General features: G+C 32.0%; 4 protein-coding genes and 1 long non-coding RNA gene across 5 annotated transcripts in view; 3 read left to right on the plus strand and 2 right to left on the minus strand.

Moving 5' to 3' along the window:
• The first annotated feature begins 2,980 nt into the window (after positions 1 to 2,980).
• On the plus strand, positions 2,981 to 14,788 carry LOC139495566 (huntingtin-interacting protein K-like). The gene is made up of 3 exons (XM_071283833.1): positions 2,981 to 3,229; positions 6,050 to 6,157; positions 14,163 to 14,788. Exons 1-3 carry the CDS (start codon positions 3,077 to 3,079, stop codon positions 14,256 to 14,258), a joined length of 357 nt encoding a protein of 118 aa, XP_071139934.1. The 5' UTR covers positions 2,981 to 3,076; the 3' UTR covers positions 14,259 to 14,788.
• An 11,221-nt stretch (positions 14,789 to 26,009) lies between these two features.
• On the minus strand, positions 26,010 to 35,546 carry LOC139494844 (microfibril-associated glycoprotein 4-like). The gene is made up of 6 exons (XM_071283008.1): positions 35,074 to 35,546; positions 33,624 to 33,738; positions 31,831 to 31,961; positions 30,172 to 30,268; positions 29,178 to 29,342; positions 26,010 to 26,417 (listed from the first exon to the last, which is right to left on the minus strand). Exons 1-6 carry the CDS (start codon positions 35,368 to 35,370, stop codon positions 26,170 to 26,172), a joined length of 1,053 nt encoding a protein of 350 aa, XP_071139109.1. The 5' UTR covers positions 35,371 to 35,546; the 3' UTR covers positions 26,010 to 26,169.
• Positions 35,547 to 50,819: 15,273 nt separating this feature from the next.
• LOC139495576 (uncharacterized) lies at positions 50,820 to 54,496 on the plus strand. Its single transcript, XR_011657400.1, has 3 exons — positions 50,820 to 51,236; positions 52,572 to 52,686; positions 54,359 to 54,496. It is a non-coding gene; the product is annotated as an uncharacterized lncRNA (long non-coding RNA).
• A 5,795-nt stretch (positions 54,497 to 60,291) lies between these two features.
• On the plus strand, positions 60,292 to 64,893 carry LOC139494257 (ficolin-2-like). Its single transcript, XM_071282426.1, has 4 exons — positions 60,292 to 60,306; positions 61,251 to 61,347; positions 61,909 to 62,070; positions 64,538 to 64,893. The coding sequence occupies exons 1-4, from the start codon at positions 60,292 to 60,294 to the stop codon at positions 64,789 to 64,791; spliced, it is 528 nt and encodes a 175-aa protein (XP_071138527.1). The 3' UTR covers positions 64,792 to 64,893.
• Positions 64,894 to 66,537: 1,644 nt separating this feature from the next.
• The window catches only part of LOC139495577 (procathepsin L-like), a 7,596-nt gene continuing 2,044 nt past the window's right edge, over positions 66,538 to 72,089 (minus strand). The window contains exons 3-8 of the mRNA XM_071283853.1: positions 71,285 to 71,390; positions 70,742 to 70,900; positions 69,813 to 69,927; positions 69,128 to 69,228; positions 68,133 to 68,404; positions 66,538 to 66,725 (exon numbers count right to left, since the gene is read on the minus strand). Coding sequence (XP_071139954.1) covers positions 66,626 to 66,725; positions 68,133 to 68,404; positions 69,128 to 69,228; positions 69,813 to 69,927; positions 70,742 to 70,900; positions 71,285 to 71,390 — 853 coding nt within the window. The 3' untranslated portion in view covers positions 66,538 to 66,625. The remainder of the gene's footprint in view (positions 66,726 to 68,132; positions 68,405 to 69,127; positions 69,229 to 69,812; positions 69,928 to 70,741; positions 70,901 to 71,284; positions 71,391 to 72,089) is intronic.

The following is a 72,089-nucleotide window of genomic DNA, read 5'->3' on the forward strand; positions in this document are numbered from 1 at the left end:
AATAATATGCATTACAATTTATACCATAGAAACCAATTTTATACATGAGGTGGTGGTGTGAAACTTTATCAAATGCTTTTGCAAAATCCATTATTATGATGTCTATTTGGATGTTTTTATTATTTGAATTTGCAAGATCTTGAATAAATGATATTAGCTGAGTTTCACAGGAGCGGGAGGATCGAAAACCATGTTGTAAGTCATATAGTATTTTATTTTTTTCCAGATGTTTCATAATGCTACTAGCTACAACATGTTCTAATAGTTTGCAGCAGATGCAAGTCAATGATATTGGACGATAGTTTATAGGATCGTGTTTGTCACCTTTTTTGAATGCTGGACATACACTTGCGTGACGCCAGTCATCTGGGATCTTTCCAGAGTTCAGTGATGTTTGAAATATGATTGATAAGATGGGAGAGATAGATGATTTACACTCTTTTAAAATTTTACCATGGATGAGATCAGGCCCAGCAGCTTTGTTGATGTTGATATTATTTAGGAGTTTTTCAATGCCTTGTTTTTGTATCTTAATATCAGGCATCTGCGGATGTTTACTGACGCCCTTGTCTGGTATTGGGTCATCTGTTACAGGTGTAAATGCTTTTTTGAACTGTTCATTTAAAATATTAGCTTTTGCTTTTGAGTCAGATGTTAGTGAGCCCTCTTTTCGGAGTGGTGGTATGTTAGAGCTTTCAGACTTTTGTGTTTTTATGTAACTGAACAGATTTTTTGGGAAACTCTTTGATATAGTAGTAGGGTTTTCATCAACTGGTATCCCACATATCATATTTTCAATATAATTCCAATAAGATGTTCTTTGTTGTTTTTGTATATCATGTTTTAATTTTTTAAGTTGGTCTAGTTTCCCTTTGCCTTTTAATTTGTACTTTTGATACTTTTTCTTGTACTTTTTCATTTGCCGTCTAATACTGTCTGTTATCCAAGGTAAATTTTTACTATTTCTCATCATTTTCTGTGGTATGTTCTCAGTGATAGTGTTTTGTAATGAGTTTTTGAATATTAACCAAAGTGTGTTTGTATCTTCACTATCTTTTTTATGTATGATCTTTTGATATATGCCGTCTATATCCTCTTTTATTTTTTGCCAGTTAGCATTTTTATATTTATATACTTTTCGTGGCTTGGTTTGGCATCTTTTTAGTGATAGTAAACATTCTAAATATACAATATCATGGTCTGCCTCACCTAGTGGTGGTATGGTTTCAGTTTTTTCAATGATGGCTGGATAATTTGTTAACACAAGATCTAAAATTTTATCATTTCGAGTTGGTATGTTTACAACTTGTGCTAATGAATGGTCATTTATCATATCTAAAAATTGTTGATGTTGTTTTTGGTTTGGTTTTCCAGGGATGACACTTGTTGTTTCCCAATTGATGTTTCCTAAATTAAAGTCCCCACCAATAATTATGGCTGACTTTGAGTTTACATTTATTCTACTTATGGATTCATTTAGTAAATCTAAAGATGTATCATCATCTGGCTGGGGTCGATAATAAGCACATATATAACATTTACGTGCATTTGATATCGATAATTCTACCCATATCATTTCACATCCTGTGTCTAGTTCTTTGATTTCTGTACATAAATAATTATTTGATATAGCTATGAGTACACCTCCATGACATTGTCCTTTTTTATTTGGTGGTCTATCTTTTCTAAATACTGTGTAATGATCTTTTGGAAAATATTCATAAGATGATGTTTTTGAGTCTAACCAGGTTTCAGTACCAATTATAATATCAGGCTGTGTGGTATCAATCAAAATATCTACTTCTGGTTTTTTGTTCTTAATAGACTGGAAGTTAATATTTACTATTTTTAAAGGTCTGAGTAACTTATTTTGGGTATTTATACCTTTTTTGTTTTGTTTTCTGATGTCCTTTTGTGATATTGGTGATGAACAAGCATGTGGCTGTCCAGGACTACCAATATCGCTTAACAATGAAAAAGAATTGTTTGTGACTGATGATGATATATCAGTTTGGTTGAAAAATGAACTACTAAAGTTTGGGAGTCCACATTTAATACAGTTCCAGGACAGGTTACTGTTGTCCATTATGTTATACATTGTTGTTTGCATACCTCCTTGGCAGTCTACATGGTACCAAGTCTTACAAGAGTCGCACTCTAGAGCTTTACATTTCCAAGTGACATTTTTTCCACATGAACCGCATGGCCAGCGTGGCATTCTAGGGCCTGGGTTGAGTTCAATTTGGCCACTTAACAGAATTTTTAGCAACAAGTGGTGGTTTTTCAAAGTTGAATGTAATGCTTTATTGCAGCAGTGTATTTTTCTTGAGTGGTATAGCCAGAAATACATGGATACAAATTTGTTCTCTGTAATGTTGATTTTTGGAACAAATAACAAAGCATTATGATCTTCAATGTCTTTTGGGTAAGATTTGATAAATGGTGAACTACCTGTAGTTTTGCCATTTTCTAATGACACAAACTTATGATCTACTTCATGACACACACAATAAATTGTTATCAGTGTGAGTACTGTACTAAATAACGACATTTTTATTGGTAAAATGTTTATAACTGTTTATTAATATGATGTGCTCGAACATAGAAGGTGAGACATAAATTTGAATATAAGCGTTAGTAAATAATGATTTGTTATACTGGACTCGTGTTGCTACCCACGAGGACAATGAACTTGACAAATGAGCAATATTAGTACATGAAAAGTAAAGCAGAACTAAAGCAAGTTAGTATGCGATTTGTTAATGTTTACCTTTTTATTTTCCGGAAGTGGTGTACGATCCAAGAGTCCCGATAAAGGTCGTATCTACACCTCAGAAGTGATTATATCGTTCACAGAAAACAGAAATAAGTTAAGCTTGATACAAAAACATTCGAAAATATCAAGGAAAATAAATAAAATAAATTTCTAATTCTGTCCGTTTTTAGACAGTATTTTAATTCGGTATTCAGATATTTTCTGCAGAGTTATCGTTCTTACAAAACAACACACGTGAAAATACCAAAAGAAAATCACAAATTATTTTTGCACTGAGAGGATTGATTTCCAGTTAAAAACATGACAACTGAAGAAGAACAAGTAGAGGAGCCTGATCAAGAAGATGACAGTAAGAAGGACAAATCAAAGAAACACGATTCAGGGGCGGCAGATTTAGAAAAAGTCACTGATTTTGTCGAGGAAACGGAAATCTCTGCACAAAGCATTGGTGATGTAAGTGGGTGCATTCTTTAAACAAATGGCAGAACCGAATTTCAAAACTGAAAAAAGTATTGTGACAACGTTGAGTTGAATTACCCCCCCCCCCCCCCCCCCCCCCCCCCCCTAATTCATATAAGATTCATATGCAGTGAACACCCCCGACTCGGCGACTATCCAGTCAACACTGAGGTTGTGAGTTCGAAACCAAGGGTATCGGGATCGTTCGCCCTGATTACATGTTCGCCCTGGTAATCCGTTCGCCCTGAGTTCGTTCGCCCTATTCTCATTAATGATATGTAAATGTTACATTAATAAAAGAAATGTATATTTATATATATAAAAATTTATGTTTATCTATTAATAACAGGGGCATAGCTTACGTTGAGGCAACCGAGGCAACTGCCTCAGTAAAAAAAAAAGAAAATTTTTTTTTTCCTTCACTGTATTTTCTTTTAAATGATCATTGCAGCAAACTGGCTACTAAACAATAATGTAGCAACTTGATATGTCTTGTTGGCGCGGTTATTGATTCATACCCTTTACGAATTATTAAAGACTTATGGGAACATTTGAATTAATTTTCCCTCCTCTACTTGGAAATACCCTTTACGGTAGTTTTCTGTAATTAAAGTTTGTCAGAGTAAAAGGAAATCGACAACAGATTTATTTTGTCCTACCCCATTGCAAGCGAAAACAGTGAGTAGAATAGATGAGGATGCAACTCACGAGTCTCCTGATTAAATCACTTTACTATTGAATTAGGTCAATTAGTTAATTTTGTGTCAGAATAATTTCTAGTACATTGTATATATGAGGGCCTGGGTGAGGTTTTATCGGCTCTGAAATTAATTTAAATTTGAAAGAATATGGATTTAAAATGGTGCTAAATTATAAAATAAAGGAAAATCAAATTATGGGCGACAATGATTAAAAACTAAATATTTGATAATCACATTCTAAGCATTCAAACCCTCATTTATAAGTGTTGACATGTTCCCCTACGACTATGTCCATTGACTTTGGTACTAAACAAAACAAAATATGCATTTACATTTATACATTATAGTGCACAGAAAATAATTTATAAGACATGTGGTTCACAAGTTTTATTCTCGCTATTTTAAATTCATAGTACGTTTTCACAAGCAGGGAATTTAAAATATTTAAAGGAATCACTAATTCCAGAGAAATATGTCTGTTAGTTAATACATAATGTCAGTTTATATATAAAAAAAATCAACCAAATACTGTTCATTTACAATGAAGACTTCAGAATACAGTAAATGTTAGTTATTCGCCGGTTGTCATGTTCATCGTGAATGAAAAAAAAAGTTAATAATCATTCAATATGTAATTTCAAGACCTTCGAAGGAATACACCACTAAAACAAGTGCCTTGCTACACTTTACATGTAGCATATGTTTTTCTCCTTGTTTATCCTGAAATTTGTAGACTGACTTGAACATATTCAATTAAATACACACAACACAACACTATAATAAAAAATATAAATCAGGGCGAACATACCCAGGGCGAACAGGTATCAGGGCGAACGGTCTCAGGGCGAAACGGAACTAGGGCGAACAGTTACTAGGGCGAACAAAAATCAGGGCGGACGGACCCGGATTCGAAACCAAGCTCATGCTGGTGCACTTGACTCAAATGTTAATTTACATGGGTAGTCAGTTTCACTTTCCAAGTCCGTGGTTTTCACTGGGCACCTGGCTTCATCCGTTAATAAAAAACTGGCTGAACATTGAATCATATAAATATGTGCAACTACAAGTCCACAAAAGGGGGGGATTCTTTCTATATGAATCCGGGTCTGTTCGCGCCCAATCACGTTCGCACCCTTCCACATTCACACCCATTCACTTTCGCACCCCACATGTTCGCACCTAAATTTTGCGGAAAAGTTCGTTCGCACCCCACATGTTTGCACCTAATTTTACCGATTTTTTGGAGGTGTATTGGTATAAATATATATGCCATGTTTTTAAATAATTCGAGATTCTGACAAGTTTTTTTGTGTCATGACAAGTTTATAAAAAAAAAGTCCTTGCTTTAAGTCGGATTATGTTTCGGGGGCGAAAATGTGAGTTGCGAACGTGTAGGGTGCGAAACTATATTGGGCGCGAACGGACCTGATACCTTTCTATATGGAGGTATATAAATAATTAGTGATAACTGAGGAATAAATGAGTGGTTTATCATGCTTATGATTTTGCCATGTGTTTATGGGTCTGGATTTCGCAAGATTACAATATATGAATCATGGACTAAACTTAACTGATTTCCTCTAGGGGCCAGCTGGACCCTTAATTTTTTTTATTTTCAGGGGCCCATTTGAAATTTTTATCATAATAAAAGAAGGGGGATAGGACCTTTATCGGGACTACAGGATCGGGTGTTTTTAAGCTCTGAATTTCAGGATTGACCCTTTCGTGATTCGGGAATTTTTTTTTTCGAATTTCGGAATGTTGGGATTCAAATTTATTTAAATTTAGGACCTTGGTATTTTGGGTTTTTAAGCCCGGGATTTCGGGATCAGGACCCCTCCTACCCTCCTCATAAAATAAAACTATATTTTCATAAACTAAGACCAACTCAAAATAATTGGTAGATTTTCATACAGATTATTGAACTATATTGGGTGGGTGGAAGGATTTTAATTTTAGTCCCCTAACGACTGAATAATGAATACTTGACTAGTTCATGTAGTTGTTGAATAAAAAAAACTTTTGTTAAGGTTGAAGATATTGTGCTGAAATTGCAACCCTAATGAAATAAGATTATATTAATAAGCTCATATTTATTTATTTTTTATTTCAGGCTATGAACAAATTAACAGAGAAAAAGACCAAAGAAAGAGCAGAATTCATTGCAAGAGAGAAAGAATTGTCAAAGATAAAAATAAGTAAAGAGGATGTGGATCTAATTGTAAGTAAAACTTAAGTTCTGAAAGGACACAGAACACTTAAGGGAGTAAACTCTTTAAATAAATAAAAATTGTAAATACATATAAACGTGCCATACAGATAAACACACATATGTCAATAGACATATATTACATATATTAACCACTAAAACGATATTATTAGTTACAAAGTGTGTTAGTGACCTAATACTATATATACATGGTCAGTAAATTCCATATGGGGTTCGAGCTTCGTATTGAATTTACTGATGCCGTATTTATTGTATTTTGTCACTAGCACACTATGTAACAAATTTATCTTACAGACTATCTTTATTTGTTGAATTTAGACTAGAGTTGTCTCATTTGCAATCATACCTGCCACATTTTTTTATTTTTATATTAAAGTGTTAAATGTTCAATTTTAAGAACCTTCTTCAATTGATCTGCACAAAAAAACTAAAGTCAACAATAAAAATTTAATATCAACAACCGTGATATAACAATATTAAACAGAACTTTCAATACATTTATATAACGTGTATGATTAAATAGTGCAAAAATTGTAACTCCACTTCTAATCGTGTATTGAAATAAGCCCCGCCTCCCTACTACCTAATATGGAATATACACAGACGCTTTTAACCAATTATATTTGTAGTAATGGACAAGAGGTAAGATAAATACATGTATATGTATATATAATTTAGAATGAAAATGGGGAATGTGTCAAAGAGACAACAACCTGACCAAAGATCTGAAAATAGCCCAAGGTCGCCAATGGGTCTTCAACACAGCAAGAAAATCCTACATTGGGAGGCAGGCATCAGCTGGTCCCTAAACAAAAATGTGTACTAGTGACAATAAAAATGGATGTCATACTAAACTGCAAAACATAAAAATGAACTAAAATTATAAAAAAAAATTATATATGACTTTCGATATGATCATGATGATGGGTGTAATTTTAAAAAAATATTTTTTTTATTACATGTACTTCCAATTTAAAAAAAATATACACACATTTGATAGCATTAGGCAGATTTTACAATAAGAAGGAAATATTGTTTTTTTGTATCCATCAAAAAAGCAATTGCTGAAACTGTGAAACAGACTGTGTAATGGAGTAATGCATTATGGTATTGAATAAAATGTGTCTTTCTGAGTAAATAAAAATAAAAATTACTCTGTGTTTGTGTTTTTTGTTAGAATTAGAGGATTTTCAATTTCAAAATATTGGACATGGAATAGACATCATGACCTACTTTACTGACATCCAGCTTATTTGGAGTGGAATTTTGAAGTATTATTTATAAGTGGAGCCTAATAACATGGACTTCTATTTTAATAAAAAGTCTTCTTTTGTGTTTTAATCATAACTTTAAGGCAGATTTTTATTGGTAAAGGCTAAAAAAGGTAATTTAATAATATTGTTGCTAACGTCACGTCTTTTCCGTCCATTGTGGTATGTCACGATCGCAATTTTCTTAATGGTTCTCAGACAGCCCATTGTAGTTATTTTTATCCCGGGTTTTATAAATAATTGAAAATAGCAATCATATTAAATTTGGATGACGTAAGGGGTTCAAAGGACTTGAGGAATCAATATCATTGGCTGTTTTATTTTTTGCGAACGTTACTGCTCGACGTTTCCGTCCAAATCAGTGTCACGTGAGCAACATATATTTAGATCTGTAACTCTCCTGTATAGGAGTTACGATATCGCCCTTTGCAGAAATAGATTTGGAGTCAGTTCCTTCACATGATGGGGAAGCAAAGAAGGTAAGTTGTATGTAATATCGTTACAAGAGGACCTTAAATGTATTCCGTCCACCAAAAAGACGTTCGCAACAAAATGTAATGTCATGATAGTAGATGTTGCTAATGTTACTATTACGAATTGGTTTCTTGTGTATTCATTTGATATAAAGTACACCTGCCAATGACGTTCTGTATATTTAGAAATTCTAAACCAGACTGTACAATTTTATTACTCCAGGCGTATATTAAACATCACTGTGTGCATACATTTTAACTTTTAAAGATGTTGTTGCTCATGTGACATGTCCAAATGTCGCTAACGTTACTCATTTTTTGGTTTCTTGTGTATTCATTTGATATAAAGTACACCTGCAAATGACATTCTGTATATTTAGAAATTCTAAACCAGACTGTACAATTTTATTACTCCAGGCATATATTAAACATCACTGTGTGCATACATTTTAACTTTTAAAGATGTTGTTGCTCATGTGACATGTCCAAATGTCGCTAACGTTACTCATTTTTGTCTCTGTCACGTTAGCAACATGAAAGTAGGAGACAGAACACAATACTGTAAAATCTGCCATTATGAAATATATAAACCTATTGATATTATCTAGTCCATATACATGATATACATCTTTCTATCGATACATTTTTTTTTGAAAATAAGAGAGTGAGAGAGAGAAGGAAGCACTTTTTTCTTTAAATATACAAATATAAGATGGAGAAAAAGGCAGTCTGAACACCAGTGACCAGATAGGGAGAGGGAGAGAGAGAGAAGGAAGCATTTTTCTTTAAATATACAAATATAAGATGGAGAAAAAGGCAGGCTGAACACCAGTGACCAGAGAGGGAGAGAGAGAGAGAGAGAGAGAAGGAAGCATTTTTCTTTAAATATACAAATATAAGATGGAGAAAAAGGCAGGCTGAACACCAGTGACCAGAGAGGCAGAGAGAGAGAGAGAGAGAGAGAGAGAAGGAAGCATTTTTCTTTAAATATACAAATATAAGATGGAGAAAAAGGCAGGCTGAACACCAGTGACCAGAGAGGGAGAGAGAGAGAGAGAGAGAGAGAGAGAGAGAGAGAGAGAGAGAGAAGGAAGCATTTTTCTTTAAATATACAAATATAAGATGGAGAAAAAGGCAGGCTGAACACCAGTGACCAGAGAGGGAGAGAGAGAGAGAGAAGGAAGCATTTTTCTTTAAATATACAAATATAAGATGGAGAAAAAGGCAGGCTGAACACCAGTGACCAGATAGGGAGAGAGAGAGAGAGAGAGAGAGAGAAGGAAGCATTTTTCTTTAAATATACAAATATAAGATGGAGAAAAAGGCAGTCTGAACACCAGTGACCAGAGAGGGAGAGAGAGAGAGAGAGAGAGAACAGTGTGGTGACTCACCACACTGGTGAGTTTTCAATTCATCTGGACATTTAATTATAATGCAGTATAGTAAATCAGTCATACATGTCATTATTGGAGGCTAAAATTTAACAAGAAAAACTAGAGGCTCTAAAGAGCCTGTGTCGCTCACCTTGGTCTATGTGACTATTAAACAAAGGAAGCAGATGGATTCATGACAAAATTGTATTTTGGTGATGGTGATGTGTTTGTACATCTTACTTTACTGAACATCCTTGCTGCTTACAATTATCTCTATCTATAATGAACTTGGCCCAGTAGTTTCAGTGGAAAATGTTAGTAAAAATTTACAAATTTTATAAAAATTGTTGAAAATTGACTATAAAGGACAATAACTCCTTAGGGGGTCAACTGACCATTTCGTTCATGTTGACTTATTTGTAAATCTTACTTTGCTGAACATAATGGCTGTTTACAGTTTATCTCTATCTATAATAATATACAAGATAATAACCAAAAACAGCAAAATTTCCTTAAAATTACCAATTCAGGGGCAGCAACCCAACAACGGGTTGTCAGATTCATCTGAAAATTTCAGGGTAGATAGATCTTGACCTGATAAACAGTTTTACCCCATGTCAGATTTGCTCTAGATGCTTTGGTTTTGTGAGTTATAAACCAAAAACTGCATTTTACCCCTATGTTCTATTTTTAGCCATGGTGGCCATCTTGGTTGGTTGGCCGGGTCACCGGACACAATTTTTAAACTAGATACCCCAATGATGATTGTAACCAAGTTTGGTTGAAATTAGCCCAGTAGTTTCAGAGGAGAAGATTTTTGTAAAAGTTAACGACGGACGACGACGACGCCGGACGCCGGACGCCAAGTGATGAGAAAAGCTCACTTGGCCCTTCGGGCCAGGTGAGCTTAAAAGAAGACAGTGATAACATATGGGTGGAATCAGAAAAAATGAAGCAAAAGTGTGACATGGGGGGTCCAATTTCAAACTTAATATTTTGTATTTCTTTTTGTCTTGCCCTATTACCAATACTTTAAATTTTATAATTCCAAAGTTTCAGGCCGAACGAAACAGACACATTGAATAATCTTAAATTTTAATAGCATACATCTCAAAAATATTTAACAGAAACCATACTACTTAAAAACAAGTTTGGTAATAAAACAGTCAAGAAAACATTGCTCAGACCTTTTCCAAATGAAAGTCAATATAAAAAGGAAAATTTTAAAACCAAAATTTACATCTTTTCTGCTAAATCATATAATAACAATCAAATTGAATAGCTTAATTTGAAAAAAATAATAGTAACTAGTGATTGAAGTTTTTGCCAATAAAAAGAATCTTAATATATTTCAGTTACAATAGTAAACTTTGAAAGCCCTGAGATTTTGTGATCATTTGCAAAAAACAAAATGTCATTTCATTGTACCGTTTTAATGTAATTGTATGTAGAAAAAGCCTTCTATTTTCAGTATTTTGTCACACTCCTGACATATTTTATAAAGATTGAAAAATGCTTTAAACTTTCACAAAAAATCACTAAACACATTGCTATATCATTAATTTCAATTTCTGATATCTTTACCCATAGAACAGGACTTTCTTTTTAGGACCATTTAAAAAAACACAAAGAGAGGCACCCCAAAATGTCAGGAGTGTGACAACTGTCTTTAAACATCTACCAAAGAATACAAAGGACTTAAATGTTTTATTTTTTTTATTTTTCAGAAGTGGCTATTCCAAAGAGAAGAAAAAAAATCATTACCACTGTGATATGTTTATATCATAGATGTGGGAGTGCATTATATATGTCAGGAGTGTGACATATTTTTAAGGCATTTTCTGTCAATTCATAATTTCACAAGAACAAGTTCCACAAGTTTCTTTGTGTAAGAAATGTTAAAACCAAGTAATATTCATATCATTTACCTCTTAAATGTGTTATTTATCATGATTGTTTTGGCACAATCAGTTTTAATTAGTCATTTTTCTATTTTTTGTGCACTGAGTAATGCAAATTTATCAAAGGAAATAAGTGTGTACAACTATAAAATCATATAGGAAAGTGAGGAAATGAATTTTGTACAAAATAGAACAATTATTTTGATTTAAAATGGTATATTTAAAGATGTTTCAAGGATTAACCATTCAGATGTTATTCGTCACACTCCTGACATGAATTTAACAATTTAAGAAAAATATGAAAATTAGCTTTATTTTTAGGACAGATAATTGAAAGACAGCTAGTAAAATGAAGAAACTTTTGGTAAACCTTCCATTCCTTAAAACATCTACCAGATTTGCTGAAATAAGCAGGGCAAAATTTTCTAGAAGAAATGATTCAAAGAAAGAGACTTCGAATGAGAGAACTCGCAAATACTGGCTGAATCTGAAATTAAAAATTGATCAGCGGAAGTTGGACCATCTTAAAATAAAAACCTATAAAACCAAGCTAACAAAAAAAAGCTTAAAGAAAGAAGAAATATAGATTCCTACACTGCAACAAGTGTATTACGGTATTACGAAATATCGTAATACACGAGTTATAGTATAGGAATCTGTTTCTCTAATGATTTTTATCCTTCTTTTTCAAAGATTTTCAAAAACTTGTGTTCTTTATATGCGACGTCATCAGGCATGGTCGCCTTTTTTCATGACGTCACAATAGGAAAATTCAGAAGAAAACAAAACATTTAGACGTCATAATCAAATTTCGACTAATCATTTGCCGAGAACAGATTTTTCACTAGTGAGGAGAAATATTTTTCTCACACCGGTCAGGAAATGTGAAAATAGCACAAAAATTAGAGAACTTCAAATTCCAAATTTTATAAACAATATAAAGAAAAACAAAGGCAGTGGCAGAGAAACAGTAGAAAAAAAGGAAGAAAGATAAAAAAGAAGTTGGGTTGAATAAGGACTTAGAATCGAACAAAAACAGCTCAAAAATTAAAATGAGAACAGATCTGTGACTGTGTCAGATTCCAGATCTACAGTGAGAAAACCTGCACAACAAACAAGAAAACAATTGCCACAAAACAAAAATGCTTATAAATGATCCCTTCTAGAAGGCCCTTCTGGGTGTAGCATTTTTTATGATGTGTTTCAAAGAACTCGTCCAAGCATTTGGGTTTTGTGGCAGACTGTTTCTTGTGTTGTGCAGGTTTTCTCACTGTAGATCTGGAATCTGACACAGTTACAGATCTGTTCTCATTTGAATTTTTGAGCTGTTTTTGTTCGATTCTAAGTCCTTATTCAACCCAACTTCTTTTTTATCTTTCTTCCTTTTTTTCTACTGTTTTTCTGCTACTGCCTTTGTTTTTCTTTATATTGTTTATCAAATTTGGAATTCAAAGTTCTTCTTTCTTTAAGCCTTTTTTTGTTAGCATGGTTTTGTAGTTTTTTACTTTGTTTAAGATTGTCCAACTTCCTCTGATAATTTTTTAATTTTATATTCAGCCAATATTTGCGGGTTTTCTCTTTCCAAGTCTCTTTCTTTGAATCATTTCTTCCAGTTAATTTTGCCTGGCTTATGTCAGCAAGTCTAGTGGATGTTTTAAGGAATGGAAGATTTACCAAAAGTTTCTAAATTACTAGCTGTCTTTCAACTATCTGTCCTAAAAATAAAGCTAATTTTCATATTTTTCTTAAATTGTTAAATTCATGTCAGGAGTGTGACGAATTACATCTGAATGGTTAATCCTTGAAACATCTTTAAATATACCATTTAAATTCAAAATGATTGTTCTATTTTGTACAAAATTCATTTCCTCACTTTCCTATATGATTTTATAGTTGTACACACTTATTTCCTTTGATAAATTTGCATTACTGTGCACAAAAAATAGAAAAATGACTAATTAAAACTTATTGTGTCAAAACAAATTATGATAAATAACACATTTAAGAGGTAAATGATAGGAATATAACTTTGTTTTAACATTTCTAACACAAAGAAACCTGTTGAACTTGTCCTTGTGAAATTATGAATTGACAGAAAATGCCTTAAAAAAAGCGTCACACTCCTGACATATATAATGCACTCCCACATCTATGATATAAACATATCACAGTTGTAATAATTTTTTTTCTTCTCTTTGGAATAGCCACTACTGAAAAATAAAGAAGAAGAACATATTTAAGTCCTATGTATTCTTTGGTACATGTTTAAAGACAGTTGTCACACTCCTGACATTTTTGGGTGCTTGTATAGAAGTTAATCCAATATGTGAATTGTGCACCTCAGGATGTCTGTATAGCCTTTTATGGATAGCTTATACATGTATACAATAAATACTTACCAGTTTTACACACAAATACTCCTTTAAAATACAACCATAACACTTTAATTTAGAAATTATCAAATTTTGCCAATATTAATTTTTGGTACATACCTTTTCACAATGTATATTTATTTACATAATATTTGTGCAATGATAACACCAATCTATAATCTACAAAACCTAGTATTGAAGAATGATTATAAACCATCTTCATATACATGCATTCATCATAATAATTTTTACTCAACATGTAAATTATTAAAAAAAAATCCTGTCACACAAAAAGCGTCACACTCCTGACAAATTTGACATGTTTTTTTAATAAAACTTTTGGCTGGTACAAGATATCTAAATGAAATTTGGCTGCAAGTTAGCTGGTATTGAACTTGTTGGTTTGACATTTAATTTACTTTCCTAAATATAATGGGGGAAACAATATGCCCCAATATGTTAAAATCTTCATTTTTTCTGATTCCACCCATATGCATGTTACATGTTTCAAAAGGACAATATACAATCTTTAATTTGTTTAATTTGTAAATCTTTTATTTTCATTTGTAATTTGTTATTTGTAATTTTGTAATTTTATTTTGACAGGTGCTTGAAATGGAGATTGGTAGATCATTAGCAGAAAGAAAGCTTAGAGAACATAAAGGAGATATTGTAGAAGCTTTAGTAGAATTGACTAACTGATATTTTTATATAGGATTCATATAGAAAGACACATTTGTTCATTAGGGCTATTCCATTATAATGTATGGGGGAGGGGAGTAACAGATGTTTAATTATTGAATGGGGGAGGGTAGGAAAGGAAATTTAAGTTTTGAATGTTGTTCTTGGGTCTTTTTTCAGTATGCCTCTATTACCATTATACAAAACTATATAAATAATGTTTCTTAGTTGTAAGGATATTTTGAAAGTCCCTTTCTACCCTCACATATATATTTAAATGGAATAGCCCTTAACTATTTGATGAGCTTCTGAAGAACTGGATTCTACTAAGGCTGCAATAGGAATAGCTACATTAACAAGTGAAATCATGGACCGACTTTAATTTTCCATGTTAAAATTTAAGATCAGGCCAGAAATCTCAATTTGTTTCAGTTCTGTTCATTGTTTTTTTTCTTATTATAATTTTTAGCTATTTAGTTTTGGTATTTGTGTATATATGAGGATTTTTGAAAATGAGATGATTCTGAGATGAAAATAAACATTTAATGATTTGTTATAGTTTTTTCCCCCCTTCGAGAAAGTCACAGTATGAGAGATATAGGGATTACAATCCCTGGCAGCGGCGTTACGTAAACTATTTGTATAAAGCTTTAGATTTTCAGAAGGTAGAAGACCTGGATGCTTCTCACCTTGTTTATAGATGCCTAGTGTTACAAAGTTTCCAAATATTATAGACAATTGACATATCAATGTTCAGTGACTGGTTATAAAAACTGTACATTTTATTTTACCATGTGAATTTCTCACTTATTGTAAGTGATAGGATAATAATATTTGGTCTATGAAATCCTTGCAAGGTCAACAAGGGTTCACCTGACTTGGGCCTCATTTCATGCATTGATCAGTGATCAAGGTTAAAATTACGTCTATCTAAATTTGGTGTATGGAATGATTGTAAGGTATTGAACTATTCATGTCAGACTGCCAGAGTTTTGACCCCCAATTTCACGGTCCACTGAACATAGAAAATGATAGTGCAAGTGGGACATTCGTGTACTATGGACACATTCTTGTTTTATGTTCTCCTTTAATAGTGAATTGTTAAATCACTTGAAACAGCAGAAAAAAGGAAATCAGTGTTATATGAAAGCTTGATTGTAACAAATTATTAACTGATTGAGTTAAATGTAAATTAACTGACAATTTATTCTATATATTATGAAAATGTGTAGTATTTTGCATTCTGTTCCAAGGATATAATTGATATACGTGACATCACAATTTTTAAGTGCTTTTGTCACATTCCATTAATTCTTATGTTTAGTTTTTAAAAAAAACAGTCATTGTGATGAAAATATGAAGGAGTCTCTTTCTGTCAACTTTTAGATGTTTTCAAAGATAACAGACACCTGACTCTGTCACCTTTCAATATTATTCTGAGATGATTACACACTTTTGACTTTGTCGCCTTTTACTTTTATTCATAGTTAAAAATTTGATTCTTTGTCATGCTAAACCTCTTCATATGCTCTTAGCTCGATACTCAATACTGTTTTTGATAAAAATGTGGATGTGAGAAAATCTATTACCCTTTTTTTGTATGCCTTTTTTCAGGACGTATTGCGGTATACCATTGCCCTTCCGTCTGTCAGTCTGTCGTGCACATGTTGGACATTAACTCAAATACACTTCAACCAATTTGCACGAAACTTTGGTGAATTGTTTATATCTATTGACGTGAGCTGCCTTTTGAATTCTCTAGTTGAGTTTTGGTCCCAACAGTTTAAGAATTAAGGGCCAAAAAGGGCCCAAATAAGCATTTTCTTGGTTTTTCGCACTATAACTTTAGTTTAAGTAAATACAAATCTATGAAATTTCGACACAAGGTTTATGACCACAAAAGGAAGGTTGGGATTGATTTTGGAGGTTCTGGTTCCAACAGTTAAGGAATTAGGGGCCAAAAAAGGGCACAAATAAGCATTATTCTTGGTTTTTGCACAATAACTTTAGTATAAGTAACTAGAAATCAATGAAATTAAACACAAGGTTTATGACCACAAAAGGAAGGTTGGGATTGATTTTGGGAGTTTTGGTCCCAACAGTTTAGGAATTAAGGGCCAAAAAGGGCCCAAATAAGCATTTTCTTGGTTTTTCGCACTATAACTTTAGATTAAGTAAATACAAATCTATGAAATTTCGACACAAGGTTTATGACCACAAAAGGAAGGTTGGGATTGATTTAGGAAGTTTTGGTTCCAACAGTTTAGGAATTGGGTGCCAAAAAAGGGCACAAATAAGCATTATTCTTGGTTTTTGCACAATAACTTTAGTATAAGTAAATAGAAATCAATGAAATTAAACACAAGGTTTATGACCACAAAAGGAAGGTTGGGATTGATTTTGGGAGTTGAGGTCCCAACAGTTTAGGAATAAGGTGCCAAAAAGGGGCCCAAATAAGCATTTTCTTGGTTTTCGCACCATAACTTTAGTATAAGTAAATAGAAATCTATGAAATTTAAACACAAGGTTTAAGACCATAAAAGGAAGGTTGGGATTGATTTAGGGAGTTTTTGTCCCAACAGTTTAGGAATAAGGGGCCCAAAGGGTCCAAAATTAAACTTTGTTTGATTTCATCAAAAATTGAATAATTGGGGTTCTTTGATATGCCGAATCTAACTGTGTATGTAGATTCTTAATTTTTGGTCCCGTTTTCAAATTGGTCTACATTAAGGTCCAAAGGGTCCAAAATTAAACTAAGTTTGATTTTAACAAAAATTGAATCCTTGGGGTTCTTTGATATGCTGAATCTAAAAATGTACTTGGAATTTTGATTATTGGCCCAGTTTTCAAGTTGGTCCAAATCGGGGTCCAAAACTAAACTTTGTTTGATTTCATCAAAAATTGAATAATTGGGGTTCTTTGATATGCTAAATCTAACTGTGTATGTAGATTCTTAATTTTTGGTCCTGTTTTCAAATTGGTCTACATTAAAGTTCAAAGGGTCCGAAATTAACTAAGTTTGATTTTAACAAAAATTGAATTCTTGGGCTTCTTTGATATGCTGAATCTAAACATGTACTTAGATTTTTTGATTACAGGCCCAGTTTTCAAGTTGGTCCAAATCAGGATCCAAAATTATTATATTAAGTATTGTGAAATAGCAAGAAATTTTCAATTGCACAGTATTCTGCAATAGCAAGAAATCTTCAATTGCACAGTATTGTGCAATAGCAAGAAATTTTCAATTGCACAGTATTGTGCAATAGCATGATCTTCAATTGCACAGTATTGTGCAATAGCAAATATTTTCAATTGCACAGTATTGCGCAATAGCAAGAAATATCTAATTGCACAATATTGCGCAATAGCAAGAAATTTTCAATTGGAGTTATCTTTCTTTGTCCAGAATAGTAGTTGAATCAACTTAAATCATTGTTTTATACAATATACAATGTATATTCACTTTTACTACCAACTAATAAATTCAAACAATCTTTACCATTCAGTGATAACAAGCACTTTTTTACATTTTAATATTTTATGATGTATTTAAATGAGTAGTTATTGTTGCAAACTCCATTAGATATTTGAATTGAGATAAGTTTTGGAATAAGGGAAAGGGGGATGTGGAAAAAAATGGGGGGGGGGGGGGGGGGTCAATTTTTCTCATTTCAGATTTCATAAATAAAAAGAAAATTTCTTCAAACATTTTTTTGAAAGGATTAATATTCAACAGCATAGTGAATTGCTCAAAGGCAAAAAACATTTTTAAATTCATTAGACCACATTCATTCTGTGTCAGAAACCTATGCTGTGTCAACTATTTAATCACAATCCAAATTTAGAGCTGAATCCAGCTTGAATGTTGTGTCCATACTTGCCCCAACCGTTCAGGGTTCAACCTCTGCGGTCGTATAAAGCTGCGCCCTGCGGAGCATCTGTTTTTTTTTTAAATATATTTCCCCTTCAAAAAACTCTCTTTAGAATCTTATAAAGAGTGGTGGATATTTTACACTGGACCCGGACTAAAAACTCTAGTGAATTTTTGTTTGTGGATAAAAAGCACTAGGGATTTTCATCCTCTGGATATATTACACTGGCGGAATCAAACCACTGTTACAGATACTTGGAATTTATGAAAACAAATGGATTGCTTGTTCAATGACATAATACTTCTCACTGATTGTTGAAATACTTGTCTTTGATGGATTTTTAATAAAAAAAAACATTTTGTTTTGATAAACTAGGCAACTTGGAGTTCCGTCGGAATTGTAAATCGTGAAAAGGATTTACAAGTTCATTTATTATTTTATTCTGAAACTAACCTGGCACATGTGATATATAGTAGTCTCAGTTATACTGCTTAAATTGACGGAATAGAAATATTTTGTTAACAAATATCAATAAAGATAAATACATTGTATTCCAGTATTCTACTATTAGTAAATCAAAGGGACACTAATAAAAATGGTTGCACCAATACAAATATTCGGCGAATTTTCAACAAACTTTAACATATTCTGTTCAAATAATAAACATTAGGCAACTAGACAACAATAAGAAAAAAAATCAAATCGGGGCGAACAGGTACTTAGTCAATGTTAACATTTTGTGTTTTAGTAAGTTTTTCAAGTACTATAAGCAACAGGATAACCTTATTTGGTTTATAAAATGATTGTAAGGTGTACATGTCTGTCTAGTTGGTGTCATCTGACCTTTACCTCATTTTCATGGTTCATACGTCAATGTCATTAATTTTTGTGTCTGTTTTTCAATTACCTTAAGCAATAGGACAACCATATTTGGTATGGTATAAGGAATAGTTGCAAGGTGTACATTTCTGTGTGACAGTGTTTACCTGACCTTGATCTCATTCTCATGGATCTTTAATAATGTTATGTTTATGAGATACTTGTAATAAAACCCTTATCTTTAAGACTTTCAACATAAAATGGTGAGAAAAATAGGCGAGACATTTCAGCGTGTGCACTCTTGTTCAAAGACATTTTGTTTCCAGACAATTACTTGAGTATAAATGTATGAATCACTTTGAAATTCTACCATAATTTTCCATATTTCAAAACGAAGCATGGGATTGATTAACGAGGTTATGGCCCAAACTGTATAAGGACTAGGGGCCAAACATTATTCAAAAGAAGAATTTTCTGCTTTCCGGACAATTACTCGAGTATAATAAGTCTACGGATCTCTATGAAATTGTACAACAAGGTTCCATAACAAAAAAGAAGGTTTGGATTGATTTATGGTTATAGCCTCAACCGTTAAGGTATAAGGGGCGAAAATAATACTGTTTTAAAAATTTGTATAAATTTCGTATTCTTGGATCAATTTCACAGCTGTGATAAATAAAATTTGGATTGATCAGTGGAAAACAAATTTTCAAAATAGGGAAACATTAAGCTAATTAATTGTTGATTGCAGAAAACTAGCGGGTTCTATACTTCCAAACGACAACAATTTTTAGCTCACCTGGCCCAAAGGGCCAAGTGAGCTTTTCTCTTCACTTTGCGTCCGTCGTCCGTCGTCGTCGTCGTCTGTTAATTTTTACTAAAATCTTCTAAAAAACTACTGGGTCAAATTTAACCAAACGTGGCCACAATCATCATTGGGGTATTTAGTTTAAAAAATGTGTCCGGTGACCCGGCTAACCAACCAAGATGGCCGCCACGGCTAAAAATAGAACATAGGGTAAAATGCAGTTTTTGGCTAATAAATCAAAAACCAAAGCATTTAGAGCAAATCTGACATGTGGTTAAATTGTTTATCCGGTCAAGATCTATCTGCCCTGAAATTTTCAGATGAATCTGACAACCCGATGTTGGGTTGCTGCCCCTGATTTGGTAATTTTAAGGAAATTTTGCTGTTTTTGGTTATTATCTTGAATATTATTAGAGATAGAGATAAACTGTAAACAGCAATAATGTTCAGCAAAGTAAGTTTTACAAATGAGTCAACATGACCGAAATGGTCAGTTGACCCCTTTAGGAGTTATTGCCCTTTATAGTCAATTTTTAACCATTTTTCGTAAATCTTAGTTATCTTTTACAAAAATCTTCTCCTCTGAAACTACTGGGCCAAATTAATCCAAACTTGGCAACAATCATCTTTGGGGTATCTAGTTTGAAAAATATGTCCGGTGACCCAGCCATCAAACCAAGATGGCCGCCACGGCTAAAAATAGAATATAGAGTAAAATGCAGTTTTTGTCTTGTAACTCAAAAACCAAAGCATTTAGAGCAAATCTGACATGTGGTTAAATTGTTTATCAGGTCAAGAACTATCTGCTCTGAAATTTTCAGATGAATATCGGACAACCCGTTGTTGGGTTGCTGCCCCTGAATTGGTAATTTTAAGGAAATTTTGCTGTTTTTTGTTATTATCTTGAATATTATTATATATAGAGATAAACTTTAAAAAGCAATAATGTACAGCAAAGTAAGACCTAAAAATAAGTCAAACATGACCAAAATGGTCAATTGACCCCCTAAGGAGTTAAAATCAATTTTTAACCATTTTCATAAAATTTGTAAATTTTTACTAACATTTTCTACTGAAACTAATGGGCCAAGTTCAAAATAGATAGAGATACTATTAATTGTAAGTAGCAAGAATGTTCAGTACAAACAAATCACCATCACCAAAACACAATTTTGTCATGAATCCATCTGCGCCCTTTGTTTTATATTCACATAGACCAATAGTCATAAATTTTTTGTAAATTTTTGTAAGTTTTTAGAAAATATTTTCCACTGTAATTACTGGGCCAAGTTCATTATAGATAGAGATAATTGTAGCAACAAGAATGTTCAATAAAGTTAGGTCTATAGAATATAGAGACATGCAGATATTTAATAGTGTCAGACCATGGTTTTACTAATGTCATAAAGTGAATCAGTGTCATTTTAGATTTTAGGCTATTTTTAACGAAGTATCAAAGTGAATAACTTTTAATATCGTCCGTGTAAAATAAGCCCATCATCTTTTGATATATGCAATTGCGTATTATACTGTGAAATAACAAAGTGATTTTAGCTATATAAGTCCGTTTAATATAAGCCCATTATGTATAATCAAGAAATTGATGTGCGTCTAACCACAGGAGGAAGTTACTGAAAGAAGAAGAAGATGACGACAGATATGTTCCAAGCCTAATTTTTGGGGTATTTAATGTGCGGAAACCAACGATGTATTAGACTTTGAATTTTGGAGCCGTCTTTAAATTGGTTCATATTGAGGTCCAAAGGGTCCAAAATGAAACTTTGATATCATAAAAAATTGATTTCTTGGGTATCTTTGATATGCTGAATGTAACCGTGTATTTATATTTTTGGATTTGGACCTTGTTTACAAATAGGTCTACATTAAGGTTTAAAGGGTCCAAAATAAATTTCTAGTTTGATTTTAACGAAAATTGAATGTTTTGATGTTATTTGATATGATGAATTTAAACATGTATTTATATTTTTGTTTTGGGTCCAGTTTTCAAGTTGGTCCAAATGTGGGTAGAAAATTAAACTTACTTTGATTTCAAGAAAAATTTTAATTATGGGGTTCTGTAATATGTTGATATGCTGAAAATAACCATGTATTCAAATTTTGGATTTTTGATCCTGTTATCAAATTCGCCGTTTCAGAATCTAATGCACCCTGGGTAATATTTTCAAAAGTGTACACCAAATCATCGTGATTGGTTAAAAATGTCATAAACAATGGAAATTCAACCAATGACGTTACGTTATTTTCATTTTGGGGTACTAACAATGAAATTACCCATGATTCTTTGGATCCTGTTATCAAATTGGTCTACTTTGGAGTTCATGCGATTTTCTAAGTTTGTATTTGTTTACCTCTGAATTGAATTATAAATGTGAATATCGGTTAACTTCTCTTGCAATATTATAGTTTCTGCAAGTTCAGACACTGTGTCGTTCTTATCATTGGCATTTTAATGGATTGTACATCCAGAGAATAATTTGAGTTGCTACACACAACCACTTGTCAAATAAGGTCTGTGAATGAACATGACAGCCAACAAAAAATAATTTTTTCAGTTAAAAAGTAAAATCACAAAAATACTCAGAGGAAAATTCAAAACGTAAAGTCTCTAATCAAATGGCAAAATCAAATGAAAGTGTTGTCTCCATTTTATGGTTTCGTCTACAACTTTATTAATTATTTTATCAGTTTAATATTCATTTCAAACAGATTATAGGCTAACATAATCTCATTTAATCGATTAGATGCTTTAAATATCACTATACGGACATTACATACAGGAGTGTGCTCCTTATGCAGAAATTGTTCCAACAGAGTTATGAGGAGGAAAGATTAAAAATCACACTCCGTAAATTTTTGGAAACCATCACGCATTGGTTGATCTATACGATGTGTCTTGTGTCAAAACTGACTAACGACATTTTGAGCACGTCTTAGATTGTGGTTTAACATCAACTAGTATATCGTCTGTCCGCTAGGTACCGAACGTGACCTTTTCCAGAATTTGGCTGTTTTGCCGAGTGTGAATTTGCTTTGCTATACGATGTGTCTCAGTATTTAAACATTCAACATTCATGTATTTAGTAATGATATTTCATTTGTGGGTTGGGTTGGATATAATGTGTTATGTCTAATCGTTTGTGGTTTTAATTCTGCATTTTCGGTGCAATTCACATAGTTCAGTATAGTCGAGTTAATTTCCATTTTCCATGGATAAAGTATTGTGTTAATCCAAATAGTTATGACGTCGTTACAGCATTAATTATTTTAGCGATGTTTTTTTTACATTGCCATATAAGCGGGAGAATTGGCTAGCCATAAAACCAGGTTCAACCCACCATTTTTCTTATAAAATGTCCTGTACAAAGTCAGGAATATGGCAGTTTTTATCAAATACACCGTTTCTATATATGTTGGCGTTTGTTTTTGTTGCTCTTCAGTGTTTCGGTTGTTCCGTTGTTGTCCTCTTATTTTTTGATGTGTTTCCCTCGGTTTTAGTTTGTAACCCGGATTTGTTTTCTCTTAATCGTTTTATGGCTTTTGCACAGTGGTATAATACTGTTGCCTTTATTTACAACCAGCTTAATTTTTATTTTCGAACAAATGGTTTATATTCCTTTTCTATCAAATTAATAACCAAATTTCTAATAAACAACAAAACCCTGAATGGCACTTGTGAAAATTTCATTACCGATAACATTTTGTTGAAATAAAAGGTTTTACATTCTTACAGCTTGTTTCAATAGTTATCAAAGAAGAAATAGTACTATTATGATTATAACTTGAGTATAGCTTTAATGATGCCTAGTAGCCCAGTAGCCAGTACTTTGGTACTGGCATGAAAATACGGATTTTTTGTGTAATTAAAATTTGCTGTTACAAAATGTAAGAAATTATTATAAATTAAGGAATGTATCTCCCTCATGCAAAGCTCTGATTCCTTTCACGATTTTGGATATACTTTTTGGAACTTTTGGATTATAGCTCTTCATCTTTTATATAAACTTTGGCTTTCACATATTTTAGCCACGAGCATCTCTGAAGAGACATGTATTGTCGAAATGCGCATCTGGTGCAGAAAAATTGGTACCGTTAAAGGGGCACTAGCTACGAGATATATGAAAAATCTAAAGTTTGATTTTTTTCTGTTCAATCAATAATGAAAGTGAGATAGCGAAATAACAATTCGCTTTTTGCAGCCAAAAAGGTTCAATTTTGTCAAATTACGCTAAGAAACATTGATAATTAGTAATTCACTTGCAAGTGAATGAGTCGACCTCTTTAAATCCGTATTCATGTGAACTTCAATTTAACCCCTAGCTAGAGATTGACAACGCATGCTTTGTACGTGTACTGGTTATTTAAAGAAAAAGAATGTCAACAATGAAAGTGAAACTACGGTAAATCATTTGATTACTAGTTCGATGCACTTAAAATCATTCTTATACGGTTAAAAACAATGAGAAACATCTACTTTTAATCTATAAAATAAAATCAAACAGACCTATAAAAATCCAATTGCACGTGTTGGTTTAATCTATTCATATCTTTATTTATATTTACATCGCTTATATGGTCATCTGAGGTCAAATCGGTAGGTAATTAGATGGCGTCTGGACTTAAATACACACGAAACGAACCTATATATTATCTACCCCATGCTCTGTAAACTGTTTATTTTAGACTTTTGATAGTTTGGATAAATGTTTTACATTGTTATAAATCAAATATGAGAATTTGAGTCAAATCGGTGACCATTAATTTGACAGCTAGTGCGCCTTTAATGTTATTAAAGCATTGTTTGTTATAGCAGCACAAAACTCGCTTTACTCTGCATATCCCGAACACCCTATAAAATCATCAGTTGATTATAGTCAATTAAGATATGTTCACTCTATGTCTAGACTTTCCAGTGGTTGCTCTTTACCTGTACAAAACAACAACATATTTAAGGGGTAGACCTTGGTGCAGGGAGAAAACTCTTTAAATTAGCAATGCGTTTGTAAAAGTAAAGTTTCATCAATGTAATTTAAGCATGTACCTGAAATAGATTGGAAATAATCTATGTAACATAGAACCTTAGAGTATATTTACGAAAATGGTTGACGACACAAATAAAGGTAACAGTAGTATACCGCCGTTCAAAAGTCATAAATCGATTGAGAGAAAACAAATTCGGGTTACAAACTACAACACATCAACTATAAGAGGGAAACAACGAAACAAAAGAAACAGGTAAGTGCAACAAAAAATAAACGACAATGCAACGCACACAAAAAAAAAACTATAAGATAAAAACTGCTTTTTTCCTGACTTGGTACAGGACATTTTAAGAAAAAATGGTACGTTGAACCTGGTTTTGTTGCTAGCCAAACCTCGCACTTTTATGGCAATGTAAAATATACCACTAAAATGACAACATTACATGACAGAAATACACTACAAATAAATGAAGAACATTCAGGACAGAAAACACACACACATAAACAATACAATAGTACATTTCGACATGCTTACCACAGAATAACATAGAACACGTAAAACAACATAGCACAGCACACAAAAACAGCACAACAGAACCACGAACTGTCCGGCACACGACTGTTTAAACGCCACAAAAGTGACGTCACAGGTAAATTTCTAAAAAATTGATATAATTCAAGATTAGGTTTGTAATTATGTTATTTGATGTATTTTATAACAATTACAGTACAAGAATATTGATATAGAATTGTGTAAGTAATTAGATAATTAATTGTATTATCTAGCTATGTCGGTATTTCTTTTAATTCAAACTGTAAAACAAATAAAAACAAACGTACTGATGATTTTCTTAGTTATTTCTCTTAACCTAGGTCTACTTCCTTAATTGTCAGAAAAGCAGGTAAATAAACTTGATTGAGTACAGGCAAAATATCTGAATAATAACTACAAACTCTAGACAAGACTAAATTCTTTAGGTTCAGAATGTCCAGTTGATGTAAAAATCTAAATTTCTGTTAAAAACTATGAAGTCGATTTTCGTGAGAAATATAAGGCAATAAATTGTGAATGTTTTGTTTCTTGTATTTTTCGAGTACCAAAAATACTGTGTCATTTTCATCAGTTTCTTTACTGATTGTAGAATTAAAGGAGAAGCACGAATACGACAGAATTATCTTATAATTTGTTAACTTCTCTGTTTCATAGTTTTTTAAAATTGATATTTCATCAAACAGAAATTAAATAAGTAGTTCATAACAAAAAAAATAGGAAAACAAAACACGAATGAATATTTCTCCATATTAAGCATATATGTTATACTATGTGCTTATCTTCAAATGATTCATAGGTTACTTCATTGAACCACTTTCATAAAATTCAATTGACTGTGTACTTTTGAAAAAAAAAATTTGAATCTTTCACAAAATTGTTCTTAATGTCGTTTGATCATCATTTTAGTTGATTTTAATGAGTAGTAATCCCCTTTCCATGCTCTCCATTTCATCCCTCGGGTAAAATACGTGTGTGGTCCTCCTAAATATTCCCCATTCAAATTAGTATGATGACATGACTTGTACCACCATGCTCCTTGACAGGATTCTGCGCAGCTATTGGAATGTACGTCGTTATCCTGGTCTTTGGTAGAAAACATCATGCCGTTGTGGTATGCAAGGCTGTTTCCTTGGCAAATAAAAAAAAAGATTGTATATAGTTGACTTCCATATAAATTTATGTAAGAAACACTTTGCAAAAACTGGATGATAATAACTCATTTAGTTTGAAAGTTATTTCATTTGTTTTGGAAAAATATTGCAAAATTAAATTCATGTTAGCATGGTTAGTGAAATAGATGTATCCCCAAAAGTTATGAAGGTATATTGTTTTCTTGCATATTCCGATAGGTATTTGCTCCTACAAATACGTAAAAACGTAATAACGTAATCTCTTCTGAGGTGTTTGAGAGATAATGTATGATTACACATCTAAAAGTCGCCATATAATTTTTTTGACAAGCTCTTTATCGCCATATGGAAAAAAGGTAAAACAATAACACTGATATGAACTAGGAGATGTCGTTTATACAACAATAAATTCATTTTGGATTTAACGCGTCTTCGGATTTGCTGACGTTGTTTTGTTTATCAGCTCATAGACATAATTTAGTCATGTGACCGTGACGTCATCAACGTTTTTTCATGGTTTACTCCGGTTTAAAATGAGGAATTAAACTATAAGAAATAACTGTAATATTTTATCTGTCTATTCGAAATAACATCAAAAATGTGATGCACACTGTCAAATAACCCGCAACGCGAGTTATTCATTGTGCACTATATTTTTGATGTTATTTCGAATAGACAGAAAAAATATCACAGTCATTCCTTAATTATCCATTTAAATAATAGAAAAGAATCCTTCCACATAACAAAACCATAAACAAACATGTTGAAATCCAAAACTTCTGATGAGAATATCGACATGGGATAGGAACAAGTTTAATCCACGAAATATTGATTGACATGCACCTGTCTAGGGTTACTGTGTTTGTTGTTGTATTTCTTTTTTGTTATTAAACTTTTTGATTAAGTGGTACATGTGGTAAGTCTTAAATTTACTAAACATTTATCCCAATTTAGTACTTGCTATTAAGAACTTCCGGAGATGTTGTAGCTTTGCTCAGATGTTTGGTTGCTTTCTCTTTGAAGTATTCACGCCTTTTCTTAGTTATGTTATTTTTTTCTTAGAGTAATAGTTTTATAAAAATATATTATATATAATATATATATATATATATATATATATATGGGAACCTTAAATGTGTGCGGTTTTTATAAATGATTTGATTTTGATTATGAACTGTGTTTCGATGCAACGTACTTTTGATCAATCAATTTTTAAGAGTCAAAATTGAAAGCGCTAGATTTATCGTTATACTTATCGTGTGCTGTTATCTTTTTTAAATATAAAGTTTCGATCACTTAGCTTCTATGTTTCACAAAATTGTACTTATACAGATTAAAAAACCTTTGTGTAAATAGAAGGAAACTTAACAATTAAATTAAGAAATGAAATATGCTAAGATAGCTTTGGTAATTAATATATGATATCAGAAAAAAAAATAAAAATGTTTTCTTGCTACATTAGTACAAAACAGAATATTAAGTAAATTTACTGAATATTTCTTTTTAAAATGAGTTATTTTCCCTTACATTGAAGAAAGAGAAGAAAGATTATAAAAAAAAACCCGATAATCTGTTTATAATTGATAATAGTCGTAAATATACAATAAATCAAATAGACGGGTGCCACTGGCGGATGATGATTTATTTAACCTTGAGTAGTACCTTTTAGAAATCATACCCGTTTTTTTAAGGGCCTCCTATTGCGTTGTCGTATTTTATAGGCTGTTTTATGATTTATCTTTTGACTGGTTTTCTTTCTCTTTTTATTTTGTCATGAATAGTAAGTTTGTCTTCGACTGAAGATTTGAATGGTCATTTGGTGTCTTCCACCTTTTAAATTTTTTCAATTTTAAATTTATTATTCTTTAGTAGAAAACATCATGCCGTTGTGGTAGGTAAGGCTATCTCCTGAGCAAATAAATAAAGATTGGATTTAATTAAATTCCATATAAACTTATATAAGAAACACTTTGCAAAAAACAGGGTGATAATACCTCATTTCGTTTTGACGTTATGTCATTTGTTTCGAAACAAATATTGAAAACTAATAACATTAACGGTACAATTTTTTTCTGCACCAGGTGAGTGCTTCAACAGTTAATGTTTCTTAAGTGATGCTCGAGGCCAAAATGTTTGGAAATTCCAAACTCAATACGAACGTTGGAGAGCTGATAAAACAAAAAAAGAACCTAAAGTATAGCAAGATATGGACAAGAAATCAGCGCTTGGCATGAGTGAGATATACTCCTTAAATTAAAAAAAAATCCAAAATGTTATAGCATCAAATTTCAATCAAACGATATTAGTATATTCATGCCAGAACCGAAGAACTGGATACTTCGCTGGTTAAACCCTAACAGACTAAATTTAATCGCAGAACTATCAACCCAGATATATAATCATAACATTTATGGGACCAATTTTACTGCACCAGAAATGCGTTTCAACAATTGATGTTAATCTACAATATTTGTTTTTTTTTTACCTGAAATATGCAAAAATTATAGTATAATATCCCGACAGAAAAGGTATATTTTGTTTTAAATATTTCGATAGATTTTTTTCCTAATAATCAGGAACAAAATTTACAATGTTAGCTCTTCTTTGTCGTTGCCCTTTAACTCAACCATCTAGAGATATTACATACATGTTTAAGAAAGACTTTATGGTGCTTATAATGTTGGATTGATACCTAATTTGAATATATCACACATGTTCATTTTATTCAAAGTACTCAAGTGAAATGGTCAAGTTATACCTGCATCACCGCTATATCCTCCTATATTCAAATTATACTTTGTTGTGGCATCTCCGACAATGAATTTGCAATACTCTGCATATCTTGAATTCCCTTTAAAATCTTCAAGGTGAATGTAAAGTTTGTAGTTTCCAGAAGAGGTTAGAACATTTATGAAATTATTTCCTGTGCAAAATTAAATTAAAAAATAAATCTGAGAATAAATGTCAATTAACTGTCTTATCATTTCTTTGTTAATCCTATAATTCTTAACTGCGCTTAAAATAGCTGTATGGGTTAATAGGATTATTTCATTTATTAGAGCTACTCAGTTTGTACTCAATTGCATTAGTAATAAATAGTTTCAGTTATATGCGACTGTCATACACGTGAGAGAATAGCTAGCTATAAAACCAGGTTTAATCAACCAATTTCGAAATGCCTGTTCCAGGTCAGGAATATGACAGTTGTTTACCATTCCTTTGATGTGTTTGAGCATTTCATTTTGCCATTTGATAAGGGACTTTCCGTTTTCCGTTTTCCTTGGAGCTCGGTATTTTTGGTATTTTACCTTTTGCTATCAACCTTTAAAGAATTTGCATTTAAAAACAAAACATAACATTTCAGCACTGAAATACATAGCCATTTATGATTTGGGGTGGATGCTTAATTCTTTATTTTGAAAGTTTAATTCTTAATTCTTTACTATGTGTAAACAATTGAATGATATGTAGGTCAAATTGGCTTATTGATAAAAAAAAAAGCTCCAACCTTATTCCAAAAGTTAAAGATAAACAAGTAGCATGCTCAAATAATAACCTTTAAGTCAAACGTGAATTGTCTCCGCTTTATATTCTTAACATTCTTGTACAAAGAAATCATTTACCAATCTTGCTTCATATAAGTTGAAAAACTTTGTACTCGAATAGGATACAAAAAAACTTAACAAAGATGGCTTAACTAGCTGTGATGAATGGACAAGGTGTTTTTCTATGGATAAGAAACAGAAAATTACCCAGCCAAAACTCAGATTTCAAATTTCCAAATCCAATTTCATAATCTCTCCATCCTTTGTAAAAATCAACATTTCCGTTTATTCTGCTCTGGAAAACCTTTAAAAAAAGTTAAGAACATTAATAGGAATGAAATAAAATAAAACACATGCTCGACATTTTCAGCGATTTGTCTTTTTCCACTGAAGTTACCTTATGTGTGGATGGAGTATATATCGTTATTTCGATATATGTATAATGTTTAAGCTTTCCTGATAAAGGTAAATCCAGAAATTGGAAGAGTCGAAATTGAAACGTTTCATAGGCATTTACCGTCTTCGTTGACAGAAAAGCTCTGACAATTCTGAAAAGATATATTGTGAAAGCCCTAAAATGCTTGGACAGATGATATGTCTACGAATCAAAACTTATATATTTATAGCTGGATAACTGAAATATGAAATTAAGCACAGTTTTGAGTGTTCGATAAACATTGATAAACAGTTATTGATCAATTGAATATGCATATCTGAATTTCAAATCTTCACCAGCTATCTAAACATTATTAAAAAATTAACTTATTAAGTCGTAATAACACCATTGATTATCCCCTATTAGTCTTTGTTCAATTTGCACTTTTCAAAAAAGTGTGCAGAATTTATCTTTTTCCAAATAAATAAATACTTGGCATGAGTAAAGTTTTATCCTGTCCAATACTATAGAAAAAAAAAAAATAACATCACGTTTCATCGCATATTAGAAAATTATTATAGATATAGGAAGATGTGGTATGAGTGCCAATGAGACAACTCTCCATCCAAATAACAATTTAAAAAGTAAACCATTATAGGTTAAAGTACGGCCTTCAACTTGGAAGTTAACCAATAAAATTTCTCCTTTTTCAACCTGTGTACAAGATTTAGTAACCATGTGTCCTCAAGTTTCTATAGAAACAAAATATTCTATAGAAACTCCAAATAATAAAATAACAGTGCTTTGAAATACCCAAGATATATGTATATGACTCAGAAATGTTTTAATGCATTGAAATGTAGTTTTAATTACCTACAACTGTCAAATTCAAGGGAATATTTTTTTCGGACCTATTTTCGTATGCAACCGGATGTGACGTACTATGATTTGGTAGGATTACACCTTAGTGTTTTGCTCATTTAAATCGATATCGTACAAATACGTCAAATATGTTTACGTTTTGTTAATAGATTTACCTCTTCTAATAGAAAATCAATTCAGACAGATTTTGAACAATGTAGCATATTTACCTTATTTGCGAAATTTAGAAAAAAGACAGTAAGATTAAACAAGTTTTGTAAGTGTAATGGAACAATAACCCAGAAATAAAACAGAAAGTTAAAAAACTGTATATAGCTTATCACAAACAGCAAATACTTAAAACCTTAAAGGAAAAAAAAAAGGAACAGCATAAATAAAAAACAAATTGAGACTAGTCATTGTTGCTTTTTATTTAATAAAACAATCTTTTGTCGTGAAATCTATAACTGAGAAATACTGGTATTCTTTCCACTTGTTCGACCAATTGAACACCAATTTTTCAGAAGTGAAAATACACTAAACATTAATATCTGTATTATGTACGAACAAAATAATACTATTACATTGAAACAAAAATCAAATAAATTCTACATCCTCACTACACTTACTGTCCAACCAAATCCTGCTGTATCCATGTCACAGTAAACATCAAACTTCTTATCTGCTGGATATATTGTATATACCCCTGAACAACTTCCTTGTGGAAGGTCACTGCAGTCACGTGGGCGAAGGTCTGAAGCTATTTTAAAAAGTAAATTTGTTTTGGTTTATTTCTACATATTTATCTCATACATCAGATAATATATACGTATAGTGCCCGGAGAACGACTGAACGATGACGCGTTGTGATAGAAATATCTATATGAGCTTACCATTTTACATCTTTTTATTCTAGTCTTGATATAAAGTTCCTCCTTGATACAGGACCGCGTATTTTCGTGTTGTAAATGTAGAGATGAAGATTGCAATTTCAGAAACTCACATTAATCAAGTGAATATAAAACAAGAAGATGTTGTATGATTGTCAATGAGACAACTCTACAGAAAAGACAAAATGACACAGAAATTAACAACTACAAGCCACCGTACGACCTTAAACAATGAGCAAAGCGCATACCACATATTCAGCTACGAAAGGCCCCAAAAGGACAGATGTAAAACAATTCAAACGAGAAAACTAACAGCATAATTCATGATCAAAATAATGAACGAAAAAGAAATATGTAACGCAGTACCTAATAAATAACTATTTAGTTTTATATATGTTTGTATGAGTGATCTAAAGTACTTTCTTTTTCTCTAAAACGTGATTGATTATTGAAACTTATTAACACATTTCAAAGAAACAACCAAAAAATGTTAGTGGTAAAATATACAAAACCATGGGGGGGGGGGGGGGGGGGATATCAATTACTACTTATTAGCTAAAATGAAACATCCTTATTTTGATTTACCTTTTTTTCTTCTACTAAAGCAAACATTTGCTAATTTCGACTGTTGAACAATGTTGTTACATTATTATCTGATTATAACTGTTGAATGAGAATGTATTTTAAAAGCTAAGTTTATTTAAGCACTGATAAAATGTTATAATTTAATCTAAACTACACAAATTTATTTCAATATTCTCGTTATTTGTTATCATGTACAGGCAATTCTGAAACCACATCTGTACCTTCAAGAGTGGTCTGTAAATGACCTCTTGATCATGTGATCTGGCTATAATTTGTCAGGAAAATAGATAGATAAGTTTTACAAAATTATGAATGCAAAAGACCAGACAAATTCGTTATATCATTGTTCTTATTTTTGTTTCTTTCAAAATTGATCAAATATGTACATTTTGTAAAATTTACTCTTTTATTTGATATTAAGTTTAAACACCCGATCGTTTGTTTATATTTTTGAATTTAAAAGTTCGCTGTTAGTGTTATTTTTAGAAACAACGTTTTGATATAAAGGTAACAAGAATATTTGGTAACACGAGGTTAATGTGCACCCGTAGGAAAGTAAATGTGGAATGAACAAGTATAGATTTTTTTCATAAACATTTTTAAAAGTAATGTATCTTTCTTTCAAAAAGAAACCATTCTAAATGCAAAAAATGAGGATTTGAATTGGGTTTACAGAATAGAGAATAATAGGTAAAAAGTGAAGAATAAAGACAAAAACATATATTGGAAAATCAAAACAAAAAAATGAAATAGGGAAAAATGGAGTACTAAAATATAACGAGTAATGGACAAAAAATATAAAGAGTAGGGCAATATGATATGACATCAAAACTTAAGAATATAAAATTGATGGACCCATCAAGACCCTCATAAATCTTTGGAGAAACCTTACATCTTGCATCATAATTCTTTGTTTAAATGCATATGTCATTATATTTTAAACTTACGTGCACTATTTTCAGATAACTGAAAGGGTAATGGAACACAATAGTAATTCATTCCACTTGGCATACAGGCCTCATTGACCGTACACTTATTACCATTGCACTGACCAGCTAGTTCCTGAAATTTTAGAAGCCAAACAATTACAAATGTACATGCGAATATCTCCAAAGTCTACAACATATAAAGTTTAGTGAAAGAAAACTTTGCATTACAAAGAAATTATATCAGGCTGTTTTTGATGAACATTCTCATTAAATAATTAAAAATTTAGTGAATTTGGTGAACGCATCTATCCCATTGAACTAGAGATAAAGGATACGACGGGTACGGTTAAGTTTGTCTCATATCTTGACTTACATCTAAAAATTGACAATGAGGTTCGATTGAAAGCAAAACTTTACGACAAAAGAGATTGTTACAGCTCCTAGCTGTGATCTTTTCATTTTTATGTAGCAACATTCTAGCAATGCCTGCTTACGGGTTACATATCTTCCAATTGATACTATATTCTGGGGCTTGTATTTTATATCATAATTTCCTAGATAGACGGTTACTGCTTACACGAGCTAGTTGACCATTATGAATTAACCGTTTCACAGATAATATACCCTTCCTTTTTAAGAAAGTGACCGACCGAATTAGACTACTTACCGGATGTTTAATAACATGAGCAAAACGATGTCACATGTGGAGCAAGAGCTGCGTATACTTCAGACGCATGAGATCAAACCAGGTTTTTGGTGGGTTCGTGTTGCTTAGTCTTTAGTTTTCTATGATGTGGCTTTTGAACTATCATTTGTCTGTTTGTCTTTTTCCTTTTTAGCCTTGGCGTTGTCATTTTGTTTTTTCGATCTATGGGTTTGACTGTCCCTCTGGTATCTTTCGCCCCTCTTTTAAAAGTTGTTATTTCTTTCTTAGGTTATTCAATTTATATACGCCATTTTGCAATGTGCTGATATTATTTAATATACCTCAAATCAATTTAGTTCAATTCTAACTATTGTTTGACGTTTGAGGTCAAGTGTCAGAAAATAAGTTTTACGTAATTCCTCATAATGATAGGTATATGCATTCATTAAAACTAGTTTTTAAAATGTATTTACACTTACACAAATTTCTGCAGCACATTTTTGAAAATTCCTGTATATAAAAAAGTATGAAACTGATGATGTAATGCATCCACAGATCATTTCAGTTTATTTTAAGTGTTTTTATCCAATCATGCTTGACTAAATAGTAAACATTGACACGTTAATACCTGATTTAAAACTCTATTACCATGCACAATTCATGCCTAAAAATTATTTCTATAGAATTCTAAAGCAAAATATTCTGTAAAAACATAACATGTGAAACATTGTGCTGATTTCAATGTCTCACTCATTACCATTAAACATTTAAGTTTTTGTGAAAACTTTGCTATAAGTATTATAAATTTCATATTGTAATTACCTTTGGAAAAGTAGAGGCAGCAGCAAAGCTATTACCAATACTCTCAACGAGTCCACTACATTCACTTGTTTCGGGTTCATGATCATTTATTTGGCATGTTTTAGTCGACGCTATAAAGTTAAAAGATTTGCATACTTTTACTCTTGAACAGTATTGAGCACATATTGACCACATCGGCATTGGTACTTCAAACAGCACATGACCACTATATATTTTGTCTTTTTGTTTTTTGATAACGACTATTTCACATATTGTCCACACAAAAAGGAAAACTATCAAAATTATCAAGCGGTACATTTTGCTTCAATTGAAAGACCATGAATTGTTTAGGCTTTTCCTTTCCTAAAAACCGTAGTTTGTGTTCGAATAGACCGCTTCGTAACATAGCACTCACAACATTTGTCTGTTTATTTTGTTATGAGCCTCATAAATACTTTTAGTTGTCAAGGATATTTTTTTTACAAATAATGACTGAATGCTCTCAATTATCGAACAATTAACTAACGTAGGGAAAATGACAATTGCAATTGTATTTAAAGTTTAAATGAATTACTACTGTATAATTCATTATCAACATAAAAGAAGTGATGTTTTCTGATCTAAATTGCGATAACTCATTAAATACATGTTTATCGTTTATTTGATGACGCAGTCAAAACTTTAATGTTTTCATTTTCTAAATTTTGATTCTTGTCTCAATATTCAAAGTTATCAATATGATACTTTAATAACATGAGCAAAACGACGAGTGTTACATGTGGAGCAGGATTTGCTTACCTTTACGGAGCACACGAGATCACCTCCATTTTTTTTGTGGTGTTCGTGTTGCTTAGTCTTTAGTTTTCTTGTATTTATGTTGTGCCTTGTGTAGTATTATTTGTCTGTTTGTCTTTTTCTTTTTTAGCCATTGCGTTTTCAGTTTATTTTCGATCTATGAGTTTGACTGTCCTTCTGGTATATTTTGACACACTTTCAGTATACCTAGCTCAAACACAAATTCAGCAAAAGTACCTGTTGGATATTTCTATGTATTTCAAACGTTTGTTGTGTTAATAATTTTCTTCATGATTATGTAACAAATTCTCATAAATACATAAACATGTATATACCCCTGATTCACTTCCTTGTGGAGGGTCACTGAAGTCATGTGGTTGAAGGTCTGAAGCTTTTTTTTTAAAGTAGATTTATTTTGGTGTATTACTACATATTTATCTCTAATAAACCTGTACAAACCGAAAACCTGTTTAAACCAAACATGTTCGGAATCACCGTCATATCAAATAATGTGTGTGGAGAACCTAATAAAACCGAACATCGGCCAATACTGAAAAAATCTTAAGCCCCGAAGAGGTTCGGTTTAAACAGGTTTCATCGTATGTCCTTGTTTAAGCATTTGTAGTTCATATATTAGCAAAACTTCGTTCAATATATGGTAAGCGATGATATTATTATGACAAACTTTTAAAACTGACTATTTGAGAAAGACAATGTAAACATTTATTGATAAATAGCCATACAGTGAGATGTGCGACTGGATGAAATAGTAGCATTATACACTTTATATAAACCTGAAAGCTGGAATGAATAACTATTAAACTTATTCTGATACGTTTAATTTGTCATCAGAGAAGTGAAATACAGTTCTATAGATGTCATGCCAGAACACATGCACCGGGGTCTCGCCGATAATAACAAGTCTTTTTTTTTAAATTCTTTGAAAAGTGAATCTGAGGTTGGGATGTTAAATATGATGTAAAAGAAGTAAAAGAGCGCAACCAGTGATATCTTTTCTTAATTGATTCTAATAAAATAATAAGTGTTTTTCAAGATTTTTATATATGAATTAGTGCTACATGTAGTAGCAGTTGCTCTTTGTAAATACGGCTGTTACAAATAAAGGTAACAGCAGTATAACATCTTAAATCGATTGAGAAAAAAAATCCGGGCTACAAACTAAAACGAAGGGAAAAACAGAAACTATAAGCGGAAAACCACGCATCTTTTTGCAAAATATATAATATTCATAGATATTTTGTTTTTTTTACATTCTGGTACCTAAATATGACCTCTATGTTTCACATCACAGAGACACAACTTGGGAACTTTACCAGTATAAATACACATGAAGAGTGCACAAATTGAATTCTAACGAAGACCAAAAGTTGAGGCAAAGGATGTGCATACTTTTTTACAGAAGTTGGAAGTCTTTGAAGTTAGAGACATTTACATGTTGAAAATATGCTGCACAGTCCTATATGTTGACCTTTGGAAAGAATAGATGTGTATATTAACTTTCCATTCTATGATAAAATTATTCATGAAACTGTATAGTAAATGTTACATAATTTAAGCCATAAAATGAGTTTCTATGAAAAATTGCATTGTCTAATTTTATAAATGTGCAACATATATGATATAAACATACAAGTTACCCTTCCGGACCACGTGAGATCAACCCAGAATTTGGTCGGGTTCGTGTTGCTCAGTCTTAAGTTTTCTATTTTGTGTTTTGTGTTCTATTGTGTGTCTGTGGGTATTTTACTCTTTAGTCATGGCGTTGTCAGACTTTTTCGATCAGTTTATTTTTCGACTTATCAGTTTGCATGTTCCTCTCTTTTGTCATATGTTGTATCTTTATAACTTGTTTTTGATAGTATTGGTAACAAGAAATAATTAACAAGAAGCTGGTAAATAAGGTAATGAGATAAAATTGAGAATGGAAATGGGGAATGTGTCAAAGAGACAACAACCCGACCAAATAAAAAAACAACAGCAGAAGGTCACCAACAGGTCTTCAATGTAGCGAGAAATTCCCGCACCCGGAGGCGTCCTTCAGCTGGCCCCTAAACAAATATATACTAGTTCAGTGATAATGAACGCCATACTAATTTCCAAATTGTACACAAGAAACTAAAATTAAAATAATACAAGACTAACAAAGGCCAGAGGCTCCTGACTTGGGACAGGCGCAAAAATGCGGCGGGGTTAAACATGTTTATGAGATCTCAACCCTCCCCCTATACCTCTTGCCAATGTAGAAAAGTAAACGCATAACAATACGTATATTTAAAATTCAATTCAAGAGAAGTCCGAGTCTGATGTCAGAAGATGTAACCAAAGAAAATAAACAAAATGACAATAATACATAAATAACAACAGACTACTAGCAGTTAACTGACATGCCAGCTCCAGACTTCAATTAAACTGACTGAAAGATTATGATCATATGAACATCAGGCACAATCCTTCCCGTTAGGGGTTTAGTATCATACCATCGATTTGTAAGAGCTTAAGTTTTTTCATTGTGCAGGATGTTCGAATTTATGGAAGCGTATTCATTTATTACACTTTTATGGTAGCTTTTATTTTGCATGTGTTATCTTTGTATTGATATATATATATATGGGCTGTCTGTCTGTCTGTTTGTTTGTGCTGTTTATGTATCTGATGTTATCATGATATGTTTTGTTTATCAATATCAGCCGGTTAAAGGGCTCTTAAGAGCCCATGTTCCTTGTTATTATGTATTTATGCAACCAGACTTTAAATAAAGATTTCTTACACATAAGATTTAAAATTTGTGGACACGTATCATGGGCAAATTCCGAAACTCTGATTACATCTGGTTATAGTGTTCCAGTATCACCAATCATATTACTTGTTTTGATAAAGACTATGTTTATTGTATATTTAGAACAACTGTTAAAAGTTAAAGGCTTCAACCTAGCTGTAATCTTTTCATACACTGTTGAACACATTTCCGTTTGTATCGTTATAAAGGCCCCCCTTGGATTACAAGGCGTGTTATATATTAGACTCATGTACCACATAGACATTAAAGTTGCTTATTTCAACAGTAGTATATATTGGAAGAGATATGATAGCCGTAAATAAGAGATTGCATCTTATTTCAAAAACAAATGATATATTATGATCAATAGAAGCATACATCATATACAGTTGCTTTGCTAGAGGAACTATTGCTGTATTATCATCTTCATATTGACATTAATAGAACGAATCACTTAAAAATATTATTGTTTGGTGTTTTTACCGTAATGGTTTCTATTGGAAAGAGATATGTTAAATGTAAATAAGTGATTGCAATTTCTTTCAAAACAAATGATAGAACATGCCGTTTTATGTAACAATATGTTACGTTTCAACAAATATCTGAATAATATATACTCTGCTGGAGGGAATATAATAACAATATGATTAGTCACAAGTATTGTACAATGAAACCATTTACGCTAATCAATATATCTATACAGCACACGTCAGATGCTTTGCAAAAGAAATACGTTACTACAATTTCGTCATTATATAGACATTCAGCATGAATAGACCAAATCCTTTAAAAATTTTAAACTTTTATACTTCTTTACATTTTGATCGTACGTGTAAAACAGACAAGTCATGTTAAAGAACAAAACAGCAGAAACCTTGAAATGTCGATTTATTACTTGCAAGCGTATGCATTTTACTTGCATAAATTATATGACCGATTCTTCGAGTTAAAATGCACTTATGAGATAGTAAATGCAGAAAACCGTGTTATTTTTCGAAATACTACAGACTTTCTTCCCCAAGAAAAGGTTACTTTATTTGTGTTTAGCATACCTTTTAGTGTTTTGAACCTCTATGATATTCAATTTCGTACTTTATTTGGTCTTTTCGACTATATTGATTCGAGTGTTACTTATGAGTTGTTCCATAAACTGTTCAAAGTTAAAGGATTTTACCCAATTTCTACACGGGTGAACACATGGTAAATCTGTTTGCATTATATTAAAGATCACCTTTGAAATAGTTTAATCACTAGGCGTGAAAAACAAAGGTACCGTAAATAGATCGATGCGAATCTCAAAATGTTTTGATGTATAAAATTATGAAAGTATTTTTTTAGCTTGAACATTTTGCTATGGAAGGTATCGTATTATTATTATTTTAAAATGTAATATTACAAAAATACCGAACTCCAAGAAAAATTCTCGGAAATTCCCTTATCAAATGGCAAAATCAAAAGCTCAAACACATCAAACAAATGGAAAACAACATTCATATTCCTTATTTGGTGCAGACATTTCCTTACATAGAAATTTAATGCATCATGGGGATATTTAGAAAATAAGGGAAATATAGGGTTAGCCAACTATCATCACCCCGTTCCTTAAATTAACGTTTGAACTTTCATCTACGGTTATAAGTGTAAATTCAGTAAATTAATATAGTCATCAGGGACCACCCATTTGGCGGAGAGCTTACTGTATAAAATCGAAGTCCTGTGCTCTTCTGATTGGTAGATAATGTTTGTTTCTTTGGTAGATAGATCAAAGCTAGAGTTAAAAGATTGACGAAAAAATGAATGCTGAATGTACTAAATTTTTTTACTACAGGGTTGAAAAGTAATAGGGGTCAGTAAAAGAATAAAGTGCAAATCGACAGTGTTTGTAAACAAGGCCATGTGAATGCCCAAAAATAGCGCATGACTCTATGTTTTGATTGTTGCAACATATGTACTTTCATGAATGATATATGAAAGCTTCTAATTTCTAAAGGTAAATCAGGTATAAATATAATTCAAGATATAGATTAGCATTAAAGTCAATGGGAGATTTTTTATCCTTATAATAAATCTTGTAAACATTTTCAACCTGGTTTGAAAAAAAACATCATAGATTTGAAAAAAAACCACTTTAAACTATTAACGAGTTCATTTCTTTACGTTCATCGCACAAGCTGTCATACACGACACGTGTCTACATGTTCCAGAAAAGTCGAGATTATCAGATACGTTAGAACTACAAATTGGGATATTTTCGAACAGGATGAGATTTGCAAATATTTATTTTCCGTGAAACCAACGATATCTTATCAAAAACATAACAATATAGCCTATTTATCAACAACATTAAGATTCTATTATATAGGGGGTTTCAATGCTTAAACCCATTCATAATGTAATATTAAAATCTGCTGAAACACAAAATAACTATAGGACTGATATACTAAGTAATTACTTAGTAAAACTAGCATCACGACGAAAGTACAATTGGCATATTGGGAAAACAAGAATCAAATTTCCATATTCCACATTCCACATTCCACAATGGAAAAGCACTAATCAGTGTAAACGAAACTAAGATAGGAAAGTATTTCAAACGTCGCTCGCTTTCACTTTCAATTATTTTTTATATACTAGATATACACAGTATTCCCATTTGCATTGTATCTCTGTATTTTGCAGATTTGGTATCACAGGGATAAATTATGAACAGTTCAAGTAGCATAGTATGTGGGACTAAGAAAAATTGATGACCGAGAATGGACTAGGATTAGCAAGCGCGATAAATGATACAAATGTTTTAATTTGTTGCGAGTATTTTTATATTGTTCCAAGAAAGATAACCTAAAACAAAAAAAAAAAAACCCAACAAATGTTAACAGTTAAGTAGTACATGTTTGAGAGATGGGGCATAATTTAAATGAGAAAATTATCCACAAAAATTATCCATAAGAATTATTGTCCGTTGTTTTCTAATGCTTACTAGGTCTTTCACTTTTCTGTTTAAAAATACATATTGTATTTGTTCTGATGATTAGATCTTTCCTCTTTTTATTGAATTTCTTCTGATTTTTTTTCTGTCGCCTAATTTTTTTCTGGGCTGTATTGCCTAACCGAACACTTCCCTTATAACAACTATCTCCCAGAACACTGTTTTTGTTGTGCGCTCAACTCCTTCGCAACTGTAAAAGAATACGACAAATTCATTTTACCGAATTACTCGTTCTCAGGATATGGAGAATAATTTTCACCGAAGAGATCAGGAGACTCCATATGAGAATTCTTTTCCCTTATTCATTAGTAACTGGTAAACCATAAGAGATAAAGACATAGGGTCTTTTGATATGAAGACATGAATGTAAAAAAGGAAGATCAAAGGTCAAGGTCGTAAATTTTGCTTTTGGCTTAACCAGAAGTAGCAAATTATCTCACTTATTTAGAACAAAACAAAATAAAAACAATTTATTTCTGGAATGACGGCAAAAAGTCTGGAAAACACTGGAAAAAACAATATTTATTTTTTAATCAGTATAAAAAATCCTATGTTTGGACTCTAATAATAACTTTGAGTTTACCAAAAGTAGCCTTCCTTTCGTTATCTAGAAATATGATGTGGAAAGACCTTTTGATTTTCTTTTGATTATTATTATTTTTTCTTCTTCTGCCACCTTTATTTCTTGCGTATACATTTTGTTTCGAAAGATGTCACTTAGAAATTTGGTATATGATATCAAACAGTTTATGCGCCTTTGAAAAAAGTGAACCGAATACTTTCCTTTGTAGGTTGCAATTTGTAAATACAGCTGTTTCTCAAACCATGCCTCTTTTTGGGAGATATATGATATTCATAGATAATTTGATTTGTTGACATACTGGTTCCCAGATATGATTTCTACGTTTCATGTTATATAGACATAACATGGAACTGTTTCCAGTATAAAAACACACTATTGCGGTGAAAAATGAATTTCAAAGCAGGCAAAAAGTCGTTTGGTATGGTACAAAATTTAAGTACAAGTTTAAACTCTAACGAATTCGGGCCATATACATTTTAAAAATATGCCGCACAGCCCTATATGTTGACATACTTCTATTATGAATAACTGTAAACGTTGAACAAGAAACGTCAATATCATTCAATCGCGTAGTGGAATAAACTATTTTAGGATTCTCATAAATTTTATCTATAACTTTTGGACTAGTTTGAATCTCGGACTATTTCTGTAAGTTATTCTCTACTTTTGATTTTTTAACCCTATATGCTTACATAGCCTATGTAAATTTTAAAATTGTTTGTATGCACATTGAACGACAAATTTATGTTACGTATACAATTTTTCTGACGTAAGACACTCAAATCAATCAATGTGTTCGTAGATAGTAGATGTTATTGTGACCTGTTAAATTGTTCATTTTAAAATTGTTATACGATGATGACTGATGTACCCATATTTTGACTATTTTATTAATTGTGACTGTTTATTTAACGCATCATGTAAATGTAGCGGAATTTGATGAGACTGTTATTAAAGTGAGAGGGTTATCGCTATAGAACCAGGTTTAATCCACCATTTTCTACATTTGAAAATGCCTGTTCCAAGTCAGGAATATGACAGTTCTTGTCCATTCGTTTTTAATGCGTTTTGTTATTTGATTTAGCCATGTGATTATGGACTTTCCCAATTGATTTTCCTTTGAGTTCAGTATTTTCGTGATTTTACTTTTTGATTAAAATAGTAGTGCATAACAACTTTCTATTCTAGGATATTATTTATCACGAAACGTCATAGTAAAAGTGTTTTATTTTGACCGAAGCGAAACGAAGACTCCATATGAGAGTTATTTCCCCTTGCTGTGACTAAAATAAGGGATATATAAATGTATAGCATGACTGGTAAATGATAGAGACCTGATGTATATTGATTAGAGGTTCTTGGTTTATTTGAATCAAATCAAGGATTTGTATAGTAAGAAGGATTGGAATCTCGCGGTTTATCGTAATCTCTTCCGCGGCGAGACTTCGGTACTCGCCACTATTACTACTACTACTCGTCACTAACGATATCGGAACGTGATTTTTTTGTACACATGCATCGAGTTGTGTTCTTATTTTTGTCACGTATAGACAATGTTGTAATGGTTAAGAACTTTATTCATTCTTTTAAAATGTAATTATTATTGATTTTCACTCAAGTTTCAATTGACGAAAAAGCATAATTTAACTGTTTTATTTGATTGAAGGTGTATAACGACAGTTGACAGTGTGTTTGTATGTTAACTTCTGTAATTTTTTATTTTCAGTCAATTGTCAAAGAAATTAAAAAAAAATATTTTTCTTGTAAATAATGTCATTATAGCTATACATGCGAATTTGAATCTTCGGAAACCATCAATCTCGTGAAACAGGTGCAAAACAATTTTTGTGGCAAAAAAGAACTGACCACACATTTCAGGACGAATTACTGCATTGCGTTTTATACATATGTCAGTGGCTAGTCATTATCATAAGTTTGGAACAAGTACTGTTGAAGGCTTGAAGAGGGAGCCCACTGGTAAACCCTATAAAACTGCCTCTGCATGTTACTGTAGCCGGTTTCAATCATCATAAACATATAACTAGGCATAAAAGAAACGTTAGGGAGCTACCATTTGATTTTTATGGGGGAATTTGTCGTATTCTTTTACAGTTGCGAAGGAGTTGAGCGCACAACAAAAACAGTGTTCTGGGAGATAGTTGTTATAAGGGAAGTGTTCGGTTAGGCAATACAGCCCAGAAAAAAATTAGGCGACAGAAAAAAAATCAGAAGAAATTCAATAAAAAGAGGAAAGATCTAATCATCAGAACAAATACAATATGTATTTTTAAACAGAAAAGTGAAAGACCTAGTAAGCATTAGAAAACAACGGACAATAATTCTTATGGATAATTTTTGTGGATAATTTTCTCATTTAAATTATGCCCCATCTCTCAAACATGTACTACTTAACTGTTAACATTTGTTGGTTTTTTTTTTTATTTTGTTTTAGGTTATCTTTCTTGGAACAATATAAAAATACTCGCAACAAATTAAAACATTTGTATCATTTATCGCGCTTGCTAATCCTAGTCCATTCTCGGTCATCAATTTTTCTTAGTCCCACATACTATGCTACTTGAACTGTTCATAATTTATCCCTGTGATACCAAATCTGCAAAATACAGAGATACAATGCAAATGGGAATACTGTGTATATCTAGTATATAAAAAATAATTGAAAGTGAAAGCGAGCGACGTTTGAAATACTTTCCTATCTTAGTTTCGGTTACACTGATTAGTGCTTTTCCATTGTGGAATGTGGAATGTGGAATATGGAAATTTGATTCTTGTTTTCCCAATATGCCAATTGTACTTTCGTCGTGATGCTAGTTTTACTAAGTAATTACTTAGTATATCAGTCCTATAGTTATTTTGTGTTTCAGCAGATTTTAATATTACATTATGAATGGGTTTAAGCATTGAAACCCCCTATATAATAGAATCTTAATGTTGTTGATAAATAGGCTATATTGTTATGTTTTTGATAAGATATCGTTGGTTTCACGGAAAATAAATATTTGCAAATCTCATCCTGTTCGAAAATATCCCAATTTGTAGTTCTAACGTATCTGATAATCTCGACTTTTCTGGAACATGTAGACACGTGTCGTGTATGACAGCTTGTGCGATGAACGTAAAGAAATGAACTCGTTAATAGTTTAAAGTGGGTTTTTTTCAAATCTATGATGTTTTTTTTCAAACCAGGTTGAAAATGTTTACAAGATTTATTATAAGGATAAAAAATCTCCCATTGACTTTAATGCTAATCTATATCTTGAATTATATTTATACCTGATTTACCTTTAGAAATTAGAAGCTTTCATATATCATTCATGAAAGTACATATGTAGCCCTATATGTTGCAACAATCAAAACATAGAGTCATGCGCTATTTTTGGGCATTCACATGGCCTTGTTTACAAACACTGTCGATTTGCACTTAATTCTTTTACTGACCCCTATTACTTTTCAACCCTGTAGTAAAAAAATTTAGTACATTCAGCATTCATTTTTTCGTCAATCTTTTAACTCTAGCTTTGATCTATCTACCAAAGAAACAAACATTATCTACCAATCAGAAGAGCACAGGACTTCGATTTTATACAGTAAGCTCTCCGCCAAATGGGTGGTCCCTGATGACTATATTAATTTACTGAATTTACACTTATAACCGTAGATGAAAGTTCAAACGTTAATTTAAGGAACGGGGTGATGATAGTTGGCTAACCCTATATTTCCCTTATTTTCTAAATATCCCCATGATGCATTAAATTTCTATGTAAGGAAATGTCTGCACCAAATAAGGAATATGAATGTTGTTTTCCATTTGTTTGATGTGTTTGAGCTTTTGATTTTGCCATTTGATAAGGGAATTTCCGAGAATTTTTCTTGGAGTTCGGTATTTTTGTAATATTACATTTTAAAAAAATAATAATACGATACCTTCCACAGCAAAATGTTCAAGCTAAAAAAATACTTTCATAATTTTATACATCAAAACATTTTGAGATTCGCATCGATCTATTTACGGTACCTTTGTTTTTCACGCCTAGTGATTCACTATTTCAAAGGTGATCTTTAATATAATGCAAACAGATTTACCATGTGTTCACCCGTGTAGAAATTGGGTAAAATCCTTTAACTTTGAACAGTTTATGGAACAACTCATAAGTAACACTCGAATCAATATAGTCGAAAAGACCAAATAAAGTACGAAACTGAATATCATAGAGGTTCAAAACACTAAAAGGTATGCTAAACACAAATAAAGTAACCTTTTCTTGGGGAAGAAAGTCTGTAGTATTTCGAAAAATAACACGGTTTTCTGCATTTGCTATCTCATAAGTGCATTTTAACTCGAAGAATCGGTCATATAATTTATGCAAGTAAAATGCATACGCTTGCAAGTAATAAATCGACATTTCAAGGTTTCTGCTGTTTTGTTCTTTAACATGACTTGTCTGTTTTACACGTACGATCAAAATGTAAAGAAGTATAAAAGTTTAAAATTTTTAAAGGATTTGGTCTATGCATGCTGAATGTCTATATAATGACGAAATTGTAGTAACGTATTTCTTTTGCAAAGCATCTGACGTGTGCTGTATAGATATATTGATTAGCGTAAATGGTTTCATTGTACAATACTTGTGACTAATCATATTGTTATTATATTCCCTCCAGCAGAGTATATATTATTCAGATATTTGTTGAAACGTAACATATTGTTACATAAAACGGCATGTTCTATCATTTGTTTTGAAAGAAATTGCAATCACTTATTTACATTTAACATATCCTTTGTTAGTCTTGTATGATTTTAATTTTTAGTTTCTTGTGTATAATTCGGAGTTTAGTATGACGTCCATTATCACTGTACTATTATGCATATTTTAGGGGCCAGCTGAAGGACACCTACGGGTGCGGGAATTCTCGCTACATTGAAGACCCATTGGTTGCCTTCGGCTGTTGTTTGCTCTATGGTCGGGTGGTTGTCGCTTTGACATATTCACCATTTCCTTTCTCAATTTTACTCTTTCCAATAGAAACCATTACGGTAAAAACACCAAACAATAATATTTTTAAGTGATTCGTTCTATTAATGTCAATATGAAGATGATAATACAGCAATAGTTCCTCTAGCAAAGCAACTGTATATGACGTATGCTTCTATTGATCATAATATATCATTTGTTTTTGAAATAAGATGCAATCTCTTATTTACGGCTATTATATCTCTTCCAATATATACTACTGTTGAAATAAGCAACTTTAATGTCTATGTGGTTACATGAGTCTAATATATAACACGCCTTGTAATCCAAGGGGGGCCTTTATAACGATACAAACGGAAATGTGTTCAACAGTGTATGAAAAGATTACAGCTAGGTTGAAGCCTTTAACTTTTAACAGTTGTTCTAAATATACAATAAACATAGTCTTTATCAAAACAAGTAATATGATTGGTGATACTGGAACACTATAACCAGATGTAATCAGAGTTTCGGAATTTGCCCATGATACGTGTCCACAAATTTTAAATCTTATGTGTAAGAAATCTTTATTTAAAGTCTGGTTGCATAAATACATAATAACAAGGAACATGGGCTCTTAAGAGCCCTTTAACCGGCTGATATTGATAAACAAAACATATCATGATAACATCAGATACATAAACAGCACACACAAACAGACAGACAGACAGCCCATATATATATATATCAATACAAAGATAACACATGCAAAATAAAAGCTACCATAAAAGTGTAATAAATGAATACGCTTCCATAAATTCGAACATCCTGCACAATGAAAAAACTTAAGCTCTTACAAATCGATGGTATGATACTAAACCCCTAACGGGAAGGATTGTGCCTGATGTTCATATGATCATAATCTTTCAGTCAGTTTAATTGAAGTCTGGAGCTGGCATGTCAGTTAACTGCTAGTAGTCTGTTGTTATTTATGTATTATTGTCATTTTGTTTATTTTCTTTGGTTACATCTTCTGACATCAGACTCGGACTTCTCTTGAATTGAATTTTAAATATACGTATTGTTATGCGTTTACTTTTCTACATTGGCTAGAGGTATAGGGGGAGGGTTGAGATCTCATAAACATTTTTAACCCCGCCGCATTTTTGCGCCTGTCCCAAGTCAGGAGCCTCTGGCCTTTGTTAGTCTTGTATTATTTTAATTTTAGTTTCTTGTGTACAATTTGGAAATTAGTATGGCGTTCATTATCACTGAACTAGTATATATTTGTTTAGGGGCCAGCTGAAGGACGCCTCCGGGTGCGGGAATTTCTCGCTACATTGAAGACCTGTTGGTGACCTTCTGCTGTTGTTTTTTTATTTGGTCGGGTTGTTGTCTCTTTGACACATTCCCCATTTCCATTCTCAATTTTATCTCATTACCTTATTTACCAGCTTCTTGTTAATTATTTCTTGTTACCAATACTATCAAAAACAAGTTATAAAGATACAACATATGACAAAAGAGAGGAACATGCAAACTGATAAGTCGAAAAATAAACTGATCGAAAAAGTCTGACAACGCCATGACTAAAGAGTAAAATACCCACAGACACACAATAGAACACAAAACACAAAATAGAAAACTTAAGACTGAGCAACACGAACCCGACCAAATTCTGGGTTGATCTCACGTGGTCCGGAAGGGTAACTTGTATGTTTATATCACATATGTTGCACATTTATAAAATTAGACAATGCAATTTTTCATAGAAACTCATTTTATGGCTTAAATTATAAAATTGTAACATTTACTATGCAGTTTCATGAATAATTTTATCATAGAATGGAAAGTTAATATACACATCTATTCTTTCCAAAGGTCAACATATAGGACTGTGCAGCATATTTTCAACATGTAAATGTCTCTAACTTCAAAGACTTCCAACTTCTGTAAAAAAGTATGCACATCCTTTGCCTCAACTTTTGGTCTTCGTCAGAATTCAATTTGTGCACTCTTCATGTGTATTTATACTGGTAAAGTTCCCAAGTTGTGTCTCTGTGATGTGAAACATAGAGGTCATATTTAGGTACCAGAATGTAAATAAAACAAAATATCTATGAATATTATATATTTTGCCAAAAGATGCGTGGTTTTCCGCTTATAGTTTCTGTTTTTCCCTCCGTTTTAGTTTGTAGCCCGGATTTTTTTTTCTCAATCGATTTATGATGTTATACTGCTGTTACCTTTATTTGTAACAGCCGTATTTACAAAGAGCAACTGCTACTACATGTAGCACTAATTCATATATAAAAATCTTGAAAAACACTTATTATTTTATTAGAATCAATTAAGAAAAGATATTACTGGTTGCGCTCTTTTACTTCTTTTACATCATATTTAACATCCCAACCTCAGTTTCACTTTTCAAAGAATTAAAAAAAAAAGTTATTCATTCCAGCTTTCAGGTTTATATAAAGTGTATAATGCTGCTATTTCATCCAGTCGCACATCTGACTGTATGCCTATTTATCAATAAATGTTCACATTGTCTTTCTCAAATTGTCAGTTTTAAAAGTTTGTCATAATAATATCATCGCTTACCATATATTGAACGAAGTTTTGCTAATATATGAACTAGAAATGTTTAAACAAGGACATACGATGAAACCTGTTTAAACCGAACCTCTTCGGGGCTTAAGATTTTTTTTAGTATTGGCCGATGTTCGGTTTTATTAGGTTCTCCACACACATTATTTGATATGACGGTAATTTCGAACATGTTTGGTTTAAACAGGTTTTCGGTTTATACAGGTTTATATGAGATAAATATGTAGTAATACACCAAAACAAATCTACTTTAAAAAAAAAAGCTTCAGACCTTCAACCACATGACTTCAGTGACCCTCCACAAGGAAGTGAATCAGGGGTATATACATGTTTATGTATTTATGAGAATTTGTTACATAATCATGAAGAAAATTATTAACACAACAAACGTTTGAAATACATAGAAATATCCAACAGGTACTTTTGCTGAATTTGTGTTTGAGCTAGGTATACTGAAAGTTTTTGAAAGTGTGTCAAAATATACCAGAAGGACAGTCAAACTCATCGATCGAAAATAAACTGAAAACGCAATGGCTAAAAAAGAAAAAGACAAACAGACAAATAATACTACACAAGACACAACATAAATACAAGAAAACTAAAGACTAAGCAACACGAACACCACAACAAAATGGAGGTGATCTCGTGTGCTCCGTAAAAGTAAGCAAATCCTGCTCCACATGTGACACTCGTCGTTTTGCTCATGTTATTAAAGTATCATATTGATAACTTGGAATATTGAGACAAGAATAAAATTTAGAAAATGAAAACATTAAAGTTGTGACTGCGTCATCAAATAAACGATAAACATGTATTTAATGAGTTATCGCAATTTAGATCAGAAAACATCACTTCCTTTTATGTTGATAATGAATTATACAGTAGTAATTCATTTAAACTTTAAATACAATTGCAATTGTCATTTTCCCTACGTTAGTTAATTGTTCGATAATTGAGAGCATTCAGTCATTATTTGTAAAAAAAATATCCTTGACAACTAAAAGCATTTATGAAGCTCATAACAAAATAAACAGACAAATGTTGTGAGTGCTATGTTACGAAGCGGTCTATTCGAACACACACGACGGTTTTTAGGAAAGGAAAAGCCTAAACAATTCATGGTCTTTCAATTGAAGCAAAATGTACCGTTTGATAATTTTGATAGTTTTCCTTTTTGTGTGGACAATATGTGAAATAGTCGTTATCAAAAAACAAAAAGACAAAATATATAGTGGTCATGTGCTGTTTGAGGTACCAATGCCGATGTGGTCAATATGTGCTCAATACTGTTCAAGAGTAAAAGTATGCAAATCTATTAACTTTATAGCGTCGACTAAAACATGCCAAATAAATGATCATGAACCCAAAACAAGTGAATGTAGTGGACTCGTTGAGAGTATTGGTAATAGCTTTGCTGCTGCCTCTACTTTTCCAAAGGTAATTACAATATGAAATTTATAATACTTATAGCAAAGTATTCACAAAAACTTAAATGTTTAATGGTAATGAGTGAGACATTGAAATCAGCACAATGTTTCAAATGTTATGTTTTTACAGAATATTTTGCTTTAGAATTCTATAGAAATAATTTTTAAGCATGAATTGTGCATGGTAATAGAGTTTTAAATCAGGTATTAACGTGTCAATGTTTACTATTTAGTCCAGCATGTTTGGATAAAAACACTTAAAATAAATTGAAATGATCTGTTAATGCATTACATCATCAGTTTCATACTTTTTTATATACAGGAATTTTCAAAAATGTGCTGCAGAAATTTGTGTAAGTGTAAATACATTTTAAAAACTGGTTTTAATAAATGCATATACCTATCATTATGAGGAATTACGTAAAACTTATTTTCTGACACTTGACCTCAAACGTCAAACAATAGTTAGAATTGAACTAAATTGATTTGAGGTATATTAAACAATATCAGCACATTGCAAAATGGCGTATATAAATTGAATAACCTAAGTAAGAAATAACAACTTTTAAAAGAGGAGCGAAAGATACCAGAGGGACAGTCAAACCCATAGATCGAAAAAACAAAATGACAACGCCAAGGCTAAAAAGGAAAAAGACAAACAGACAAATGATAGTTCAAAAGCCACATCATAGAAAACTAAAGACTAAGCAACACGAACCCACCAAAAACCTGGTTTGATCTCATGCGTCTGAAGTATACGCAGCTCTTGCTCCACATGTGACATCGTTTTGCTCATGTTATGAAACATCCGGTAAGTAGTCTAATTCGATCGGTCACTTTGTTAAAAAAGAAGGGTATATTATCTGTGAAACGGTTAATTCATAATGGTCAACTAGCTCGTGTAAGCAGTAACCGTCTATCTAGGAAATTATGATATAAAATACAAGCCCCAGAATATAGTATCAATTGGAAGATATGTAACCCGTAAGCAGGCGTTGCTAGAATGTTGCTACATAAAAATGAAAAGATCACAGCTAGGAGCTGTAACAATCTCTTTTGTCGTAAAGTTTTGCTTTCAATCGAACCTCATTGTCAATTTTTAGATGTAAGTCAAGATATGAGACAAACTTAACTGTACCCGTCGTATCCTTTATCTCTAGTTCAATGGGATAGATGCGTTCACCAAATTTACTAAATATTTAATTATTTAATGAGAATGTTCATCAAAAACAGCCTGATATAATTTCTTTGTAATACAAAGTTTTCTTTCACTAAACTTTATATGTTGTAGACTTTGGAGATATTCGCATGTACATTTGTAATTGTTTGGCTACTCAAATTTCAGGAACTAGCTGGTCAGTGCAATGGTAATAAGTGTACGGTCAATGAGGCCTGTATGCCAAGTGGAATGAATTACTATTGTGATCCATTACCCTTTCAGTTATCTGAAAATAGCGCACGTAAGTTTAAAATATGATGACATATGCATTTAAACAAAGAATTATGATGCAAGATGTAAGGTTTCTCCAAAGATTTATGAGGGTCTTGATGGGTCCATCAATTTTATATTCTTAAGTTTTGATGTCATATCATATTGCCCTACTCTTTATATTTTTTGTCCATTACTCGTTATATTTTAGTACTCCATTTTTCCCTATTCCATTTTTTTGTTTTGATTTTCCAATATATGTTTTTGTCTTTATTCTTCATTTTTTACCTATTATTCTCTATTCTGTAAACCCAATTCAAATCCTCATTTTTTTGCATTTAGAATGGTTTCTTTTTGAAAGAAAGATACATTACTTATGAAAAAATCTATACTTGTTCATTCCACATTTACTTTCCTACGGGTGCACATTGACCTCGTGTTACCAAATATTCTTGTTACCTTTATATCAAAACGTTGTTTCTAAAAATAACATTCACAGCGAACTTTTAAATTCAAAAATATAAACAAACGATCGGGTGTTTAAACATAATATCAAATAAAAGAGTAAATTTTACAAAATGTACATATTTGATCAATTTTGAAAGAAACAAAAATAAAAACAATGATATAACGAATTTGTCTGGTCTTTTGCATTCATAATTTTGTAAAACTTATCTATCTATTTTCCTGACAAATTATAGCCAGATCACATGATCAAGAGGTCATTTACAGACCACTCTTGAAGGTACAGATGTGGTTTCAGAATTGCCTGTACATGATAACAAATAACGAGAATATTGAAATAAATTTGTGTAGTTTAGATTAAATTATAACATTTTATCAGTGCTTAAATAAACTTAGCTTTTAAAATACATTCTCATTCAACAGTTATAATCAGATAATAATGTAACAACATTATTCAACAGTCGAAATTAGCAAATGTTTGCTTTAGTAGAAGAAAAAAAGGTAAATCAAAATAAGGATGTTTCATTTTAGCTAATAAGTAGTAATTGTTAAGTCGTTGGTTGGTTTTAAATATTCCCCCCCCCCATGGTTTTGTATATTTTTCCACTAACATTTTTTGGCTGTTTCTTTGAAATGTGTTAATAAGTTTCAATAATCAATCACGTTTTAGAGAAAAAGAAAGTACTTTAGATCACTCATACAAACATATATAAAACTAAATACTTATTTATTAGGTACTGCGTTACATATTTCTTTTTCGTTCATTATTTTGAACATAAATTAGGCTTAGTTTACTCGTTTGAATTGTTTTACATCTGTCCTTTCGGGGCCTTTCGTAGCTGAATATGCGGTATGCGCTTTGCTCATTGTTTAAGGTCGTACGGTGGCTTGTAGTTGTTAATTTCTGTGTCATTTTGTCTTTTATGTAGAGTTGTCTTATTGACAATCATACAACATCTTCTTGTTTTATATTCACTTGATTAATGTGAGTTTCTGAAATTGCAATCTTCATCACTACATTTACAACACGAAAATACCCGGTCCTGTATCAAGGAAGAACTTTAAGGTACTTTACATCAAGACTAGAATAAAAAGATGTAAAATGGTAAGCACATATAGATATTACTATCACAACGCGTCATCGTTCAGTCGTTCTCCGGGTACTATACGTATATATTATCTGATGTATGAGATAAATATGTAGAAATAAACCAAAACAAATTTACTTTTTAAAATAGCTTCAGACCTTCGCCCACGTGACTGCAGTGACCTTCCACAAGGAAGTTGTTCAGGGGTATATACAATGTATCTAGCAGATAAGAAGTTTGATGTTTACTGTGACATGGATACAGCAGGATTTGGTTGGACTGTAAGTGTTTAGTGAAGATGTAGAGTTTATTGTACTTTTGTTTCAATGTTATAGTATCATTTTGTTCGTACATAATACAGATATTAATGTTTAGTGTATTTTTCTTTTGAAAAGTTGGTGTTCTCTTTGTCGAACAAGTGAAATGAATACCAGTATTTCTCAGTTATAGATTTCACGACACATTTGTCGCATCAAAATATTGTTTATAAATAAAAAGCAACAATGACTAGTTTCAATTTGTTTTGTGTATGCTGTTTTATTTTTCCTTTTTGTTTTTAAGTATTTGCTTTTTGTGATAGGCTATATGCACTTTCTGTTTTATTGCTGGGTTATTTCTTCATAAAACCTACGAAACTTGTTTAAGCTTACTGTCTCTTTTTTCTGAAATTTTGTTCCATTTATTTCTTCATCTAAACTTTCAAAGGAACAGTTTTTTTCACTAACAAGTTAAGCCATGTTTGGTGTTTTGAATTTGCTGAAACTCGATTAAAAGGCAAAAAAATAGTGACAAATTTTAATTTCAGAAAATAAGCTTCTATCAAATTTCGCAAATAAGGTAAATATACTACATTGTTCAAAATCTGTCTCTATTGATTTTCTATTGGAAGAGGTAAATCTATTAATAAAACATAAACATGTTTGACGTATTTGTACGATATCGATTTCAATGAGCAAAACACAATTTACCTTAATCAGGTATTCCAAAACACTATTTACCTTAATCAGGTATTCCAAAACACTATTTACCTGAATCAGGTATTCCAAAACCTTATTTACCTTAATCAGGTATTCCAAAACACTATTTACCTTAATCAGGTATTCTTAAACACTATTTACCTTAATCAGGTATTCTTAAACACTATTTACCTTAATCAGGTATTCCAAAACACTGTTTACCTTAATCAGGTATTCAAAAACACTTTTACCTTAATCAGGTATTCCAAAACACTATTTACCTTAATCAGGTATTCTTAAACACTATTTACCTTAATCAGGTATTCTTAAACACTATTTACCTTAATCAGGTATTCCAAAACACTGTTTACCTTAATCAGGTATTCAAAAACACTTTTACCTTAATCAGGTATTCCAAAACACTATTTACCTTAATCAGGTATTCTTAAACACTATTTACCTTAATCAGGTATTCTTAAACACTATTTACCTTAATCAGGTATTCATAAACACGATTTACCTTAATCAGGTATTCCAAAACACTATTTACCTTAATCAGGTTTTCTTAAACACTATTTACCTTAATCAGGTATTCCAAAACACTATTTACCTTAATCAGGTATTCCAAAACACTATTTACCTTAATCAGGTATTCCAAAACACTAGCTACCTTAATCAGGTATTCCAAAACACTATTTACCTTAATCAGGTATTCCGAAACACTATTTACCTTAATCAGGTATTCCAAAACACTATTTACCTTAATCAGATATTCCAAAACACTAGTTACCTTAACGAGGTATTCCAAAACACTATTTACCTTAATCAGGTATTCCGAAACACTATTTACCTTAATCAGCTATTCTTAAACACTATTTACCTTAACCAGATATTCCAAAACACTAGTTACCTTAACGAGGTATTCCAAAACACTATTTACCTTAATCAGGTATTCCGAAACACTATTTACCTTAATCAGCTATTCTTAAACACTATTTACCTTAACCAGGTATTCCAAAACACTAGTTACCTTAATCAGGTATTCTTAAACACTATTTACCTTAATCAGGTATTCCAAAACACGATTTACCTTAATCAGGTATTCCAAAACACTATTTACCTTAATTAGGTTTTCTTAAACACTATTTACCTTAATCAGGTATTCCAAAACACTATTTACCTTAATCAGCTAATCTTTAACACTATTTACCTTAATCAGGTATTCCAAAACACTAGTTACCTTAACCAGGTATTCCAAAACACAATTTACCTTAATCAGGTATTCCGAAACACTATTTACCTTAATCAGCTATTCTTAAACACTATTTACCTTAACCAGGTATTCCAAAACACTAGTTACCTTCATCAGGTATTCTTAAACACTATTTACCTTAATCAGGTATTCTTAAACACTATTTACCTTAATCAGGTATTCCAAAACACTATTTACCTTAATCAGGTATTCCAAAACACTATTTACTTGATCAGGTATTCCAAAACACTATTTACCTTAATCAGGTATTCTTAAACACTATTTACCTTAATCAGGTATTCCAAAACACTAGTTACCTTAAGCAGGTATTCTTAAACATTATTTACCTTAATCAGGTATTCCAAAACACTATTTACCTTAATCAGGTATTCCAAAACACTTTTTACCTTAAGCAGGTATTCTTAAATACTATTTACCTTAATCAGGTATTCCAAAACACTATTTACCTTAATCAGGTATTCTTAAACACTATTTACCTTAATCAGGTATTCCAAAACACTTTTTACCTTAATCAGGTATTCCAAAACACGATTTACCTTAATCAGGTATTCCAAAACACTATTTACCTTAATCAGGTTTTCTTAAACACTATTTACCTTAATCAGGTATTCCAAAACACTATTTACCTTAATCAGGTATTCCAAAACACTTTTTACCTTAATCAGGTATTCCAAAACACGATTTACCTTAATCAGGTATTCCAAAACACTATTTACCTTAATCAGGTTTTCTTAAACACTATTTACCTTAATCAGGTATTCCCAAAACACTATTTACTTAATCAGGTATTCCAAAACACTAGTTACCTTAATCAGGTATTCCAAAACACTATTTACCTTAATCAGGTATTCCGAAACACTATTTACCTTAATCAGCTATTCTTAAACACTATTTACCTTAATCAGGTATTCCAAAACACTAGTTACCTTAACCAGGTATTCCAAAACACTATTTACCTTAATCAGGTATTCCGAAACACTATTTACCTTAATCAGCTATTCTTCAACACTATTTACCTTAACCAGTTATTCCAAAACACTAGTTACCTTAATCAGATATTCTTAAACACTATTTACCTTAATCAGGTATTCTTAAACACTATTTACCTTAATCAGGTATTCCAAAACACTATTTACCTTAATCAGGTATTCCAAAACACTAGTTACCTTAATCAGGTATTCCAAAACACTATTTACCTTAATCATGTATTCCGAAACACTATTTACCTTAATCAGCTATTCTTAAACACTATTTACCTTAATCAGGTATTCCAAAACACTAGTTACCTTAACCAGGTATTCCAAAACACTATTTACCTTAATCAGGTATTCCGAAACACTATTTACCTTAATCAGCTATTCTTAAACACTATTTACCTTAACCAGGTATTCCAAAACACTAGTTACCTTAATCAGGTATTCTTAAATACTATTTACCTTAATCAGGTATTCTTAAACACTATTTATCTTAATCAGGTATTCCAAAACACTATTTACCTTAATCAGGTATTTCAAAACACTATTTACTTAATCAGGTATTCCAAAACACTATTTACCTTAATCAGGTATTCTTAAACACTATTTACCTTAATCAGGTATTCCAAAACACTAGTTACCTTAAGCAGGTATTCTTAAACACTATTTACCTTAATCAGGTATTCCAAAACACTATTTACCTTAATCAGGTATTCCAAACACTATTTACCTTAATCAGGTATTCTTAAATACTATTTACCTTAATCAGGTATTCCAAAACACTATTTACCTTAATCAGGTATTCCAAAACACTATTTACTTAATCAGGTATTCCAAAACACTATTTACCTTAATCAGGTATTCTTAAACACTATTTACCTTAATCAGGTATTCCAAAACACTATTTACCTTAATCAGGTATTCCAAAACACTATTTACCTTAATCAGGTATTCCAAAACACTAGTTGCCTTAATCAGGTACTCCAAAACACTATTTACCTTAATCAGGTATTCCAAAACACTATTTACCTTAATCAGGTATTCCGAAACACTATTTACCTTAATCAGCTATTCTTAAACACTATTTACCTTAATCAGGTATTCCAAAACACTAGTTACCTTAATCAGGTATTCTTAAACACTATGTACCTTAATCAGGTATTCTTAAACACTATTTACCTTAATCAGGTATTCCAAAACACTAGTTACCTTAAGCAGGTATTCTTAAACATTATTTACCTTAATCAGGTATTCCAAAACACTATTTACCTTAATCAGGTATTCCAAAACACTTTTTACCTTAAGCAGGTATTCTTAAATACTATTTACCTTAATCAGGTATTCCAAAACACTATTTACCTTAATCAGGTATTCTTAAACACTATTTACCTTAATCAGGTATTCCAAAACACTTTTTACCTTAATCAGGTATTCCAAAACACGATTTACCTTAATCAGGTATTCCAAAACACTATTTACCTTAATCAGGTTTTCTTAAACACTATTTACCTTAATCAGGTATTCCAAAACACTATTTACCTTAATCAGGTATTCCAAAACACTAGTTACCTTAATCAGGTATTCCAAAACACTATTTACCTTAATCAGGTATTCCGAAACACTATTTACCTTAATCAGCTATTCTTAAACACTATTTACCTTAATCAGGTATTCCAAAACACTAGTTACCTTAACCAGGTATTCCTAAACACTATTTACCTTAATCAGGTATTCCGAAACACTATTTACCTTAATCAGCTATTCTTAAACACTATTTACCTTAACCAGGTATTCCAAAACACTAGTTACCTTAATCAGATATTCGTAAACACTATTTACCTTAATCAGGTATTCTTAAACACTATTTACCTTAATCAGGTATTCCAAAACACTATTTACCTTAATCAGGTATTCCAAAACACTAGTTACCTTAATCAGGTATTCCAAAACACTATTTACCTTAATCATGTATTCCGAAACACTATTTACCTTAATCAGCTATTCTTAAACACTATTTACCTTAATAAGGTATTTCAAAACACTAGTTACCTTAACCAGGTATTCCAAAACACTATTTACCTTAATCAGGTATTCCGAAACACTATTTACCTTAATCAGCTATTCTTAAACACTATTTACCTTAACCAGGTATTCCAAAACACTAGTTACCTTAATCAGGTATTCTTAAATACTATTTACCTTAATCAGGTATTCTTAAACACTATTTATCTTAATCAGGTATTCCAAAACACTATTTACCTTAATCAGGTATTTCAAAACACCATTTACTTAATCAGGTATTCCAAAACACTATTTACCTTAATCAGGTATTCTTAAACACTATTTACCTTAATCAGGTATTCCAAAACACTAGTTACCTTAAGCAGGTATTCTTAAACACTATTTACCTTAATCAGGTATTCCAAAACACTATTTACCTTAATCAGGTATTCCAAACACTATTTACCTTAATCAGGTATTCTTAAATACTATTTACCTTAATCAGGTATTCCAAAACACTATTTACCTTAATCAGGTATTGCAAAACACTATTTACTTAATCAGGTATTCCAAAACACTATTTACCTTAATCAGGTATTCTTAAACACTATTTACCTTAATCAGGTATTCCAAAACACTATTTACCTTAATCAGGTATTCCAAAACACTATTTACCTTAATCAGGTATTCCAAAACACTAGTTACCTTAATCAGGTACTCCAGAACACTATTTACCTTAATCAGGTATTCCAAAACACTATTTACCTTAATCAGGTATTCCGAAACACTATTTACCTTAATCAGCTATTCTTAAACACTATTTACCTTAATCAGGTATTCCAAAACACTAGTTACCTTAATCAGGTATTCTTAAACACTATGTACCTTAATCAGGTATTCTTAAACACTATTTACCTTAATCAGGTATTCCAAAACACTATTTACCTTAATCAGGTATTCCAAAACACTATTTACCTTAATCAAGTATTCCAAAACACTATTTACCTTAATCAGGTATTCCAAAACACTATTTACCTTAATCAGGTATTCTTAAACACTATTTACCTTAATGAGGTATTCCAAGACACTAGTTACCTTAATCAGGTATTCTTAAACACTATCTACCTTAATTAATATTCTTAAACACTATTTACCTTAATCAGGTATTCCAAAACACTATTTACCTTAATCAGGTATTCCAAAACACTATTTACCTTAATCAGGTATTCCAAAACACTAGTTACCTTAATCAGGTATTCCAAAACACTAGTTACCTTAATCAGGTATTCCAAAAACACTAGTTACCTTAATCAGGTATTCCAAAACACTATTTACCTTAATCAGGTATTCTTGTTTAATAATGTTTGGATAGCTGGTGAAGATTTATGCATATCTAATGATCCATAACTGTTTATCAATGTTTAATGACCATTATAAAATGTGCGTTTAGCTCAATTTGATATTTCAGTTATCCTTCAATACATGTTTAAGTTATAAAATAAAACCGCAATGAAACAACGACCAATTTGTTATGCCCCATTTATAGGCTTAATGTTTTCTGGTCTGTGCGTCAGTTTGTTCGTCAGTTGTCCGACCGTCCGTCCGTCTGTCCCGCTTCAGGTTAAAGTTTTTGGCCTAGATAATTTCTGATGAAGTTGAAGTCCAATCAACTTGAAACTTAGTAAACATGTTCCCTATGATATAATCTTTCTAATTTTAATGTTATATTTTATTTTATCCCATTTTCACGGTCAACTGAACATAGAAAATGATAGTGCGGATATGGCATCCGTGTACTAGGGACACATTTTTGTTAATTTTTATTTGTACATATATAGGTGTTCCAGCGACGATCTGATGGCAGCGAAAATTTCTTCAGGGACTGGCAGGCGTATGAAGATGGTTTTGGAACCATTCTCGGAGAATTTTGGATAGGTTATATTTTATTGATTTGTTTAAATTCATAACTAAGTAAGACACACGGATTGGACATAATTAAATATTAGAACACGATTTACCATGTTTGTATTTTTATATCTATCGAATTCTTTTTACGAAGAATACTTATTGTAAGTACTAGCATAGAGTCAAGAACGTTTAATACTTAACATTCTAAGGACATATATATGTTATTCAGAACAATAACGATTTGCAATATATTTAGAGCAGTACTTTACATATTTTGCATTATATCATATGAATACGATTAGTAAAAAGATATGAAAATATTGACCTTGCAACAGGAACATAACGATCAACTACAGCTAAATGACATATAATGGTCAATACTATATATATACGTTTGTGTTTTGAGCAAAAATTAAAGTAGAGAGAAACAGACTAAATGTTGAGCACTAAATTACTCCGAAACGACAAGAAACGTTCAATATATTTAACGTATCAAGTCAAGCATAATAATATTTCGGCAGCATTTTGCAAACATAAAAGCAATTATTATACTTGTTAACATATTTTTCATTGTTTCGCAAATTTCAGGGAATAAATATCTCCATATCTTAACACAAGTCCCTACAGAACTGCGCATCGACTTAGAGGCATGGGATGGCCAGAAGAGATATGCAAAGTACTCTTCCTTCGTAATTGGTGATGCTGATTCAAAGTATACTCTATCTGTTGATGGATTTGGAGGAAATGCAGGTAACTACCATTATATAACTCTACAACTGTTCCGATTTTATTTTTTACAAATCAATCGCCACACAAATATTGGATAAGTACTGAAATTTCGCAATTTTTGGTCAAAAATAAAGTTATATTTATGCGGATTTCTTTTCCACGACTTACATAAGTTACATGTGACGTACTAATCTGGACTGTTCATCAGGTTTGTACTTACATGCGCAGCACGACGGGTGGCACATGTGGAGCAGAATCTGTTCATTCTTCTGGATAACACGAGATCAGCCCCATTTAATGATCGTCTTCGTGTTGCTCTGTCTTCAGTTCTGTATATATATTGTGTTTTGTGGACTATAACAATTGTGAATGGAAATGAGGAATATGTCAAAGAGACAACAACCTGACCAAAGAGCAAATTACAGTCGAAGGCCACCTATGGGTCTTCACCGCAGCGAGAAATTCCCGCATCCGGAGGTGGTCCCCAACTGGCTCCTCAATAAAAACTTGTTCAGTGAAAATTTACGTCACACTGAACTCCTAAATTAGTGTTTGTTTGTTTGTCGTTTTCTATTTTAGCAATGGTGTTGTCAGTTTATTTTCCACGTATGAGTCTGAATGTAGCTACGGTATCTTTCGCCTCTCTTTTTAAGAGAAAAAATATGTTCAAAAATCGCATGCAATCTCTGTTTTGACATAGTCTTAAAAAAAGTCTTTAAAGTTGGAATACTTTTCGTCGGAATGAAACTCATCATGCAATAATTGATTTTTGTAATTCCGGAAATGATGGATAAAATGTACTCTCTCACCCGTTTCACATTTCATCTTAAATAAAAGTTAAAGTCATTAAAGTGGAACTTTTCGTATTTGACGGGATCCATTTTGAAAAAAATCGTATATTGTTGTTAATACAGAGACGTGCAAAAGGTATTCAGTCACAATGGCGTCGTGTTTACGTTTCAAAACGAAAGTTGCAAAGTTCATGCTTGCACTGTAAATAAATCAACCAATCATATTCAACAAAAATAAAAACTACCTCTAATACTTTGTTAAGTGTCCTTTTAGCCTGATTACATTTAATATCCTTTTCGAAATCAACTTGTATAAGCACTGAATAAAGGCAGGGGTAATACTGAACCAAATACGATTGATTTCTTGGAACAATGATTTTGAGATTTAATCATCCCAGTACGTGTTTGAAGTTTTCTTTTTACATGTAACCAAACGTTTTCTTTTATATTCAAGTCGGGGAACTGTGCAGGCCAGCTCATACCGTTTATTCCGTTCCGAGCTACAACCTCTTGGGTGGACCGTGCACGATGGACAGGGGCGTTGTCATCCTGGAATAAATAATTTCCTCTCTGAAAATGCCGACCTATCACTGGCCACAAATGTTCATCAAGTATGTCTTGTCATTTGACAGCATTAATGTTGCCTTCTACAGGAGTAAGTGTACCGACGCCATTCCAGCAAATAGAACCCCAAATTTTGACTTGATATTTAGTTTGTGAAGTCCTCTGTTGCACAAGGTCCGGTCTCCACCCCTCGTCTCTTTTTCGCCATACGTACACACGTTCATCATGGTTTATCATGATTTTACTCATCAGAGAAAATAACCCTTTTCCAGTTGTTATTAACCGTCCATCTCCTTTTTTCTCTGCACCATGCAAGTCTTTTTTTCCGATTGACTTCCCGGATCATGATTGTTTTCTTATTTACACACCTGTGAGACCCATGTTTATGTAAATGGTGCTGGATGGTACGTACGTTTATGCACGGAACACAATTTTCCTCATTAAACTTGTTTGTTATGTCACATAAAGAACTCCTCCGACTTGTCTTTACAATGCGTTCAAGCTTGCGGTAGTCGCGTGGTTGTACAAACAATGGTCGGCCACTTTTTGGATTATTCTCCACAGAACCTGTGTCTATAAATTTTCGAATATTGTCAATATTTGTTGACTTTGGAATTTTAAGTATGTCAGCGATTTTAAGGCGTGAACATCCATTCTGGAACATTTGCACAATCATGTTTTTGACATCCGTTGACAATTCTTGACCTTTTCTACCCATCTTGTTATTTTACTTGTTTAAACAAAACTACAATGGCAGACGACAACAATCGTCACATGACGGTAGCCCATGTGATACAAAACGCTAAAAGACTAGTACAGTGCTACTCAGTGACGTGATTGACGTGGGGCAAGGCCATTAAAAAGTCAGTCACCTGTACAAACCTAAACACGACGCAATTGTGACCGAATACTTTTTGCACGTCTCTGAAAAAAAAATCCATTCGCTATGTTTGGCATTTTAATGACCTCGTCTATTTGTTTTGATTCGTCTTTATGATACACATCTTCTAAAGTTAAAAAAACTGCTACAACAATCATCAGAACAAATTTTAAAATTAGGCGTTGTCAGTTTTATGCAAACGTAGCTCGAATTTAGGATATGCTTTCAGTTATTTTAACAAGTTTCTTTTCAGGTGATGGTTTAGCTTATCATCATGGACTGAAGTTCAGTACCCATGATCAGGATAATACACAAACAAGCACAACATGCGCTGCCACAAACAAGGGAGCATGGTGGTATAAAGCATGTAGTCACTCCTCTCTGAATGGGGAATATCTCAAGACCAATGGTAGAGCAGATCAAAATATGGGAATCAACTGGGAAAAATTCAAAGGAGACCGCTACTCATTAAAAGGAAGCTCCATGATGCTTCGTAGGAAGACATAAAAAGCATTGTATGACCTTGAGGTCCTGAAGTCATGAAAACTGTGTGTGATTAAACTAATTACATGTTTTCAATCTATTAAACCTATATTGTTCCTTTTACAATGTTTTATAACACAATAGTTTATGCAATGCAATATCTTTATTTTCATACCCGGCCATTACAGAAACATCGGTACAGAGCAGTCCTAAATATGTAAAGGAATATACATTTATTTACATAACATTTAATTACAAATTAGTGTTTTTGAAATAATATACAATTTACCCTGGTGGACCCACATATTTGTTTACACACTTTAAGAACCTATATTATCATTTTAGCTCAGAACTATTTTTAAATGGCTCATCGGTATTTTTTTAAAGGGCAATAGCTGTCAAGTTAATGTTCACAGATTTGGTTCAAATTCTAAAATTTGATATAGAACATAATGAAAATGTATAACAAATTACAAAATTTTCTAAAATAATAAAAATATATGAACTCGATTATTTTCATCTGTATTTAGTTTAATTTTGACTAAATGCTGTCAAAGTGAATAAAGAGATGAAATCAGAAAACTTTAAACAATCATATAACCCGATATAAACAAAAATATAAATATATGATTAGATAGCTATCACGTGCAATGAAGTTTTCATAATTGATTTCATAATGTATGTTAAAATATATATTTATTCTCGTGTTTTCTTGTATAAGTATGATTTTGAGGATTGATTCCAAATGGTTCATCTTTGCTTTATTTCTATGTTCACCATGTTGACACTCGCTTTCCTTTTTGTAGCTGAAAACATGCGTAACAGATCACCAGCTAAGTTAAGTAAATGTCACATGAATATGGTTTCATTGAGGTCGAATTATTTACTTGCAAATTAATATTTCATCTGCGATATTTTGTGCGGTTGGGGAGGGGATTGTATGTTGCTAAGTCGTAAGTTTCCTCTGTTCTGTGTTGTAAACAGTGGTTTGTTTTGAGGTTTGTTTTCACTATTTTGTGTCATGGCGTTAGCACTTTTTTCAAATCTGCTTAATCTTCATCGGCATGAGCGTGTTCTAATTAAGAATCCTGCTGAACGTTTCAAGTCACTCACTATGAAAGGTAGCTCAAAGAGGCATTCTAGGGAACATAATGTATGTAAGCTATCTATACTTTACTTATGTAAAAGACCGCTGCGGTAGTAACTGTGTTTAAATGTATTTAATTGATTATGGTTGATGTTTTGTTGACTCTATGCAATAAATGTATATTTTGCATATGTGTCAAAGTAATTATAAGCTGCTGGTACTATCATATACATGTATGATTGAAAACAAAAGTATACACATGCGTGAAAATTCTACGATTATTGATTTTGTTGATATTAATCGTTCATATCACATTGTTTCTTTTTTTTTTTGAGATTATGCCTTGAAACAAACAAAAAGGACACATAGTATTTGTTTGGTCCTCAGCGCTCTTCATCTTCATTTTTTATTTGGTCATTTTATTTGTTTTTATTTGAGCGTCATTTGTGAATAACTTCACCCCCTTTTTTTTTGGACGCAATTGCAAATGCATTTGAATGGGAGCATATAGCTGGAACCCCCCTTTACTCTGGGATGGGACCCCCCCTTTCAAAATGGCTTGATCCGCCCCTGCAGATACAAATGAATATAATAAAACAAAAGACAAAAAAAGGATAACACAGGCCATACAACAATACAACAGTTTAGATCTCTCAAAGTACAAATGTGCAGAAAGAGTTACAAAACGTGCGTTCGTTTTTATTCACATAATAAATTCAATAAGCATGGTTGTACATATAAAATAACAGGTATTTTCAGTGTTATAACTGTTTATACAGTAGGAAAACTCGCCTGCGTTGCAATTCCACATGTGTTGTTATTGTTTCTCACCATATTGAAATATCCTTCCACCCCCCATGATGTTCCCCAGCTGAAATAGTCGAATAATATTTGCATAGCAAGATCTGTCTTAATCAATACATGTTTTCAAGTAGGTTTCGGACTCGGACTTCTCTTGAACTGAATTTTAATGTGCGTATTGTTATGCGTTTACTTTTCTACATTGGCTAGAGGTATAGGGGGAGGGTTGAGATCTCATACACATGTTTAACCCCGCCGCAATTTTGCGCCTGTCCCAAGTCAGGAGCCTCTGGCCTTTGTTAGTCTTGTATGATTTTTAATTTTAGTTTCTTGTGTATAATTCGGAGTTTAGTATGACGTCCATTATCACTGTACTAGTATACATATTTTTAGGGGCCAGCTGAAGGACACCTACGGGTGCGGGACTTCTCGCTACATTGAAGACCCATTGGTGGCCGTCGGCTGTTGTCTGCTCTATGGTCGGGTTGTTGTCGTTTTGACAAATACCCCATTTCCTTTCTCAATTTTATTAATTATCTGACTGTATTTTTAGTATGAGAAAAATATCTTAAGATAACAGAATCCAAAAAGCTTTTTGATCGGGTTGTTGTTTCTTTGGTGTATAACCTTTTTCTATTCTCAGTTTTAGATATTGATTTTACCTAAATCGCAAACTTATTCGTAGACCGCCTTGGTATTTTAGTTTGGGTTATTTTTGGTCGCTAAAAAAGAGGGACGAAAGATACCAGAGGGACAGTCAAACTCATAAATCGAAAATAAACTGATAACGCCATGGCTAAAAAGGAAAAGGACATACAGAACAACAATAATACACACGACGTAACATAGAAAACTAAAGAATAAACAACACGAACCCCACCAAAAACTAGGGGTGATATCAGGTGCTCCGGAAGGGTACGCAGATCCTGTTCCACATGTGGCACCCGTCTTGTTGCTTATGAGATATTAAATCCGGCAAATAGTCTAATTCGGTAGTTCACATTTATGAAAGGGAAGGGGACTGTAGTTACGACGTAAGGAACATATCCGATATCATTTGCGAAACGGTTATTCCATAACGGTCAACCAAATCGTGATGGCGTCCGTAAAATTAATAACCTTTGGGCAACAGGAATTTAATTCAATTTTGGTTGCTAAAACTTATAACCTTTGGGGAACAGGAATATAACTTAATTTGTGTTAGTTGTCCACTAATCACACCGTTTTGGGAGTTTACAAAAATATATTTTTTCTCTGTCATATATTTGAAAATGCCATTGTGGGTAAACAAACAGCAATCAGCCAATCGTACATAGAACAAAGGTTATAAAATCAGATTGGTAAATATTTCTGCAGTGACTTTAATTTGTTTTCTAAACAAAAGATCGACTACATAAATTGAATAATGGTTGTAATAAGGAATATAAACAAATTCCATCCCAAGTTATCAGCTACGTATTCTTATATCTATACCAACCTGTTTTTAATAATCCAGTAGTTATCTACCCCAATTGATCCATATCCAACGGTAAGTACTGCGTGATCTAATACCGTTGAACTGCAATATTTATAGTTGTATATTCCACTTTTGTAATGTTGAAATGGCGGTCCAGATGCATCAATTGCCACTGATATTGGTCCAACTGAAGCAACAGCCATTTGCACTTCTTCCTCGCTTTGTGCTGTTAGATCGACATATCCGGTTATTGTTGCGCGAATATTATCTCGATTGAATCTACAAAACCATTTCTGTAATATCATTGTAAATTGCCATTAACTATCAATACCATATAACAGTTCTGTATAAAATAGGGATTCTTACGAGAGTAAATCAAGATAGATTTTTTTGAAAATTTGCCGAAATGTTTAAAAATCAATAGTAAATTGAATATTAGATCAAAATATGTATTGGTAGCTCATCTGGAATAAACATTACTGGTAAAAAAAGAATAGCTTATTCGAAAGGAAAATTTAATTGTTAGTTGTAGGTGTATACGTAAGTGTGTACTGCATACCAATTTTTGGATAATACTGTGTGGTTTGTTTTTGTTTATATTTCGAAATTGTGTGATCTTATTTTTTACTTAAAACGAAGACATTACGTAAACAGTGTGTACTGCATACCAATTTTCGGATAATACTGTGTGGTTTTTGTTTATATTTCGAAATAGTGTGATCTTATTTTTACTTAAAACGAAGACATTACGTAAACAGTGTGTACTGCATACAAATTTTCGGATAATATTGTGTGGTTTGTTTTTGTTTATATTTCGAAATTGTGTGATCTTATTTTTTACTTAAAACGAAGACATTACGTAAACAATGTGTACTGCATACCAATTTTCGGATAATATTGTGTGGTTTGTTTTTGTTTATATTTCGAAATTGCGTGCTCTTATTTTCTACTTAAAACGAAGAAATACGTTAACATTATCATACTAATTCAGTTAAGTAACAGTATCAAAATCTTACGTGGTCTCTGTATGGATACGATTCTTCAGAATCTATTCCACTGTTATTTTTTATGTACTGAAATGCATCATCGATCCATCCACCAAGACAATTACCTTGACCTATCAAACAATAAAATGTAGTTGTAACTGTCACTTCAAAACATAAATATTTGTTAATCTTCTTTTGAAGTAAATGAGGGGTGAAGGATACCAATAGAATTTTTGAAACTTACTAGTCAAAAACAAACTGAAAATGGCATAATAACAATATACTTAAGCTTAGCATGCTTAGTGCGATACAAAACCTACCAAAACGCGGTTTCGGGCGTTTCGGAAATTTGGTTTTCCCTTTGTTACCTTTCGCATTCATTGTATCTGTTTTATATTGAGGTTATTCTCATCTGATATCAACTTGTGGGCGAAATATTTGATGAGCTTAGTCTTTGTTTATACGAAATATCGCAATTGTTATCTTATACTTGTTTCTGTGTGTGTTGCATTGTCGTTGGTTCTTTTGCTGCACTTCAGTGTTTATATTGTTTTGTCGTTATCCTTTATAGTTGAGGTGTTTCCTTCGGTTTTAGTTTGTAAGAAGATTTGTTTTCTCTCAATCGATTTATGACTTTCGAACAGCGGTATACTACTGTTGACTTTATTGATTAAAGTTTTTATCATATACAATTAGAACATATAAGCTACTATACTTAAACAATCAAGTATGTTCTGTTCAGAGAGTGATACTAAAGTTTGTGTCTTCTTGAACCATTGTCCCTCTACTGATCCAACTGCTGAAAATGCCCAACATGATCCACAGGCTTTCTATGAAAATATAGAATAACATGACTGACTGTTACATGTAAGTTCAAAACATGTACAAAATCACGATCAGAGCAACTAACAACTAGTATATCTTGATATGACATTATCTAGTATTAGAATTAATACGATGAAAATTACAAAACCCAGTTTTACAAAAAAGTGCAATGATCTACTATAAATCAGTCAAGTAATAGCAGCATAATCAGGAATTTATAGTTTATTTGGAACCAAATAACATACCATCATGCAGTGTTTACGCACAGAACCCCACGAAAAGGTATAAGCTGTGTGAAAACGAAAACATTAATGGTATGATATTGTTATAGAGAGTTGTCTCATTGGCAATAATAGAATGTTTTGTTTTATATTGTACCAAATGAAAAACCTCGGGCTAATGTTATGATTGATCAAAACTTAGTCAGGTTCTTCATCAACTGGTTTACCAATAAACAGATACAATGTATCAATAATATAAAAATAGAAGACGTGCCAATGAGACATTTATCCACCAAAGTTAAATGAAGTGGATGTAAGCAGTTATGTCAAACAGCAAAAAGGTTTAATCTTATGTTGAAAATGATGGACTAAACCTGGTTTTACAGGTAGCTAATTAACATCTCACTTGTGAGACTCGCATAAAATTACAAACATATCAGGATCTTAATCTCCCTGAGTGTTAGATATAATCGGACTTTCCTTATTTACCTATGAAACAACACATTATGGCATGATCCCTCACATGCATTCCCAATGTGTATTACCCAGGACAAGCTAAGGTCATGAACCCACTTTGAAAGATATAAATAATGCAAACCTGATTTTTAACTTTAGTAACGTAGCCCTTGGTTCTCCAATCTACAGTAGATGGTAGACTGTTAACTGTGACACCATCTGGTGCTAGGAAAGTGTTACCATCTCGTCGTGAATTACGCATTCTGAATCCATTCATTACTGATACAAACTCCTTGTTTGTCTGTAGATTAAATTATGCGAAATTTCATTTGATAATTTGTTTAAAAAGTATTTTGAAATATATCTGAATGTTATAATTAAACCATCAATAGTGTTAACTGTACTATTTTAACATTTCGTGCATTAATCTGAATAATTACGATAGTTAAACGATTTAATATAAATGTGGCATTCGATGTGACGTTCAATAAGTAGATACACACTTTTATTTATTTATATTAATTATTAAATTTAATAACCTGTGTTTTGGAGAATATTCATTCTTTTTTTTTATTTAGTTCACAAATGATGACAATACACCAGTCCATCAGCTTATGTCTCTAGTTATGAAGAAACAATGTGTGATCAATTTATGAATATTTATAATATATTTGACGTTATTTACCATATCAGAGTATTCATTCTCGCCAAGAATATATGTGTGCAGTCCTTTTTCAGCATCAATGTTGTGTTTTCTTATGTATCGTAGGTTACTCTCCCATATTATACGTCTAAATAAACAATAATTGATTTACCACAAAGATAACAGTCATATACCTTTTTATGTAATAAAATGTCTACCTCTCAAAATAAAAGCAAATACCTTAAATTGTTTCTATTTATTCCAATCAGTTAAACAGCTTTTTCATGACGTCACAAATCAATTGAAGCTAATGGCATCCCTATTTAAACTATTATTGTGCACAAAATTGCAAATATATGCATGAGGCATGTTTATTTTACTTTAAAAAAAATAATCTACCCTTGGCTCATCATTGAAGACATTTGTTTTCGCGACACTTGATCCCGACAGGACGTTATAGGTAACAGGTTTTGTTTTCTAAGAAGGGATTAGGTGTGTGAGGATACAATCTTTTTACGCAATATAATTAATTTCGAAACACAGATTCGGTACAGAAATAATCATTTGAAAGACAAAATATAACCTTAGATGAAGGGTGTAAGATGTGACATTGTAAATGCTTTACTTATTAGCTGAAAACACGAATCATAACGGGTTTAGTTTTGAAAGAAAGCAAAAATTAATATATTGTTTTCATTATTTAAATGTATATGTATAATTCACTCAGTTTTGCTATTTTAAGTTTATATATTTTTTTAGGATGAAATCTTTACAACCAGGAAATGACAAAACAAAATTTGACCGTTCGATTCTGTAATACTAAAACAAAATTACACGTACAGCCATG

This window comes from Mytilus edulis, chromosome 11 (genome assembly GCF_963676685.1).
Source record: "Mytilus edulis chromosome 11, xbMytEdul2.2, whole genome shotgun sequence".
NCBI lineage: Eukaryota > Metazoa > Mollusca > Bivalvia > Mytilida > Mytilidae > Mytilus > Mytilus edulis.

Coding starts and splice junctions, on each gene's coding strand:
- LOC139494844 (XM_071283008.1), bottom strand. CDS start 35,370: ATGTACCGCTTGATAATTTTGATAGTTTTCCTTTTTGTGTGGACAATA. Junction 33,739..35,073: donor CTGCCTCTACTTTTCCAAAG/GTAATTACAATA, acceptor CTAAAATTTCAG/GAACTAGCTGGTCAGTGCAA. Junction 29,343..30,171: donor GAAATCTGAGTTTTGGCTGG/GTAATTTTCTGT, acceptor AATTTTGCACAG/GAAATAATTTCATAAATGTT.
- LOC139494257 (XM_071282426.1), top strand. Junction 61,348..61,908: donor TCTCGGAGAATTTTGGATAG/GTTATATTTTAT, acceptor CGCAAATTTCAG/GGAATAAATATCTCCATATC. Junction 62,071..64,537: donor TGGATTTGGAGGAAATGCAG/GTAACTACCATT, acceptor GTTTCTTTTCAG/GTGATGGTTTAGCTTATCAT.
- LOC139495566 (XM_071283833.1), top strand. CDS start 3,077: ATGACAACTGAAGAAGAACAAGTAGAGGAGCCTGATCAAGAAGATGAC. Junction 3,230..6,049: donor CTGCACAAAGCATTGGTGAT/GTAAGTGGGTGC, acceptor TTTTTATTTCAG/GCTATGAACAAATTAACAGA. Junction 6,158..14,162: donor AAGAGGATGTGGATCTAATT/GTAAGTAAAACT, acceptor TTATTTTGACAG/GTGCTTGAAATGGAGATTGG.